At 34.1% G+C, this 72,089-nt stretch overlaps 1 long non-coding RNA gene across 2 annotated transcripts; it reads left to right on the top strand.

Annotated features, from left to right (window-relative positions):
- The first annotated feature begins 17,671 nt into the window (after positions 1-17,671).
- On the top strand, positions 17,672-41,725 carry LOC144323444 (uncharacterized). 2 transcript variants are annotated; one of them, XR_013388900.1, is made up of 4 exons: positions 17,672-18,239; positions 28,773-29,003; positions 33,397-33,679; positions 41,480-41,725. It is a non-coding gene; the product is annotated as an uncharacterized LOC144323444 (long non-coding RNA). The 2 variants fall into 2 exon arrangements; XR_013388896.1 differs by lacking the exon at positions 41,480-41,725 and having other exon boundaries at positions 17,676-18,239; positions 33,397-34,077.
- Positions 41,726-72,089: the final 30,364 nt, after the last annotated feature.

Below are 72,089 nucleotides of genomic sequence, written 5' to 3' on the forward strand. Positions count from 1 at the left end.
TTCTTTCTCTCTTTTGTTCAGCTTTAGTATCTTCCATTATTTCATCTTGTATATCACTTATTCATGCTTCTGTTTATTCCATCCTTGTGGTTATTATATCTAATCTGCTTTGAATCTTAGTTATTGCATTTTTCATTTCTGACTTTTTAAACTTTTTTATTATCTTTTTGTAAGGACCTCTTTGAAGTCTTCCATTCTTTTCTTAAGGCCCTTATGATCATTGCTTTATATTCTCAAAGCCAGCAAGTATCCTTATGATTGCTGCTTTAAATTCTCCATCAGGCATATTACTGTTTCAATTAGACCACTGACTGTGAACTTGTTCTTTCCTTTGGGATGAATTTCTACCTCTTGGCATTTTATCTAAGTCTCTGTCTTCCTCTGAGTTTCAGAAAAGCCTGTTGTATTTCCTGCTCCTGAGATTAATGGCTTTATGAAGAACTCAGATAGTGTCCAGGGCCTGGCACTTCAGGGAGTGCCTTTAGTATGTGCTGCACACATTTTGCTGCTGTGACTCGGCTGTTCTATCCTTCGGGCTAGTTATCTGCAGAGGCTCTCCTTGTCTAAAGTGGGAAGTGTTTGGACCTTGGCAAAAGTATGTTCAGTTTCAACTAGGCTTGCTCTGGTCTGCATGTTAAATGAACTGGAACCGAAGCCTTGCAGAACTCTCAAATTTGGAGATGTGGTGTATGTGGGGGTGTCTGATGGTCTTTTGGGGAAGGGGCCTGCCACACTGGTACGGTAGAGTGCGTGTGTGTGGGGGGCTTGGTGTAAGCATACTAGACAGCCAGTGTCAGCACCATGTTGTTTATTGAAACTGGTTTATGCTGAGGGGCAGGAGAGGGAATTGGCTCCAGCCATCTCCTTTGTCCTAAAGAGGAATCTCCCTGCCCGCTGCTCTCCCGAAAGCACGAAAAATTTCCCCTCATGCATCAGAAGCATTTTTTAAATCACAAATTTTCAAACTGTCTCAAGGCTGTCTGCCTGCCAGGAGCAGCACAGTGCACTTTGGGCTCTATCCCAGCCAAGCCTGCTGACTTTGAAAACTCCCAAATTTAGGGATATGCTGTGTTGGGGAGCTACTCTAGTCTTCTGGGGGAGGGTCTTGCCAGGCTCAGACAGTTGCAGTTTTGAATGAGGAGGGCATCACACCAGAATGCCAGGGTGTGAGATTTGGCACAAGCAGGCTAGGCAGCCAGTATTTGGGCTAGCTGTCCTCAGCAGGTATTTCTGCATCTATGCTGAGAGTGGGAGAGGGAAATAGTGCCTCCCTACTCTTCTGTCCCCAGAGATGCATCTCTGTGATGCCACCTCTCACAGATGTGCTCCACAAAGAGTGAATGGTCTCTCACCATGTGCCTTAGGTGATCCTCAGATTGTGCTGTCTGCCCCAGGGTTGCTTGCCCGCCTTTTTTCCAGGAGTAGGACTGCACTCTTATGGCTTTATCCCAGCCATGCTCACAACCTTTAAAACTCCAGTCTTTGAACCTCACTAGTTGCAGAAACTCACAGAAGTCAACTCCTTTCATTAACCCAGTCAATGGCTTTGGGGAAGTGTTTTCCTTGTGTGATCCCTGTGTGTGTCCCACGTAAAAAAAATATATATGCAAAAGAGTAAGACATCTCAAAAAACATTCTGAGCTTTAGGGTTATACAAAAACAGATTGTGAGCAGAATTTGACCCAGTGGGCTATAATTAGCTGACCCCTGTTCCAGGGTGTACTCTCTCATATATTAGACATGGTTCTAGTATCGTGTCAGTTAGATCCACTGGATTCTCTTTCTTATGATCTTTCATTTTCCATATGGTTTATCTGGGCTTTAAGTAGATAGAACAGAAGTGTGCATACCCCTTGAGGTCTAGGTTTGGATGTGAATGATGAAAAATCAGCCACATTCTTTTGACCAAAGCAAATTATAAGAGCAGCCTACATTTGAGGACTAGGAAAATAAACTCCAACTCTTGAGGAGAAGAGCTGTAAAATCCATTGCAAAAGTTACATACAGTGAGAAATTTTATTTATTTATTTAGGATTTTTTTTTCTTCCTTTTTTTTCCCCAAATATTTTATTTATTTATTCATGAGAGACACAGAGAGAGAGAGAGAGAGAGAGAGAGGTAGAGACACAGGCAGAGGGAAAAGCAGGCCCCATGCAGGGAGCCCGACGTGGGACTTGATCCGGGGTCTCCAGGATCATGCCTTGGGCCAAAGGCAGCACTAAACAACTGGGCCAGTGGGGCTGCCTGAGAAATTATTTTTAAATGACTATTTTTACAACTTCTTTACTTTCATAGTTTTCCCATTCCCTTTCTTCTTCTCTACATTGCTTAACGTATCTTTTAGCTACATGCAATAAATACATTTATCAAGATATAAAGAAGGAAGACTTGCATATAAAGAGTTCCTGAAATTAGAAAAAAAAAAAAAAGGAATTCCTAAAATTGGAGCTAAATGCAGTAGTAGGATGACAGTTTTCTCACATTGCAGAAGAGTAAATGGCCTTTTCAAAAAGCAGAAACTGTATTAGAAAGAATAATATGAGTGGATATTTAGCATCCTCTGCCCTGGAATGCCTAGGTGGCTCAATGGTTGAGCATCTGCCTTTCACTCAGGGCATGATCCCGGGGTCTGGGATCAAGTCCCATTGAGACTCCCTGCAGGGAACCTGCTTCTCCCTCTGTGTATGTCTCTGCCTCTCTCTCTCTCTCTCTCTCTCTCTCTCTGTGTGTGTGTCTCTCATGAATAAATAAAATCTTTTTTTTCCTTAAGAAAAAATCCTCTGGCCTAGATATTACTAGTCTATTCTATTTATGTTTGAAACCCAAGTTCAAACCCCACTTCAAGCCCCATTCTCCTTCATTCCTCTCCTTAATAGATCAGATATGTGTTCAGGTATTGACCTTTCTCTATGAAACCTTGTACTTGAGGGGTGCAGACTGGGCTCAATCCCCAGAGGTTAAATATTGGTTGGCCTAACTGGTGCTGGCACTACTCTAGATAGTAATTTGTTAAGGTCAAGGGCACCTGAGATAATTTATGGAAAGTGAGAAAAGTGTGCTGATGTTTATGGGAATTTAATTGGGTTTACAATTATTGAGATGAGAATGAGACATGGCTTATTTTCTTCTGGATTTCACTATGTCAGATATGGTGCCATGAGCCACTACAGCTATGTTTCTATCTTGTGGGAATTTAGGCTAAATACATTGCCAAAATAGAACAGCATAACTGATGGATTGAAAAATAGTGTGATTCCTAATGATATCACTGAGCTATGCAAATGATCAGGTAACTAATTCTGTTCTCCTGCAGGTGTATAGTAATATATTATCCAATTAGTTAAGAAATTATTTTTTTCATACTTGAATTCAAAAGCAGTCCAACTAAAATCACCTTACTCAAAGCAAAAAAAAAAAAAAAAAAAAGAAAGAAAATAATAGTAACAACAACAAAAACGTTGTAAAGAAAGTCTGGTCTATAAATACAAAGTACTCAAGAGGAAAACGTGTTTAAAAGGGAGGGCACCTGGCTGGCTCAATCAGTAGAATATATGACTCTTGATGTCAGGGTCCTGCATGTGGAAGCAAAAGAAAAGCAAAAGGAAAGAAAAGAGAAAAAAAGAAAAAAAAAGAAAAGAAAGAAAAGAAAAGAAAAGAAAAGAAAAGAAAGAAGAAAAGAAAAGAAAGAAAAGAAAAGAAAAGAAAAGAAGAAAAGAAAAGAAAAGAAAAGAAAAGAAAAAAGAAAAGAAAAGAAAAGAAAAGAAAGAAAAGAGGAGAGGAGAGGAGAAGAGAGGAGAGAGAGGGAATGGAAGGGAAGAGAGAAGAAGAGAGAGAGAGAAGAGAAGAGTAGAGGAGAGGAGAGGAGAAGAGAAAAGTGAGGAAGTGTGGGAGGAAGGAAGGAAGGAAGGAAGGAAGGAAGGAAGGAAGGAAGGAGAAGGAAAGAGAAAGAAATAAAAAAGAAAAGAAAGAAAGAAAAAGAAAAGAAAGAAGAAGAAAGAAAGAAAGAAAGAAAGAAAGAAAGAAAGAAAGAAAGAAAGAAAGAAAGAAAAAGAAAAAAAGAAAGAATAAGAAAGAAAGAAAGAAAGAAAGAAAGAAAGAAAGAAAGAAAGAAAGAAGAAAGAATTACAGTGGGGTGGAGTGAGTGAAGAAATATAAGCATGAAGCTAAAAGGAATTTTAATTTGCCATAACACCCACAGCAATCAAGACCAACATGTATTTCTGTTAGAGTTTTCATGGAAGTGAAGGGGCAATAGCAGAGACGGGTATCAAGTTGCATAGAAGGATGGAGGGATAGACCTTGCTATGAAAGTGCATGTCCCTAATCCTAAAAATACATAAAATGCACTCAGGATTTTGGGAGCAAGGCAGCTTTTTACAACAGAGATAAAATTTTGGTCAAAATCAGACTATCCAAAAATATAATAATGAATACACAATGAGGCCACATCTTCTTAAATCCTCATTATGCAAAGTCAAGCATGCCCAGCTCGTAAGACAGGAAAAATTCAGAGTAGTATGGGTGGCAAGAAGAACCTTAAAGGTGGTTCATATATAGAGCACTTACAGTAATGGATCTTAAGAGAATGCCTACCATATGTACAGGTGATACAGGTGATATTAACATTCGTTAATATCTCTCAGGATAAATAACCAAGCTTTTAAAGACTAACGAATGATGGAGGCATGCCACAAATATATTAGAAAATCATTCCAGTGTATTATCACTCTGAAATAATATAAAAAATATTTTAATATGGGATTGAAAGTCTTCCTTTAATTTAAATCCATTATATGTTATAGTTTCCGTATTTTTGGCAATCACCACAGCATGTATTTTTTGGGATATTTATATGTTGCTTAAGTTTCTACACCATTCTGTAACTTCCATGAGAGTAGAAAATCTATTTCCATGTAAGGAAGGAGAACTGTAAGGTCCCTAAAGAGTTCCTTAGGAATGTGCAAATTTTTCCCTTTCTTCCTAAGAAAGGGGAGGAACTAGAACTCAATTTTATATAAAACTTATATAAAAGTAAAATTGTGATAGGTAAATTAGGTCCATATTAACATTTTATCTGATTTTTGGTTTTATTTTGGAAGACTAAATGTTGCCTAAAAATACATTAATTAAAGTATCACCAAAACATTAAAGAAAAGGAAAAGCAAAAGAACATTACTTAATCTGAGATAACCGGTGACATCTAGCTGGTACAGCATCATATAAAAGTGAAAAATATAGAAAGCATGAAGCTCCAGGAAAAATAATAGCAATGTCTAAAATCAATAAGTACTTGCCACATTGTAACAAGGATATTTTATTGATTTTTCAATCTTCAGTCTGTGCTCATTTGGAAACTTGCTGTTTGGTATATATCTATAGACCTTTATTTAGAGGTAATATAATATTCAACTTTCCAGCTATCTAGCTAAATGATTTGAAACTGTAATGATCAGATATATGTCGACATTCCATATGTAACAATGGGTTTTTCTCATAATTGCTATGAAATCTTCATATTATGGTATACTTCATTGCCGATAAAATATACATAGAAACATACGCAGATTAAGACTGCATCTAGGGATTTTAAAATAAGGTCAAGTTTTATTTTCAAGGGAACTTTGACGTAAGCATAGATCTTCATACAATATTTCGTGTAAGGATTACTGAATATATTATATGCTATCCTGAAACTGACTACATTTTAATTGGGCATTTTGAGAATTGAGCATCTCTGTTTATGTGGCCATACAAAACTAGCAATTTCTTCAAAAGATTGAAATCATGATTGCAGAAAAAAAGTTATTAAGTTGATATGGACCACTGGGCCATGTCAAAAAATACTTCTTCTCATATAATTTGGTTTAGAAGTCCATTTTAGATAAAAACTGAGAGATTCAGTCACTATGATTCTACTATGGTACTGTGGATGCATATTATAGAACTATTCAAAGTAACTATGTAGAATTCAAGAGCTATCTCACATTCGGGAACATATATTTTACTTTTTAATTAGATAAGCCATACATTTGTATCATAACAATTTGAAAAACAAATTAGAATAATTCAATAAATAAGCATTTACTGAGATCTTACAACCTAGAAATAACACTATTAAGGCAATATGTTTATAGATGTTTTCCTAGATATATACACATGTACATAAATTCATGTAGTTCGATGATAAAAATATGATATAAAAGAGATCAATTTATCTCTTTTATCATGAGTACTAAAAGAACCTATTAGCTTCTACTGTATAAACTAAGAAAGGCAACACACTTTTCCCCCCCTATTTATTACATCAATGCTAAAAGAATAAGAATCACATCAATTAAGAGAACAGAATTATATAATAAAAGTATTTTACATCATTTTTAATTTACTTTTTCAAGAATATTTTAGCCTTGGCACTATGGTATATTTAAGCTAGCAGAACGATTTAAACTAATTTTAAGTACTACGAGCTCTTAATCCTTCCCCAGTTTTTACTTTTTTTTATTAAATCCTTTATTTTGACAAGTCTCTCAGAAGTCTAGAGTTACATATTGAAGTAATGTTTTCCTACCCCTGTTATCTGACTATGTCTGGACCCAGTGAGTAAGTCTAGAGCTATCAACCTGTGCATTGTTGGGGAGGGCCTTTTCATTCTTTTGAAAATAGTAAAGAAATATTTTTCCTTATTTTCATTCATAGGTAGCCCTTTTTTTGTTTTGTTTTTCAAATACATCCTTATACATTTGTTTCTTCTTTTTTATACTCGCACCATAATTTTTTCAAAAAGTCACGTGTGTGTTCTGTTTACTTGCCTGCTATGCTGGGATTCTCTTCTGTTCATACCAATGGGTGTTTTTCCCACATATTTTTGTCAACTGTGTTATTCTGTTTCATTTTTAGTAGTAGTTATTAGTGGAATGGATCTGGGATCATGCTCTGTACCACACATATTATTTTCAACTATATTAAGTAACACAAATTCATACTGATGCCATCGCATCTAATCTTATACTATGTGTTATTCTGTATTCCCTTTGGTTGTCTGTAACCTCTTTCAACTAAGAAACATTTGGATAATAAAGGAAATAACTTCCTATAGAAACCAAACTAAACCAAAAACATGAGACCACTGACTTTCATCTTCTGTCACTCATTTACTTTTCAATTCCAGTACACATGTGTATGGATTCAGAATTTATACTCCTGCAGGAAAAATCATGATCTATTTGAGTACTGTGCTAATGTACCATTCCTTTCACCTTTAATGTCACAAAATCCACTCATTTCTAAAGCTACTTAGGTCGACAACCTCCTCACCCCCTTCAGTGAGGTAATTTAATATATATGTAAACATTAAATTATTTTCTCATAGTCTGCATTCTGTGCTGCGATCCTCCAACCTCTTAAATGTTTTCATTTGCAGACTTTAAGATTCAATTTTTATGCTGTAAAATTTTATGAATTTTAAAAAATGTATAAAACTTATCTATTGGGAAATAATACAAGTGCATATGAAATCTTAGCTCTATTATCCAAATTATTGTTATATTAGGAAGATAAGATAAAATAAAATTGTTATTTGCCTCAAAGTAACTATAGACTGGGAGATTCTGTTATGAATTTCATGTACATGAGTATAATCAAATATAATTATAAAAATTAATTTTAAAAAAGTTGTCAAAATGAGATAAAATGTGTTCCTTGGGAAAAAAATACAAAAAGTCTTGGTTTATTGTCTTTGTGTTTTTTCTTGAGGCTGAAAAATAAATGTCTTCTTTTCATTGGATTAGAATACTAAAAAATAAATTGTCATATTCTATATAAGTGAAAAATCCATAGTTGAATTGATATCACTTTTATAGATACAACCTGGTAATTATTAATATCTCAAAAGAAGAAAATTGTAGTGGATTCAAGTTACTGTATTTTTTTCTAAAAAGTCACAGATAAAATAGTTAAATATTATATTCATTAAAATTAATCTAGTATATTTTTAAAAATGTGATTATTTCATATCACTTTATTTGTTTGAATAATTTTTCAGAAACAAAATTGATCTTGGCATTTACATTCAGAGTTATTGGCATTATGTCATAGAATAACACTATCTTAAAAGATGAATCACATACCGTATTTCTGCCAAGCTTATTGATCATCCTTCAGCATATAAAGAACTTGTAAGGTTAAAAAGCGTTTAAAGATTTATTACCAGTATTGATCTACTTTTTTTTTTTTGTGGTGTTGAAAGCAAATATAAATCCAGTTCCAGCAAAAGATACAGTAAACATTACTGTTTAAATACCAGAATTTAACAATTTAAGGCATGTCTTCACTCTGTAATAAAAGGTACTATTTGCTACTTGTTACCTATATGGATTCTTATTTCATTATCAAGATTTATCACTTGCTAAATCACTGCTCATTATTGATTTAGCAAAAACTAAACAAATCTCAACTCCACCCCATGGAATGCTTCCTTGATTATGGGTATGCTATTCTTAATTCAGCTCAACTAACTGAAAACATGATGTGGATGATCTTTTAGAATGTGAATAAGAATATTCTCTAGATCCATCTGAGTTTCAGCTATATCTATATCTAAATATTTTTATTTTCTCTATCAATACTTATTAAGTATTACTACTTAATAAAAATGCAGTATATCTGATATCATATTTTATCACATTTATCCCATGCACATTTATATATGTATACATATTATAAGTGTATATAACAATACATATATAATGTGTATTTATATGCACATTTTCTGCATAAAAATGCATGACTTCCTATGTGCTCTAGAGTGCTATAGATTTTTTAATGCAGGGTTTAAACATATCTTTTGTATTTTTAGCTTATATTTTTTATTGAGCTTTAAGTGATATTACTATCATGACTTGAAATAAGATGAGTTAGGAGAGCTTAAAGACTTTTGTTCCATTAACTTGGGACCTAAGACAAATGGAAAATTTATATAATCTATCACTTTAGCACATGTAGGGCATATGTACAAATGAAGCCTTTAGTTTATCTTCTGTTCTGAACATATAGTTCTTATGCTATATGTATTAAGTAGGTCAGGCATAGCATTTTGATCAGGAAACTAAAAAATTTTGTAAGATAACTGATACTTGTCATTGTATCATGTGCTGTAAGAAAAGTCATCTAAAGACAAAAGAACGTCCGTACAAACAGATCTGGAAGTTGTTTCACACATTTGTAATATCGAATCTATTGAGTGTTGATGGCCTTCTCTGAAAGAAGTCCATATTTCTCTTAAACGTGGTAATGTTACAATCATGGATAAATGGTGTTTACTATGCACTTTCATATAGCAAATGCTTGATAGGCATAAAGAGCAAAATGTTCAAAATTCTCTAACCTTGACAACAAAAAGAATAGAGAAAATGTTTCCAATTTATTTTATGCAAATGTATACCCAAAAGAAAAATTGGAATATTTCTGAAAAGCAGTCATAGCATATCTACTGAAAGAATTACAAATCAAACAGATACCCACCTAGTCAGAAATCAACATATGTAGGAATGAAAAAAATAGTATTTGATTATTTTTTTTAGATGCTGTAGCATTAAGATCACTATTTTTTTAACTCTGAAACTGGAACTTCCACCTCTGCCACTTTTCATACTCTTTGAAAGGTCAGATAAATGGCATTTCATACTATAGACTAAGTGCAGACTATTACTTGTATCAGAACTTCCCCCCTTATCCCTTTATCCAATGCTCACAGTCCTTCACTTTCACCAGACTGTGGTCTGTCAACTGCTCTTGTCTCTCCTGTCTATGGAGTCCACCTCCCTCCTCTACTCTGCTCAGACTGTTTCATGGTGCAGAATTTCATGTGCTTAAAAAACCCACCTCTTAGCATTCTGCTTTTCCGGTCTTTACAGTTCCTGACTGTGGGTAGACCACCACTTTTACTTCTTGTTTTCCTGCTTCCAAAATGTCAGAATTTGTGAAAACATGCTGCCCTCCCATGCACACTCTTTTCCTCTTTTCTTTATTTGCTTTTTTTTTTTTTTTTTTGTAGTAGTAGAAAATAATACAACCTAATAAGTTAGTCCACACTAGTGGACTAGTGGTGTTCTACAACTCTTCCATCTATTTCAAATTAACTCATTCTGATTTTTCAGTGAAATAAAATTATACATATATGTTTTATATATATAATAATACATATATATATACACATCACCCGTGTAACACACACACATGTCAGCATGCATGTATACAAATATACACGTAACTCCTGTTTTCCAGAGAGAATCTCTGCAATTGAGCATTTTAGGTTCTGCCTTTGCTCCAAAGCTGCACTTATTATTTCTTCTCGTATTTTCACTTCTTCCTCTTTTACTGGGTCCTACTTTAGCTAATATACTATCTTTCCTCCCAACATTACAACAATGAAAAAAATAACATCTCCCAAAACTAATTTTACCCTCTTTGTCATCACATATTAAAAGAATCATCCATATTGATTGCTTTTTTATTCTGTAAGTTCTAATAATTCTCTTCTGTTCATCATGTTGTACAAAATGATGTCATCATGGATCATCATTGCAAATCCATATATTTGCAAAACTTTCTTTGTAACTTCTTTAATATCAAAAAACCTTAACTAATCCTTCTATAACTCTTCTTCCTTAGTTTTTGTGACATTAAGATTCTCTAGTTTTCCATAACATATTTTAGAAGTTTATTGTGTTTTGCTTTGTTCTGTTTTTCCACCTCTATCTTCTACTTTTGCCCCCCCCCTCGACTTTATCTATCAATATAAATGCATTAGAAAGTTCCACCTGTCTTTATTTTTCATAACTTCCTGGCAATTTTCTCATTATCCATAATTATCTGCTTTAGAATAACCAAGGGGATTTTATGCACCTGTAGATTCTCCAGCTCTGATCCAGAACTACCAAATCAGAAAACCTGGAGCTTTAACAAAAAAAAAAAAAAATCTCATTTTCTAACAAGCACTCTTGTGTTTATTATGCACCCCACATATTGGGAATTATTGCTGTATATATTCATCCCTTTGGTAATCTTACTTAACTCTGCAATTTATCATATCACCTCTATAAGGATATCTCTAAAGTTTTATCCACATCCTGACCTTATTTTTAAATTGTTGCTCCATATTTCCAGTTGCCAGACAGGTATCATTATGGATAGTTTCTATTGAGCCCTGTATGTTATATATACTCAAATTCCCCCATTAGAGATTAGTGTAGAATTGATAAAAATTTATTGATGATCAATGTAGATATATTTTTAATGAATCTGGTTGTGACAATTTGATGACTAGACAAAGAAATAGCCTGGTTAATTTGCTGTAATCTTGTCCTTAACATGAAACAAGTTTCTTGTTTTTATGATTATAATCTCTTCCCATCTGCTTAGTAGAATTTACTTACTTCTAATCTTCAAAATATATGGATACTGTGCTCCTCCAGATTTATTGCACATTCCAAGAATTAATGAGAGCTCAGATAGTCCTTCAGAGTCTATGGTGTGTGTTTGTGTGTATATAAGGGTGCTTGAGATTTCCATTTGATTTATGAGACTGAATATTTTTTATTTAGACTCATAAAATAATGACTTTTAAAAAAACAGTGACTTATTCAATTAAGCCTTGATCACTTAAAGAAAAACAACATCTTTATATGTTGTTGCATTTTAAATTTCCTGAATATAATACTCAAGCAACACATACTGTATATTAAATAGCAACTTGCCTCAGGATGTGCAGTGTTAGATTCATATATTCCTACATATTTTTGCTACATTTGAATTGAGTTCAACATTCTTATAAATCTTCACCACATACAATGGCTTGATAGATTAGAGTTATTTAAAATTAGCATAACTGAGGGTGGATGTACTTTGAACATTGCTATCAAAATTTTATACACAGATGTCACATTTATCTGTCCATTGTTATAAAAAGATAAATTTAAATTTAAGGAATTTTTGCAACTAAAATTATGACCTAAAAAAGTGTATAATAAAAATCACCTTTAAACAATTTCATGATATATAAGACAAATTTTAATGTTCTATTAGAAGGTCATCAGATCACACAAGGTCTAATACATCTAAAACGCATTAGAATTCAAAGGACAGTATATACAATCTTCTCTTCCAGTACCATGCCCCAATTAAGAATACTTCAAAATTAATAAGGGAGAGATTTGCATCTTATGTCACTGCCCAAGTCATTCAGTAAGACAACTTATTAAGCATAGAAATTATGCCCTATTTCCACGCATAAATTGTGCACAAATAGTAACTCTATTATTTGTGCTTCAGTAAAGTTACATATAATAAAAATGTGATTGATATGACACCATACCCTGTATAGGAAAAGTTTTATTGAAAATTCTAGTCTCCCCAATTCACTTATGGCCATTCTGCAGTCCTTGTTTTCTATAGAACCTCTACTCCAATATGCAGAGCAAGTTCATAATACACATCAATTTTATTAAATTGTTGCTACATTCCACTGAAGAACAATATAACTATTATTACAAAATACCATGTTTTGTTGTCGTATTTGGTGCAATAACTTCATAAATATTCATGTATTATAATTAATTACTTCAATTTAAACTAAGACACCTCAGAGGTAATCCAATATATCTAAGCAGGATATGTTCACAACCTCTCTTCATTTCTGATATATATATATATAGAGAGAGAGAGAGAGAGAGAAAAATAAATCTTGCTCATGAGTTGCTGATAAAATTAGTACCTTAAGAGAAATGAGAAAAAAAATCTCTTCTTGGAATTCCTAGAAACAATGATAATAATAATAATTAATAATAATAATAATAATAAACCAAACTGCCATTTGAAACCAAATGCTGTTAAGAAATAGTTTCACAAAATTTCAAATAACTATCTTCTGATGGTACCTAATCTTACATATAATAAGAAAATTATTTCTTATGTACATGCATGGAAAAAAATAGAAATCTGCAGAACAAATTGTAGCAAGACTAGTAATTGACAAATGGATTGACTTCTCAACAGCAAACACTAAACATACCCTAGAAATACCTGTCTGTTCTACTTTTTCTCCTAAAAAGACGCCATGTGCACCAAGAGAGTCTGTGGCAGGCTAAATAATATCTTCTTTCAAAAGATGTCCATGTAATGGACAAAAAGAAGTTCAAAAGAGTTCCTGAAGTATGTTACCTGACCTGGAAAAGGGGACTTCCAGATGTGATTTTTAAGGATCTTGACTTTGGGGGATTATTCTGGATATCTGGGAGGCCTACTGTCATCACCAAGATGCCATAAGAGGGAAGCACCATGATTATGGAATCAGAGGTCACAGTCAGAGAGATTGGCATTTGAAGATGCTACACTGTTGGCTTAAAGACACAGCAAGGGGCCAAGAGCCAAGGAATGCATAAGGCTTCCAGAAGTTGGAGAGGGCAAGGAAATGTATTATCTCCTAGAGCATCCGGAAGAAATGTAGCCCTGCTGAAACTCTGATTTTAGCACAGAGATACCTTGTCAGAATTTTAACCTCCAGAGCTATACAAGAATAAATTCCTGCTGTTGTAAGCCACTAAATTTGTGGTACTCTGTTACAACCAGAGGAAATTAATACATTTTTTCTCTCAGTAGACCATCACTAGAAAAATAAAATTTGATGTAGAACAGACTAGCTCAACTCATTTATTAAGTTAATTCATTTCAAACATATGGTCACTGAAAACACACAATTTCTTGGATTTATTGTGGTGGTGGATGTTATTTGCCACAGCCTATAGCATCCTTAATATAGAAAGGTAGAGATAAATATCATTGCTAGTACTTTTCTGATTGGTTTAATTTTAATCTATTACTGATGTGTGATACAATGTACATGCATTCTAAGAAATCCTCCTCAGAAAAAGCACAGAGCAGAATTTTGTAGTCACATGATAAACTTGCCCTGCTCTCATAATCCACACTATTAAATATTACTTGACTTTTACTTTAAGTGAGTTATAGCTCTGTGTAGTAGCAAAGCATCTGATAAGCATGTAATCTTTGACCACTCACTTCCCTTCCCGGACATGTCCATTGCCTCACCTGCAACATTAGAAAACAGGCCAACTCCTATATGACTCTCCACACCTCAGATTTTTATGATATGAAAAAGAAAGTCTAATAGACCCAGAAAGAGCTACGGTGCTCTTATTTTTTCTCCCAGTATGGTGCAGTAGATTATATAAGTGAGGATGTGAAAGAGCTAGCCATTTACTTCCCAGTTCAGCACAATGGAATAGTAAGCTAAATTGCACACTATTTTGCATAAACATTACATCCTATCTTTCAATTGGTTTGTAATATAACCACTACTGGTGCTTTATTTGCATATTGCTTATATTATAGTACTTTTAGTGGTAGAAATTTGTTACAAATATTTCTGATCAGTCAAAAATCAAGTAAAACAAAATTTGGAGATTTAACCCTCTTACTCTGTCCCTCGCATCAATCAATATGTCCTCAAATTCCTTCTCTCCAGACCTATCCTGAGGATAACATAAATTATCAATCACATTAGTTAAATAATAGGCAATATATGTTTAGCTTTATAGTATATACATAGAAAAATATCTGGCACAGACAGAAAAAATATGATCAATTTTGTTATCAGTGGTACCAGTGATATGTTCCCAGTTTCTCAAGTCTTCCCCAAAGTGTATAATTAATCACTGCGAACTTCACTTCCCTCTCTCTCTCCCTGCCTCTGTCCTTTCTACCCTTTCTTCCTTCCTCCTTTCCTTCCTCTCCCCCCTTTTTTCTTTCTTTATAATTATTTTTTAAATATTTTACTTATTTATTCATGAGACACAGAGAGAGAGAGAGGCAGAGACATAGGCAGATGCTCAACCACTGAGCCACCCAGGTGCCCCTAATTTATATATATATATAGAATTAGAGGCTTTGACATCAGGCAAGTTGGGTTTTCTCTCTCTTATCTCTCGTTTCCCTCGTAACTCATTTTTTCACCCAACGCTCAATTGGTCACTCAATTGATAGGGAGACGTCTTCAGAGACAGGTATCTTTCTGACTTTCTCATTTGTTATGCTGTGAGCCTGAAATTAACTGCTGAACCATAGGCACATCATTTACTGGGCTTAGTCTTGTGGTAACTACTCACTCACAGGAAATGTAAACAATTAGAATAAGAAATTAGAGCAAAATGAGACATGGTAAATGGGGGGAATGCCAAATTGTTGTGAGAACAATTTTTGGGGAAATGAAGCTGAAGTTCACACATGAAGGATGAGAGGTAAGTAGGAGTTGGCCAATGTGATGGAGGAAAAGACAGCGACAGGAAGAAAGAAACTTCTTGGATGTGGAGCTCTACGTGCACAAGCACGAGGGACAGAAAACTGGGTCTGCCCAGGAGCTGGGTGTTACTCTCCTTCTCTGGAGTGTAGATCATACAGATCATGGGAGGAATTGGAGGTAGTAGATGGGAGAAATAGGAACAGAATAGTAGATAAGAATACCAAAAATGATGATCTATTATAACAATAAAATGTTTCTCTTTAGCTGAGATCCTCTACTTTCTCTCCACTTTGTGTTCTCATAATTTAGTCAATTTCTTCCACCATCAATGCTCACTCCTACCCAGAGAAACCAGTACTGTCATTCTACCAACCATCCCAGTGGCTATGCCTGAGGGGAAATGGAAACCAGAATCACTGGCAATTAGTACTAAACTTTTTTTAATCCCTAAAAACCTCAGGGAAGACAAAAAAAGAAAAGAAAGAAAGAAAGAAAGAAAGAAAGAAAGAAAGAAAGAAAGAAAGAAAGAAGGAAGGAAGGAAGGAAGGAAGGAAGGAAGGAAGGAAGGAAGGAGAAAGAAAGAAAGAAGAAAGAAAGAAAGAAAGAAAGAAAGAAAGAAAGAAAGAAAGAAAGAAAGAAACTTTATTTGGTGGTAATGAAAACATGTACTTATGTTTCAGAAGCAGAATCTTTCAAGCCAAATGAGTAAATAATAAGAAACAATGTTTTCTGTTTTGTGTAATTTTATCATTAGTTTAAAACTTGTTTGATGATATGTGGTATATATTTGGTATCCTTAATATCCATTTTAATAATTTTTATGAAAATACTATTGTGTTATAGCAGAAATGTTGAGTAATAAAGAAAAATAATACATGATCATGCCCCTCCCCCAAATTATTTCTCTTGCCCATTTGTTTTTCCCTTTGATTTTTAATTTTTTTAAAGATTCTATTTATTTATTCATGAAAGAAAGAGAGGCAGAGACATAGGCAGAAGGAGAATCCCTGTGGGACCCTGGGTTCATGCCCTGAACCGAAGGCAGACACTCAAATACTGAGCTACCCAAGCATCCCTTCCTTTGATTTTTTAAATTCAAAATTGACTTCTGCATTTGAACTGAAATGTTTTGACCTATGGAGTGTATTTGATTTTAAAAGTCACAGCCTATTATTTAAATTTCTATATTTTTAAGGATTGTGTACATATGTGTATATGTGTATTCTGATTTCTCTATAGAATATAAAAGTGTTAACATTTAGTATTTTCAGTATGGTCCATCTTCAATCAAGGAATTACTGTCAAGAACAAATAGGATTATAGAATTCAATTTCTAAAAACATGTATTCTGGAAGTGATTTATGTATGAATATTTATAAATTAGTGGCTTGGGAAGGTACTAAATTAAATGGCTTCATAAGACAATGACGTACTTTGAGAAAGAATTTTCCTTAGAAAAATGAACATGAGTCAGAAAGAAAAAATGGACATTTTTTTTCTGTATCCTTTATTACTAAGGCATACCTCTCACAAGTCTGTCACAAGAGAGATTAACATTCTGTTTTCTCTTACGTAGATATAAAAAATATAATATATAAGGAATGTAGAAAAATTCTTTATTATTACTTTTAATTTCACCACTCTTAGGTTTCCATGAAGCTTAGGATGAGAGAGTACAATTTTGTAAATTATGCATTTGATGACTTTTTTTATCCTTAAGAGAACAACTTTAAAATACTATTTATTGCTCATTAATAATATTCAGAAGTGAAGAGAAAATGTGCATATATTTTCCAAAAGGATTTTGCCCTTTTGTGATAAAGGTTCTAAAATTGAATATTTGTGCACTGAAATTCCACTGAACATCCTATGCTGCAGGAGGAAAGGACCCTGTATTCATTTTCACAATAAATCCCAGTTCTTCTTTATGTTATCATTTAATAATGTAGAGCATCATAGGGATCCCTGGGTGGCGCAGTGGCTTGGTGCCTGCCTTTGGCCCAGGGCAAGATCCTAGAGACCCGGGATCGAATCCCACGTCGGGCTCCCGGCATGGAGCCTGCTTCTCCCTCTGCTTGTGTCTCTGCCTCTATCATAGACTAAAAAATAATAATAATAAATACAGATTAAAAAATAATGTAGAGCATCATCGAACACATTTTCTCTTGAAAGTTTTGTTCTATTATACCAAAAAATTAATTTAGATGTGATATTTGCTGCCATCATGTTTACAATATATATTTGTAATGTATTTATGATTTACATGTAAATGTTGCATGTATGAACATAGATACTTGACTTTTGACTACACATAAATGACATGTGAGTGACTGCAGATGTTGTAGGGCCCCTCCTTGTCCCTTGGACCTAGCAGCGTGTCCCACAGACTTCTAGTTGCCATTCTTAGCATTTTTATGACCATCATGACCTGTATGCCACAGCGACTGTAGGTCTCAACACCAGAAAACTTAGCACATCTCAAGAGCTATCCTCCAACAGTAACTCCAGGAAGCTGGTGTGTAAATACCTCAGCCTTCTTGCCCCTTGAGTGAAATAGTTCAGAGACAATTGACTTAGACAAATCTCATTACCCGCCCCCCTCTATACCCCAACACCCTCGTTCCCAGTGTGCAATTCCAAGCATCCACAGTGGTACCTGGCTTCAAAAAACATCTGTTCTAGTTCCCCTGTTCTGCCAGCGTTCCCTATACCTCCCAGAAAAACCTCTTGGGGGCTCAATGTCAGTGGCTGGGGTTGCAAAATTAAGACCTCATGTGTATCTTTCTATCATACCTCATGAATAAGAGGTTTTCATAAACCTCCTCAGGATTTCTTCCTTAATGATGTCTTTCTCTTTTTCTCTCCTCCATCCCAATGAGTTTACATCTCCACAGGCCTGTGTGTATGAACACAGGCACTCCCACAGGTAATATCCATGATTTGTAACATATACAATATACTTTAGTTATAATACATGTAAGCATGTGTGTGTATATATCTGTATCTATTTAAATTGAAATAGCTGTAAATGACCTATGTTCATCATGACAAGTCATATACGTTTTTTACACTGTTTAACGTCATGTGAACCTAAGAAAAGGATTGTGACTTTCTGCTACTTGAATTTAATCTTTCTAAGGTATGCCCAGTTACTCACAAGGTTTTAGGAAATAAGTTGCAAAAACAAAAGCTTTACAGGTCACTTATTTTGAAGAATAAAAAAGCTGATACTCTGTGGAAACATTCATTGTTTATAAATGACTCCAGCATGGCATTGACACAAAAGAATGATATTTTTCAGACAGTGGGGTTGTTTTAATACAATTATATTTTCTGGAATTGCAATATTCTCTAGAGAAATTGAACATTTCTTTTTTGTTTGACAGATTAATATGGTATAAGAGACTATAACATTTTCTTAAAGTGTATGTTTAATTGTTAATATGTTAATTATTTTATAACAAATAATGAATTAATTCATACTTTTAAATAATTTCACCTTTATTTTCTCAACATTGGAACTTAAGGCTTCTTTATGTTTTATAAACTATACTTTACATTTCCTTATACTAAAATTAAATAGAAGAAAAAGCTTGCATTGAAAAAAGTTAATTGGTTATGACCAAACATTTGTTCACTCTTTCTCAGGAATATTCTGAGTTTATATAGATTTACAGAGGTATCATTTAAACTGTGACTTTATTTGCTGTCCCTTTAAATGTTGAAATGAATTCTCACATAAAACACAGATCTCTTGGCATATTAGCCAACCTACTGTCTCAGAACTTAATAATTTAAAAGTTTAGAAAACAGGGAAGACTATTGAGTACATATAACATTTTTCCAAACTGCAAAGAATTGTTGTATTTACATCAGTTTTCATATTTTATGACTCACCTACTTTTACAATGTGCATTTTTTAGAGCTGTTATAATTGACATTGTTGTATTCAGTACCTATGACAGAGTATTTTAAACTCTTGTTCAAAAACAAACAAAAATACTTTACCCCTAAAATGACACTGACTTGTGAAAAAAGGACTGTCTGCTGGACCTTCATCCTTTCCTTTAGTTCAGCAATTTCAAGTGGATTAAAACCTGCAAGAAATGCTTTCTTCATTTTCCAAACACAAAATCACTTAGAATATTTGGAATGAGCAGGATTGCCTTGGGGACCATATATCTCTGCCTACAGAATTACATTCTCCTACTTTGATATTATTTTACTTTATGCAAAATAATCTGTAAAATGTTAAGAATTCAATGGTTTGAAATGTTTCTTTGCCAGACTTTTAAGCTTTTGGAAGTCCTTATATAAGCAACTTCAAAATTTTGCAAGTTTCTTGAGTTTAAGGCACACTGGGAAGAGCATTTAATCTCTGACACACATACAAAAAAACAGGAAATGCACATTCAAAGGAAAGAATGAATCACTTTTTCTATATCTATAGGAAATAGGCTATTTTGTGGTTCCTGGAGATTTAAAATGAGTAGTGCCAATCTCAAAATATTTTAGCATATTATAACCATCACTGTCTTAGTAAAATTATTAGGAAATGGTCTAGGGCAATTTATGTTCATTCAGAGTCTTGGTGACGGTTGGAGAGCTTGGCAAAAGTATTCCCCAGCAAAAACTGAATAAAAATGTTATTTTTCCTATCCCTAGAATATATATGTTAATATATCGCTTTTCAGTCAATGGGAGGAAATTGCAAGGGATTACAAAATCAGGAGGAGTGAGAATTGTGGATATTTCAAATCTCATCTACTCTGCTCAGGGCCCTTTGGGCAGTGATCTTATTCTTCCACCAAAGGCCAGTTGGTGGTCCCTGTCTCTCCACAATAGCTCCCCTGGAAGTCCCTGTACTTCTTGCCCTTGCTCCTTCAGAGCAAGGTGTATTCAGGGCTTTCTTCTGTTACTCGTCCTTGAGTCCTTAGGTAACCCTTCAGTGTCCCTTATTCCTATCCAAACTCTTAAAATAATCCCTTTAAACACCCTCTTCAATTACTCCTTCAGGAAATTATTCATCCATTTCCTGCCAAGAACATCATAATACACATTATGTTTTCAGGTTCTATATATGGCACTGTGGAAAAGCACTGAAGCCTAGAAAAAAAGATTAAAACCTCTAGGCTAGGAATATTAAGTACTATTTCTTTAAAAAAAAACAAAAATATCATATAATAAAACTAAAAGTGACCAATAATGTTATCAAATACTCAAACTCAGAATGTTGCTTGACAACAAGATAATTTGGTCATTTAAGAACCATCCAATACTTTTGTGATGCGCTACATGCAAAAAAGTGGCGTGAAGAAGAAAAGGATATTTTCTACAAGAATACATTATTCATACATCTTGTAATATAACTCGAGATTTGGGAGTTGGGTATCTTGACCTTCAGCTACCTAACCAAAGGATTGTTATTTTCATTGCTTCTTTTAAGAAAAGTGTTATCACTATCTTTCCATTTGACATGAAAAGCTATCACTCTAGGTCAATGCCTATAACAGAAGATAATAAATTATGAATCTGAATTTTATTGCCAAGGCTAATAGTGATCATTGTTAAACTAAAAATTTTAAAAATGCATTTCACTTATCAGCACTCAAACTAGAGACAACAATCCCATCATGATCTGAAAACTGAAATGTGAGATTTAAGTTGAATACAAACTAATCAGTGAGTATTCTCTACAAAATACCTACTGAAAAATTAAATAATATATTATAGTTCCTCTCCATGGTATATATTTTAGAGGTTTTTTTTTTTTTTCCCAACAGAATGATAGGCACTAGTTAGAATTTCAACAGTATGAGAAATAAAACCAATTTTCAGGTACTGATTAAACACACATATATTGTTATTTAACTTTTCTAACTTAATTGAAATTGAGCAGATGATATATAATTTCATTAAAAACAAAGATTTATGAATTTCCTCCAAATTTATAGCTGAATAATTTAGCTAGAATTTTCAAATCAATCTCGTAGGGATCCTATTATAATTCTACTATTAGAGACTGAGACTATATAATTTAAAATTAATTTGGTTATCCTAATAAATTAATTGATTTGCTGAAACATATGATAAATTAAGTATATCTATTAATAAATCAAAAAATTTGGCATTGGGGGTGCTTGAGTGGCTCGTTGGTTAAGCATCCAACTCTTGATTTCAGTTCAGGTCATGATTTCAGTGTCATGAGATGAAGCCTGCATTGAGTTCCACTTTCACTGGGGAGTCTGCTTCTCTTTCTCTCTTTTTCCCTCTTCTTCTGCCCCTCCTCTACTTGTATTCTCTCATGCTCTCTCTCTAAAATAAATAAATAAATCTTGAAAAAAATGGCATTTTAAAGAGGTAGTTTAATTTGTGTGTTCCAGGTTACTTGACTAGAAAGGAATAAATGTCTACTGTGAGAATTCAAAGCCCAGGTTGGACAGGTGGCTGAGACTCACTATATCCATACAGCCATAACACATGCCATTTCTTTTAGAAACAAACTTCCATAGGTGTTTAAAGTTTAGATACACATTTTAGTAAATGTTCATAATAGTTTTTTTAATGTTATTTCATTTATACCAACTATTTTTTTCTAGAATCACTATAAAGAAAATTTTCACATAACACTGAATCAGAAATATCTGAGCCTGGGAAACTCAAACAATCATCTAGAGCTATCAATTTCAACCTATTTAATTATCTTAACATTTAATTTTTTGAAAAATGATAGAAGGCATTAAATAGTTTTATTAGAAACCTGAATTTTCATTTTAAATCATTGATATGCCCATATGACATGATTGCTAAATATAATAAATATTGGCATATATAAACGAAAATAATCCAACATTCTTATAACTTTATCTAGCTGGATCCTCCTTATACAACAGCAGTTTGATCACTGCCACCATCCATTATATGTTTACACACACACACCACACATACCATCCCATGGTATGGTCTGTTAACATACCATGTTTAATAATCAGACTTTTATGTTAATCCATCTTCTCTTTCAACTTCTACATACATTTAATATCCTCCCCCAAAATATATTATAAATTTGGTTAGCTAATTATGAAACATAAAGGATAACTTTTATTTGAAATGTATTTCTTGGGGTGTCTGGGTGGTTTACTTGGTTAAACATCTGCCTTTAGCTCAGGTGATAATCCCAGGGTCCTGGGATTGAGCAGCGCATTGGGCTCCCTGCTCAGCAGAGAGTTTCTTTCTCCCTCTTCCTCTGCCCTCCACCTACGCCCCAGCTCATGCTCTCTCTCAAAAAATAAAATCTTTTAAAAAAAGAAATGCATTTCTCAATGAGATAGATGAAGGGGTTTTGCCTCTTTTTTAAATTGCTCTAAGAATGAGATAGGTCTCAGCATCAATTCTCTCTAATTTCATATATTGTTCTGAAAGTTTAGAAAATTATTTATGTAAATAAGTGTCTTAGAATAGGAGTATCCATAGCAATATAACCTTATTTTTAAATTCTTCTTAGTTTATATATAAAACTGTTTAGTAATATCTGATTGCTGATGAATCATTTAGCTATTATTTCAATATTATTATTTTTTAATTTTTTTATTTGAGAGAGAGAGAGCATGAGCAGGGAGCAAAGCAGAGGGAGAAGGATAAGGAGACTCCCACTGAGCAAGGAGCCCATTGTGGGGCTTAATCCCAGGACCCTGGGATCATGATCTGAGCCAAAGGCAGATCTTTAACCAACTGAGCCACCCAGGCACCCCTATTGTTTCAATATTATTAAAAACAAAGATTTTAAAGCATTATATTTGCATAATATTTGTTACCTAGTCATTAGAGTACTTTTCTTCATATTCTAGGAAACATTCAATAGTTTTTACAAAGAATTATAAAATAATTATTAATTGTACATTTACTATTTTATTTAGAAACACTTATTTGCCCCAATATACCCAGAATCAGTGGAGACAATACAAGTATTGTTAATTTGCTGTTATTGATAAAATATTTGTATCTTTTCATGAGCTTTTAAAAAATATTTTATTTGTTTATTTGAGGGAGAGAGAGAGAGAGAGAGAGCACATGCACGAGGGTGAGGGACAGAGAGAGAGGAAGGAGGGAGAGGGAAAGAATCTCAATCAGACTCCAGGCTGAGCATGGAGCTCAGTGTGGGGCTTGATTTCACAACCACGAGATCACAATCTGAGTTAAAATCAACAGTTGGATGCTCAACCAACTGAGCCACCCAAGTGCCCCTTTTACAAGCTTTAAATACATTTTCTGTAAAACTTTAAGACTGGAGATTTTCCTCATTCAGTTTATGTATTAGTGCAGACTTTGAAAAGATTAGTTGGAAATACCAATCTCTTGTCCTCTGAGTCTCCAGAACTTTTTACACTCTCTGTCAATGCTCCATAATAAAAGTTGGGAGGCATGAGGAATATGCCCATCTAATTTAAAGTAGAAGGATGCTCATGAAAAGGAGAGTGGGAATGCAGAATGAGCATGATGCCTTTGGCAACAAGAGTATTTCCAGGCAGATCAGTTTTAAGAAATTGTGCTAAGGTAAAAAAAAAAAAAAAAAAGTTTGTCCAGTGATCCTTAAAGCAATACATGCCTCTGCACCCTTGGAGATTAGAACATTCTAAGCTTGCTCCTCCCCGGTCCCTGACCAACTGGACAAGCCATTCATCTTTGCCCATCCAAAACAGATGACCAAGTACACTGCCTGAATCTCTGCCCATTAGGAAAATTTCCCTTTACCTTTCTTTCAGGACCACCTCTGAATGAGACTTTACTCAGAAGCAATTTCTGGTGTTTACTAATATACTGAGACAACATCTCTGTGAACCATTACATTAGAACCACCATTGGATGGATAGGTGTGCCTGTCCATCATTAGATCAACACAAGGACTCCATTTATTACCTAATCCTTATTTGCCCCCACCATTTATCCCCTAATAGAAGGCTCATGAATACTTTGTTTCCACAGAGGTCAAGGTCAGCTCATGTCTTATATACTATAGCCCTCAAAATATGTGTGTGTTTTACTTTCCTCAGCATACTGTTATATGGTTAAAAGATCATAGAGCTCTATAGAGAAAGATGGAGTACTTACTTCCACATACACTTGCTGAGGTAATGTAAGATGCAACATAAATCCACTCACATCTCTCCGTCTTACTGCCTCCACTTATTATCAGGTTTTTCCCAATCCAATCTCAGCCCAGTAAATACCTCCATGCTTTAGCACTGCCTCTTCTCCATTCTGGCCCCTGTATCCCACTATGGTGTCCTTGACAAAATAGAAAATCTTCTAAAACTATGAATCATAAAATCCTTCATTGGTTTCCCATTATCCTGAAAAAATAATCAAGATTCCTAGCACTATGTCCTAAAACTTTCATAACTTACCTTTCCCATAGCCTTGGTTCTGACTTACCATTCATTCTCTACTCTCTATGCAGGTTCAATGTTTTCTGAGTCCTCAATCAAGGACTCATTATTAAGGCCTTAGATATTGACCCTTTTACCTGAACTTTTCCCTGTTTCTCCTTTTTCAGTAATTTACAGTCAGAAACCCTCTCCTCATCCACACAGCACACTATACGTTTTCTCTCTCATCCTATGCTATAATTTGTGAGAATGTAGAGATGTGTCAACCATATTAATATTTCCTCAGCAGCTTATAGCACAGAACTTAACCAGGAGTGTCCTATTATTTCATTTAGGAATTGAAATAGTGAATGCATTAATCAATATAATCATTTGTATTAATTGTATGGCAGAGGAATTTATCAGTTGTTTTTAGTTTTCACAACCAAGTACAATTTTTCTTCTCAAAATTGTCATTTCTGTCTTCTCAGCTGTCTAATAATATTTTGCAACAGGGAGGAAAACTACTCCAAATTAATCCCTTTAAGCATACCCTAAAATATTTAGAGCTCTAAGCCATTTTAGCCATGATAGCTCTAGCTTTCTAAGAATATAGCTTATGCTGCTACACTAAATATTTTATCCCTGGAAAAACATAAAATGGAAAGTACAAATGTCTGTTTCCCTTGACTATAAACAAAGATTTTCAGTAAACCTTTTGCCTTCTTTATTCAATATTTTTCTAGACATTTGTCAGAGTTCGATATTTTACAGCATCTTTGTACTTGAGAGAGTGAGTGATCTAACATTAAATCAATGATTTTTATGGCTGTAAATAAAAGAATGATTTAATGGATAAAATCCTCAATTATTTTTTTAATGTCTCCATCTTACTCCATAAAATATTACTACATGTTAAAATAATTAACATGATAAAATTGTAAAATGTTCATTGACTCTAATTTAGAATAATAGTGAAGATCTGATCCTAAACATTACATCTTAGGAGTAATTATTATTATTGTTTATTAGTAATTTCTTAATAGTAAATTGCTATGATTCACAGTAAAATGTATTCCCATTTATTATCTTCAAAGACTTAAATCCTACATGATGGGTAATTTTACTTATGTTTATTCTCATCAATTTGCAGAGTTAGCAGCTTAAAAGATGTAGGACATAAGTGAATGTGTTTCTATTATCTATTTAAATGTATGCACGTATGCCCAAATGTCAGCTAATCCTTAAATTCATAAATATCCACAAACCTCAAGTCATCTTTACCATCATGGTTTAGAGATATGAAGATTACAGAAATTCTATTTATTTTTCCTTACATTTGATTAGAGTAACAAACATGTTTGTGGATACTATTCTGGACTTTGGTTTCCAGAAAACATAAAAGTTGTATTAGTTGATAAGGACCTAGCTTTTACTATGAAAGGAATGAGTGGCCATTGGAATATTTTGAGCAGAAAAGTGACAAAACCTTACTTACATTCTGAATCTTGTAGAAGAAAGGCAAAGTCCACAGGATCTATTAAGGATCTATTGTAACGAATCAATTAAGACACATTAGTGGTGTGAACCACGGTGCCATAGTGGAAGTTTTGAGGAGTGATGACATTCTGAAAATAGTATGAAGGTAGATAGTCCAGGATTTGTTGCTGGTTCAATTGTGGGGTGGAAGAAAAGGAAGTGCGATAAAGATAATTCCAAAATATTCTCCTAGAACAAATGGAGGAACAAATGTGCTATAAATACAATGGGTAAGATAGATAGTGGGAAAAGAGTAGTAATTAATAAGGATCTTTGGGGATCCCTGGGTGGCTCAACAGTTTAGTGCCTGCCTTCAGCCCAGGGTATGACCCTGGAGTCCCAGGGTCGAGTCCCAGGGTCGAGTCCCAGGATCGAGTCCTGCATTGGGCTCCCTGGGTGGAGCCTGCTTCTTCCTCTGCCTGTGTCTCTGCCCCTCTCTCTCTCTCATGAATAAATAAGTAAAATCTTAAAAAAAATAAGGATCTTTTTTTCACTATGTGAAATTTAAAATATCTATACAACATCCAATTGCAGAGTCATGTAGATATATATTTATTGGGAAGTCAGAGCTGAGGATATAAATGTAAAGAACTATTACACATGGGGAAGGCTATGCCCTGTAAATTCATCCCCAAAGTGTCACTCAAAATTTATTTTTATTCATTAACCCTCATTTATTCATGCATCCATAGCTCCATTTAGGGATGAAAATGCCATTACCTTAACTCAGGCCTTGTAATTTCTGATTTTTTTTTTTAATTTCTGTTTTAAAATGACAGATTCTTTCCCATTCTTCATATTTTTGATCTTGGGGAATCCAACTTAACATCTAGCAATTGCCATTTTTTATCTTTTTTTTTATTTTTAAGATTTCATTGATCTATTCATGAGAGATACACAGAGAGAGGCAGAGACATAGGCAGAGGGAGAAGCAGGCTTCCTGTAGGGAGCTTAATGCGGGACTCAATCCCAGGACCCCGGGATCATGACCTGAACCAAAGGCAGATGCTCAATCACTGAACCACCCACCATATTTATCTTTCTAAAGTAGAAATTTAACTGTCCTATCTGGAGCCTTTAAAATCATTCATTAGTTTTCTATAGTACTTGATGGAACTTAGAAGTCTCTGGAAATTCAAAGTGCTTTTCAGCCTGAATATATATTAAAATAAAATGGTATTAACGTTATCACTACCCACGATTACAGTTCAATATATAGCAAGCCAATCTGATGGAGGATCTAGACCCCAGATGTATTTAAAGTTCCTGAGTGCTGCTGCTGACCAAAAGCCATAGTTGAGGTCCGCTGTCTGAGGCTTGCTTAAAAGGCTATTCATAGTTTGGTCCCCATGTTGTAGGGTTCACAAATCACTACTCAGTTCCTCAAATACTCTGTTCTTGACAAGCTCCCTCATTCTCTCTCTCTCTCTCTCTCTCCCTCTCCCTCACACACGCGCACACACACACACACACAACACACACTCACTTCCATCTTTCTAGAAAATCTCCTTCCCTGTTTTCACCAACCTAATTCTTTTCTACCAGGGCTCATCTATTCCTTTCCTCTCACCAGTCCTGCCTACTGCATTCCCTCTCACCCTTAAACCACTGCAGACCTGTTGTAGGCATTTCTCCTATCTGTAAGTTCTTTATGTCTGGTATTTAAACTACCTGGTTTGTAACTTAGCACACAAGCCATAGGAAACTAATACAATGCTCAAAACTTTATGAAATTGGCTAATTTTTTATCAATAAAATGAAGTTCTATACGATTTCTTATACATCATTTACATCATATAAATCATTTGCAGAACCAGGAATTACAAGCATACCTATAAGCTCAGTTTTCCAACATCTAATTAAGTTTGTTGCTCTTTTTTTTTTTTTTCAAAAAAATGCAGCATATTATTGCCATTAATGAACCTTATATAAAGTAGATGCCATGACCTATGTGTTACAGCTGGTCTTTATATAGATGAGGCTGACACAGAGTCATCATTGCTGTGTTGCTGCCTTTATCTTTGGTTTTCGAGTATGCCTGAAAATAAAAATCAAGCTTAGTTTTAACTTGTCTCCTCCCTTTGATCTTCTTTTTTTTTTTTTTTCCCTTTGATCTTCTGTTCAGAGCTTGCATGACTTTTCCTGACTCCTTCTGATAGTAATTTTTATCACATGACGGTCCTAACATGCATCATGTTAAAGCATGTGATTTCAAATAGGGACCCAAACTGCAAAACCAATAAAGATGAAATATAGGCAGTATTTTTAATGGACTGAGATTCAGAAATCCTTTGGGTGGAGGTAAAGGTGACTTAACAATAGTCTGGAAATGACCTATAAATCTATATGTATTCAATTGTATGAAATTCTGAAAAGTCATAATCTGTGACAGCTTAATTTCTATTTACTTTGCATTTTCCTAAAAAAAATGTTTCTTAAGACAAAATGTTATGGAAGAAATCAAACGAGTCTCAAAGGTGAGTCTCAAATCTATAGAAGGAAATGCCTATAAAATTTATTATATATCACTTTCCTGTGTCTTCTAATCTCTGCAGAGCCATTCCATCTGCTATGACGTGCACACAATTTCCATAGTACCAGAATGGCAATAAATACTGCTGGAAAATCTGTTTTCTCACCAACTCATTGAGACCCTTTCATGATTTATGTTCAACCTGGAGCCCACCAAGGAGTGACAACAATAAAAATCCAGCTCAGAGTAATGGAGTCACTAGGCCATGCTTTCCTTCACATCCTCTCGGAATGAAGAATATGAGACTTGCCAGGTAAAAATCTAGAACAGGATTTTTCTCCAAGTCTTTCTGCTGTATCCTCCAAATATATGCCATTACTGAGCTATTTAGAGGATAACTTTTTCCAGGAGATCCTTTTAGTTCATGGTCATTTCATGATTTGGTATGTAGCTTTTTTTTTTTTTTTATGGTAATGGCACAAACTGGTACTTTGCATCTTACTCTGTTCAGTACACATTTTAGAGCAATATTTCTGAGAGATCCCTAGTCCTTACATAGTCACAGATATCACATGAAACTATTTTATTTTATTGAAATGAGGATAAAACATATTGCTTTAAGTACTCTGAACAGATATGTGTTCCTTTTCATGTGCAAATTTCTAGTTAATTTGACTGTTTCTGAATTGTTTTCAATGAGCTATTTTTTCTTATTCCTTTTAACCGGGAGCTTATCCAGTCAACTTAATTGCTGTGGATTCTAACACTGTCACCTTCTCAAGGCCCTGCAATTAACACAAGGAATGTGTGAAATGCTCACACACACACACACACACACACTCACAAAGTAAAACCATCTCTTAAGCATATCAATGTTCTCATAATCTGCATTTTAAAATATCTTTGCACACATATCTAACCTTCAATAGCTAAGTATTTAACTAGTATAATTGGTTTTCATCACTAGATATGGGTAGTATTTACAACACAACATATATTGTATCTCACATTCGTTAAGGGAAAATTTTATAAATAAAACAGAATAGCACTTTAAGCACTAGAAAAAGAAGATTTAGAACACTTTCATTCTTTATCTCTTCAGTGGCATATAACACTTTATTGTTTTCAAATAGCCCTTGATACATTTCTCTATACTTTTTAAACAGCTATATGGAGGGGATGTTAGTGTGTTATCTCTGCTAGCTATTAACAGGAGAGAGGTGTGTAGGGCAAAACCTCTTTGCCCTATGAGCATATAATATATAAATTAACTAAAATGTAGGGGAAAATTGCAAAACAAAATATTAGCCATATTTTTGGATACAAAGAAAATGTGGTAAATTATGTTTAAAAAGTGGATGGTAAAAAAAAAATAAAATAAAAATAAAAAGTGGATGGTAACCCAATCAGTACTCAGGTGAAATGTTATGGTTTCCAATATTTAATTTAGAAAAAATAAATGGATAGTAAAATAAGTAGATATTTTGATTAAATAAAAAATAAGATTTAATCCTATTTCTCAAATATGAGAGCATAAGCATAAAATGGTTAAATGGTGAAAGCTACACAAAATTCACTGATAGTCACCAATAAAAGGTGGTAAAGGTAAAGCTTCACTAATGTATTTTTAAGAAATTAGTACTTAACTGGTGTTGGATACTGCTAACACCACTTTTATGTATGGTTTTATATAATCCTCAAAATATCTCTTGAGGTAACTGCTATTATTACTTCCATTTTACAGAGGAGTACACTGAAGCAGAGAAGTTAAGTAACTTACTATAAGAATTACAATCCTGGGATCCCTGGGTGGCGCAGCGGTTTGGCGCCTGCCTTTGGCCCAGGGCGCGATCCTGGAGACCCAGGATCGAATCCCACATCGGGCTCCTGGTGCATGGAGCCTGCTTCTCCCTTTGCCTGTATCTCTGCCCCTTTCTCTCTCTCTCTCTCTCTCTGTGACTATCATAAATAAATAAAAATTAAAAAAAAAAAAGAATTACAATCCTACTCAAACCAATGAGAAAATATAAGGAAGGTTTCATTCTAGTAGATGAAACTATATTTTAAATCACTGAAAAAACATGATAGAATGTAGAAATGTATCCCATTATTATATGATGATTTTGTATAAGACGTTATATGGGATTAAATAATAATAGATAATTTTACATAAGATATTATATGGGATTAAATAATAGCTTATTAAATAATAATAGCTTAAATAGTACAGATAAAATTGGCTTCCCAGAGGAAAATAAAGTGAAATTCTAACTTCAGAGCATATATCAAAGTAAATTCAAGGTAGAATATGATAAAAGTAAAATACTTCCAAGTGTACAGAATGTTTATACAGCAAGAAAGAAAATTCGAAATTTACAGATTTGTGGATATAAGCAGTAAATATTTATTTCAGTTTTATGGAAGATACTATATTCAACCTCAAATGGCAAATTTATACCAGGTAAAAATGTAATGTATGAGCAAAGTTGTAGACAAATGGTTTACTATTTGTAATATATATATATATATATATATATATATATATATACACACACACATATATATATAATTACATATAAAAATATATAAAAAGGTGCAAAACTTTTATATCTATATGAAGTCTATATGTATATATAGACTTCAATAAGCTGATAAGAATAAGACAGAAATAAGGAAGAGAAGAGGCAACTGGGTGGCTCAGATTGTTGAGTATTTGACTCTTGGTTTTGGCTCAGGTTATGATTACAGTCATAAAATTGAGTCCTGCATTGAGCTCCCCAGTCAGAGGAGAGTCTGCTTGAGATTATCACCCTCTCCACCCTCCCCCCACTCTCTCGTGCACATGCATGCACGCTCTTTCCTAAATAAATAAATAAATAAATAAATAAATAAATCTCTAAAAAGAAAAAAAGAAGAAAGAGAAGGAAGAGAAATTTTTAATAAATTAAGAAAAACTAGAAGTAAAGGATAGTGTCAATCAGAAAACAGGTAAATCAGAGGGTTCATAAAACAAGGAAATAACCTGACTAGTAATCCATAACATACAGATTCAAGGAAAAGTGTAAGTGATCATTTCTACCCCTTGTATTTGGATAGTAGGATAGGAGGGGTGGAAATAGAAGAACCCAACAGGAGAAAAGAAAAACTGTCTTATAAACTGATGATAAAAGTATGAATAGCTGTCATGCTTGTAAAGTAATCAGGCATAGTTTTATCGAAGTGATAATTCATGTTAGATTTGCTTTATAAATCCCACTTTGGAAATATATTTCATAGAAAAAAATCACTTGTACATGACTACATACACCTGGTTATGATGGAAACATCTCAGTAAGGATGCCTGGATCCTGTTGTGGAACAGAGTATATCTGTTAAATGTCTAACATTTTTTGTCCAAAATGTCTATGTAATGGCACGTAAAGTAGCTGGAATAAAAAGTGCAGCTACCAGTAGAATTTAATGAAGTAAATGCAAACCATCTGTGAGAGTCTTAAAATCTTTTGGAAACCATTTTATTGAAAATAACAGATGGTCAACTATAAGGCAATATTGAATATTAAATAATTTTGAAAGAAAGAAGGTAACACTCAAAATTTTACTCTATAGAATTGTTTCAAGACTTCAGTAAGGGTATTTACTTCAATAAGAAATCAAAAGGCTCTTGGTCATTCCCTATAGAATAGCAAGAGCTATGTTTGATTCATGAGGCAAAACCTGGCATATGCCATCACACTATATTTTGGACTGTTTAATTTCATAATTGCTTCTTCATCACATTTATTTTATCTGTTGTATTGTCTAAATGATCCTTTAACAAGATTTCCAGATTGATAGCCTTAAATGTGCCCACATTAATTATCTGATGACCGGTTAGTAAGTGTCTTATTTAAAGCATTTTTATAAAAAATAGCAATATGGACACTTATTATGAGCTTGGAATTGTAAACACTTTACATATATAACATTTAATTCCCTTAGCAATCCTTTGAAATATATACTGTAGCATGGTTCCAGTTTTACAGAGGAGAGTAAAGCCACAGAGAACCTGGCCAGATCATTCAGCTACTAAATGTTACAGTGGTATTTGAATCTAGAAAATTGCTCTGATACCTACTTAACCTCTAAACCACATATTCATCTTCAGAAACCGAATTATACCTTGTTAAAATTCATTGCAATATATATTCCAATACATAATACTGCACATATCACTGAGGAATTTTAACAAATGTTTAAAGATATTGTTGAATAATCCAACATCTCAATGGTAGGGGCATTTTATGATTTAGGTGACTGCAGAAAGGATTTACAAAACTCATATGGATTCAAGTCCTTTTTCTGCAACATAGTACTTGTGAGATGTTAAGAAGGATGCAAAACTTTTCTAAGCCTTAGTTTTCTATCCAAAGGGAAATTGAGTAATATCCATACCATAGAATTCTTGTGAGGATTAAATGAATTAGTAGACAAGAAAACACCTTCTAAACAAACCTACCACATAATGATTTAAAGAAAAGCTGTGATTAATATAGAGCTCTTGTGCAACACACAAACATCTTAATGTTATTATGGTGTATTTGTCACATTTTAGGACAAATACTGATTATTATTAACTAATGTTCCTACTGATACTGATTATTATTAACTAATGTTCCTACTCTATCTTGGTTTCCTTGTTTTTACACAATGTCTATTTTCTGTTTTAGGATCCTGAACAAGACATCATGTTTTCATGTCTCTTGACTGTAACAGTTTCTCAAAATTCCCTTGTCCCTGAGGACCTTGACAATCTTGAGGAGTAGCAATCAGGCATTTTGCAGAATGCACCTCAATTAGAACTCATCTGGTTTGCCTCCTGATTATATTGGCATAATGGGGTTTGGAGAAGATAACAAGGAGGAAAGTACAAATCTCTGCATCATACTGAGGGAACATACAGGCAATCAACATGACCACCCTGTTGATGTTAAACTCTCTCATCTGACTGAGGTAGTATTGGTCATATTTCTTCACTATAAAATTACTCTATTTTTTCCTCCCTTCCTACACCATATTCCTTGGAAGGAGGTCACCAGGCACAGCCCACATTTAAGGAATTAGAGGTATTCCTCTACCTTCCTAACAAAGGAACATCTATACAAATTCTTTGGACTTCTTCATGGAATTCCTTGGACAACTGCATAGAAGATTTGCTCACTCTTTCTCATTTATTTATTTATTCAATCATCTACTTATATCAGTATGGACTCATGAATCTTTATTTCATACTTTGAGTTGTCATTCAATACTGCTTCCTCAGTTTTTCTAGCTTTCCCCATAGGAAGACCTTTCAGTTGGCTCTTGTATTTTTTCGGCATGCCCCCATCATTAATCAGCCTTAACTTTAAACAGACAATTTATCAACTTGCATTAAAGTTTTAAATGTAAGATTTCCATACATTTTACTAGTTTGGTTTACCTTTGCTTTTTTTAAGATTTTATTTATTTATTCATGAGAGGCAGAGACACAGGCAGAGGGAGAAGCAGGCTCCTTGCGAGGAGCCCAACGTGGGACTCGATCCCAGGACCTCAGGATCAGGACCTGAGCTGAAGGCAGATGCTCAACCACTGAGCCACCTAGGTGCCCCTGCTTTACTTTTATTATTCTTAAAGGAATTTAATATTGTGTGGTCTGGAGAAGGGTTGTTAAATTATGTGCCTTAGTATGTATGAATTAACTCTAACCAATACTTTGATTACAGGAACAAATAATTATTTAAATTCAATGTTGGTGAAAAACTTCTATGTAAAATATGTAAATTTTTATGTGAAAAACAACGAATAAAATACACCAATTCAAAAAACACAGTATAATAACTTAGAGATACTTAACTATAGTACATATAATATGTAATCCTGTAGCTTAAATTTTTCTGATAATCTAATATTATTGGCATTTAACATTTCTTTTTTTCTGATTTGTTAATTTGGTTGAAAGTAAAATGAAACATTCAGGGTGATTGAAAATAAGAAGAGGGGCATTTTAAGAAAATAAATGCATCTATACAAATGGAAAATTCCCAGATGTCTTAACTTTAAATCAATATTGATTTATTCCAAGCGAAAACTATGTCAATTTAACATGGACCTGTAAAATGATGAAATAATACAGATATATTTTAATGAGAAGGCAAAGAAGTCCTTTATAAGAGTGATTAAAGTGATTTTTACACTTCTAACCCTTTTTAGAATAAGATGCATTCCCCTCAAAAAAAGCTCATGCATAAATATCTTCTTATCCATGATATATAATATAATCTTGAAAACTCAAAGTAAACTGTAAATTACCAAATTAGGCAACTTCATTTTTTATTTTCTTTGTTATTACTATATTTTATTTTATATTTACAATTTTTGCATCTACCTATTTTATAACATTATTTAACATTCAAAATTTAATGACACAGAGATATCATGATCTAGCCACTACAGTGTAGCTATTAGCTTGTTGGGTAAATTCTATGGTTGATTCATTTTACTTTTGCAGCTAAAAAAGCTTCAAGCTGAGCAGAGAGGCATCTGATTGGGTCATCATCTCTGTTGGAAGCTTCTCTCTTGTGTTAGTCTTGACTTTTATGACCTCAAAACAAAGTGCTAATATTTTACAATTAATAATAACAAAAGGAGAGAAAAACTGAAAATGGAATATATGACCGAGCCATTCATTTTAAACCATGACTTCTTTAATTCATTCAAATCTTTAGAAATGATAGATTTGCTTAATGAACCACTGGCAATATGTAAAAGACAGGAAAATCTGAGCTTCTGCTATAGAATTATTGAGCATATATAGTAGCAGTAATATTTTAAAGCAAAAGGAAATTTCAGTGTTGAGGAGCCTTTAAATGTTAACAATGCCTTTTTGCTTCAGACTTTTATAGCAGAATATCAAAACTCTGCCTAACATAATTAAATTCATGTTTTTGAATCCATATTATTAAATATATTTTTTAAATTGCATAGCCTGAGAAACTGTATTTTAGATCTTTTATACTTATAAAAATAATCTCAATATATTCTACCCAATTAAGTGTGTGTATTTTGTGTAAGTTAGATATTGTCAAAATAAGCCAAAGATTTAATTTTATACTTAGTATTATATATTAAACATTCTTTCTAATCATCTATTGTGTAATTACACAGACATCTATCAATCAATATTTATGCCAATAGCCACATAAAATTCTTTACATATGACTTTGTAGCCACATAAAATTCTTTACATATAACTTTGTAATTCTTTACATATAACTTTCTTTGAGTAATTTTTAAGTATAGATTCCCAAAGTATAGATTCCCATAGAAAAAGAAGGCAGTTGTTAGTTAAAATATTGTGTATAGTTCTGATTTTCAAATATATTATCAAAATATACTAGAAAAGGTTCTTACCAATTTACATACTATCATCACGAGTAAGGAGAAAGTTCAGTTACACATTTTCACATTATTTACTATCTACTAATCTAACAGATAGGAATAGTACTTTACAAAATTAAAGATCATCTACTTTTGGCTATGATGTATTTGCTTGTGAAAGATTAATGTCCCTTTGGAAACAACTAAAAAGTAGAAAACAAAAGAAAAGTAGAAAAGTAGAAAAAAGTAGAAAACAAAGAAATTTTCTTATAAAAGAATCAAATAAAGAAATAAATAATCAAATGGGATACACTGAGCTATTTAGTTCACCAGGATTTTAGATATCTTAATCCTAGAACAATCATGAGAGAATGCAAAGTGGTAATGCTTTTCTGGCAGGAGGTAATATTCTCATTGAGAATCTCCACTGTTTTCTGGACAAAATAGTTGGCATTCATTCAAAAATAACAAAGCATGCCAATACAAGACCATATGAGGGGAAATTAAGGAAAGAAACCCTGATATTAGGAAATGACCCATGGGGTTCTACATAATTGGCTTTGTTATCTGGCAAACTTCTTAAAAAACAAGGCTCATCATCAATAAGAATGACAAGACTAGAGAAATAGAAGACAGGTGAAGAGAAAATAACCAAATTGCAGTGCTTAAGGGAAAATAAAAGATGATTTTTTTTTTTTTTAGGAAACATGAAATTTAAGAAGGAAAGGAGAAAAGTAATAGAAAATTACTAATATTTGAAGAAACAATGTCTGAGAATTTACAAAATTGATTAAGAGACATCAAATAACAAATGCAGAAATGCCCCAAATCCTAAGCTGTATAAATACAAAGAAAACTAAAATAAGGAGCATCACAGTATAACTGCTGGAAGTGAAAACACAAAAAGAAATTCTGAAAAGTACTCTCAGAATTTGCCATCAGCAACAAAGTCCTTAAAGGGAGCAAGTTATCACTGACAAGCTAACTAACAGGAATTTCTATGAGGTTTTGCTAAGAAGAAAAAGCATAAAAACCACCCCTTTTTTATAAAACAAACTATCACTGAAAGGTCCATACATATGATATGCATATTTGTCTATACAAGTTTACATAAACAGAGAAAAAATATGGAAAAATGCACCCTAGTGTATTAATATAGGAGATATGTGAGGATGGTTTTTCTGTACAGAATAGATGAAAAACAAGGAGAACAGAGCCAATAAAAAGGGAGAGGGGAATGTATTTGCAGAAAAAAAAGTGTACTTGTTAAATTTAGTATTTTATGTAAATATTTCTGGATGTAGGTATGAATACATTAAAAAGTAAAATAATCTCTACTAAATCTGGAATTTATCTACTTCAAGGATTTTGGTAGCATATTTTTTTCTAAAAGTGCCTAATATTGCCACAGATACTAGCTAAATAACAAATGCGCCCCCCTCCCCCCACATGGATTCAGGTAATGGACTGAAATCTTACATGTTGTAGCATTTATTTCTTGTCTTTATATGTAAGAAAATACCTAATTGGCCTTACAATGATCTGAAGTTTTTATTGCTAATATATTACCTAGAAAAATCTTTATATTTCTAGTTGTGAATTTCTAAAGTATTTGAGTTTTATCATATTTATTGTTTTATTATTGTAGTATTGGCTTTATTACAAAAATGGAACCATTGGTCACTCTCTCAGCACTTTATATGAGTTAAATGAATTTGCAAATTAAAGCAGTCTGACAATTTGAAATAATTTCTTCTTAAGATATTTAGCCTGGATACTTGTTTGATAAATTTCATGAGACATATATAAGTCTTTCTTACAGTTTATTTTTAATAAGTTTTATGGAGACCTGGTGGTGAATTACAGTAATATATATTTCCAAAGAAAAACATTCATAGTTGTCTAGATTTCTCAACTGAATGCTTATATTATTTAACTAAATATTTACTTCCTAGTTTTAATTTCCCATATACCTATCGCTCTTTTCCCATTATTATCTTTGTGATTTCAAAATAGTCAATTTTTCAATATTCTGACAAGCAGCTGACAAGTATATTCTCTATTTTGGAGGTGGATCACTTTATTACATCTATGAATTGTGCCCTAGGATAAGACATTTAAAGCCTTTTATTCTTGTAGTATGTCATCCTATTTCTCCTGTAGTTTCTATGATTTTTTGATTCATAGTTTTATTTTTTTTTACTTCATGAAATAAATGCTGGATCTTTGTTTTAGATTGCATGCTTATCAGTATAAAGTCGTTGGTTTCTCTGTTGTTTCGTGGTCATACAATGTCTTCTGCTTGTTGTTTGTCCATTTGCTTGACAAAAGTCTCCTAATCCTTGTACTTCCAAATTATTTATTAGCTTTTTTAAAGATCCATCATATTGGGAAGAACAAATGTTGGATTTTTCCTATCACGTAATCAACAACTTACTCTCATTGTGGGTTTTTTTTGGGCAAGGGTTGATTTTATCACATTTTCATAATTTGATTTGTCATCTTATTCCATGTTTCATCTATTAATTTCAATGCATAAATTCACTGTTTGCTCTTAGTGTTTGTTTTATTTACATTGTACTTAAATGATATGACAGATTCATACACAATATTTGCTTTTATATTTGTCAAATGTTGGTATTATTTGGTATACTTAAACTTCCATTACTTGAATTATGATCTTTGAATTGCATGCAAGACTAGTCATAACAGTATTCTTCATAGGAGGCATTCAACAAATGTGTGATGATGTGCTTTCTCCTTTACCTTAGTGGTACTTAGACATATGTAATAAATTGATCTAATAAATATGTCAGGGAACGTCACTAAAAAGAAATAGTAAGTTGCAATTTACAACTAAATAATATTTTAAAATTTAAGGGTAATAGATGAAAAGATAACGTAAAGGAGAGAAGAGTTTTATAAACAAAAATACGGATTTGAGTTTGTTCAGTCTGGGAGAAGGTAGGCCATTTAGACTCCTCTTATTGTCTTCCTAGTGTCGTCTAATTACTCTAATTGACTCAAAGTTATTAGTTTTCTCTTTTTGATTTGCTTAAGGCATGTTCTTTTTATTGCTGAATGAATTTTAATATAACTACTAAATACTAATGTTTCCTTCTCTACCTGATAGCATTCCCAAGTTAATTCAAAAATGACTACTGAGGTTTTATTGGATTTCTGCTAAATTATTTTCCTTTTCATAATTGCATTGTTTTGTCTGTCATATCCTGAATTTCTCCTGAGTATATAACTTCATATCTTTCTTTTACATTTTGATATTTTTTTTCATTTTAGGCAAATTGTTGATGGATATAGAGAGAAAATAAAGATAGGTCTTGGCTATAACCAAACAAGAATAAATATTAATATTTTTTTAAAAAAGAATAACTATCAATACAATGATTACATTTATGTTTATGTTTCTTCAAAAAGAATTAAATGAATTATTGATTAAAATCATATAATATGATTTAAAGACAATTCTATTTATTAAAGATGTCTACAGCCATACCACCCTGAATGCACCCGATCTCGTCTATTTATTAAAGATTTATTTAGTTTACTATAAGATTAAAATAAACATGTCGGCAAAGTTCAATGTTATATGCAACAATAAGCACTGTGAACATTATACCATTTTTTTTGAGTGTTACTTTTGCTATCGTTTTAAGTCATTTGTTTGGTTTTCCATTTGTACCTAGCTGCTAGCTCTTAATCCAGCACATGCCATAATGAATAGGAGGATTGATGAATCAGTAAATTATTCAATTAAAGTGTTGTTATACTGTTATTTAGAAAATCATATTTTATAACAAATTATGTTGAAAGTATAGTAAAAACTCTTTTTTGAATTATCTATTTGAGGAGACACAATACTCATACAAAAGAATAATCATTATAATACTATGGTTAAATGCCAGAAATCATACAACTCATAACTGCCATGATATATTAGAAAATTAGATCTTCACCGAGACTGCAGATGTCAAGGGCTCAGCTTTGGTGATAGGTATCTCATAGGTAAATGAGAAGGCTAATGAAGATGATTGACACCAACCAAGGCATGCATGGAATATTTTACAAGATAGTTTGGTACAATAATGAATGCACTAGTATTAATAGACAAGATTGTTGGAAATATAGAAGACAAATCAACATAGGTCCTACATATTGAGCTAAAACCGTTGAACTTTAATTTGTGGTTAATAACACAGCGATTTATATTATTGGATTGTGGGGGAATACATGATCTATGTTAGCCTTAGAAATTCAATTCTGTCAATATGGTGTAAGAGAATGTGTAAAGGGAACAAAGGCCAAGGAGACAAATTAGGAAGCTAATTCAATATCAAAACGTTACATAAACTCTACCAAGGAAGGAAATGTTTCATTGTGATGCTTATATCCCCGGAGTCAACAAAACTTCCTAGTGCTCAGTAAATATATGTTGAATGAATGTATATGTTAAAAAGAGATGAAACTTTATATTTTAGTTGTGTCACTATGTGACCCTTGCCAAGTTATAAATGTGTGTTTCGCATTATGGCCTATTCTCAAAATGGTCTTATGTAGGTAATAAAATGACATATAAATTTAATAATCCCTTTTATTGTTATTATAATTCCCACACAGGTAAAAAAATTGGCTTTCTAACACATTGACTTTGATGGTAGAATAGATCATCTCAGTTAAAATGTCCTGGAGGAGGTTAAATTGTGTAAGATTAATGTGTGAGAATAGATATGAGATGTTCCAGTGAGAATGGAGATGAAAATTTAGAAATCATTTTCATAAAGTCAAAAATAAAAAAATACGAAAGTGATTATTATTTTTATTTCTTAGAAGTATCAATTAGGCCCAAAAACAAAAGCAAAAGCAAAACTGAACAATTTCTTGTTCTTTTCAATTCTAAGACCTATTACCAGGTTTTGGTGGTAGTTCAGTTTTCCCAAGTTGATGTCCCAACTGAAAAAAACTAATTTTGCTAAATTAGTTCCCTAATAATGGTTTATTAGAAAATGGCTTCTGGAATATTTGATTAATGAATAGCATATTTTAATTATCCCTAACATGACTTAATTCACAGATGTACAAGATATTTGTAAACACAGAGGTTAGTGTTTTATATATATATGTATGTACACACACACATAGTTTTTTCTAAAGTACTGTTTACTATGTGCAATGAATATAAAGGAAAAGATAGAACTGTGATTTATTCCTCTTTTAATCTACCTTTTTATGCCCCAAGGGAGAAATTACTTTGATTCAAACTTTCTTCCTTCAGTAAGATAAGACTGGTAACAAGTGTATTGCCAATTAATTAACCCTTTTGGTTGAAGACTCAGGTATTATTACCTAATTGCTTTTGGTCGACTGACTTGTTTTTAGGTCATTGCACACTGAGGGTTAAGTCATCATCTGAAGCAGTTACCAGTGCATCTCAGCTCCCCACCCAGCCCTCTGAAAACCTTCTAGATTTGGCCATCACACAAGAGTGGCCTTCCTTTTGGTCTCTCACTACCAGAAGCCTTCAGAACAGAGACAAGAAGCTCCTTTTATTGGCCAATCTACATGGCAGAGCTGGGCATTTCTCAATACCGATAACATCATCAAATGTTACAGAATCACCTTAAAACAGTACACATTTTAAACAAAAATATATTTAGTATCTGAATATTGTCGTGGTTGGTGTTTCTTTGTAAAAGAAAGTAGGGGTCCCGTATCTGAAATGATCCAAAACACAAACCCACTATTGCTTTAGATTTCCTTTTTATCAGAGTCCAATCCAAATGTTAATGGAATAATAGTTTTTAAATATGGTTTGTATGATTAACATCAGTGTACAATTATTTTCCTTTAAAAAAGATATTTATTCCGCAGAAGTGAATTCAGTGTGTTCTTCATGTAATTTCATTCCTTGGCCATTGTGTGTTTGGCATTGTCCGTGCATCAGTGTGTCTCTGTATGTGTGCTACCTAAAGCAATTGCCTTAATTAAGATTGTGGTGACTTTGGGAGGGCAATTTAGAACTGTTCTAATATTATCATATGCAGCTGCCTAAAGAATTTGACCAACATGGGTTTTAGGCTTCTATCATATAGTTAAATATTTTATATGCCCCTTGTTGATGACACAAAGCGATATGAAGAACTTTCATTTGATCCTATGAATGATGAAGAGTTTCTGGTTTTCCTGAGAATTTAGATAAGATCTAAGAATATTTGCCAAGATGTGCCTTGTAAATAAATCAATTCTTTTTACAACACAAGCTCTTTAGACAGATGGTCATTTAGAATTCAGTGTTTCACTGGGAAAAAGAAAGAACAGAAGAGGAAAGGATAAAATAGCATGTTAGTACATATCTTATGCCACACTAAACTCATTGTAAAAACACAACTGGTCATAATATTCCAGTGGAATGGAGAAATACACACACTCTTTTGTATGCATAATTGAAAAATATGAATGAATTCACATTTAACATATGAAAATTAAAACTCATCCATGTAATCTTGCACAATAAGTTTAGTTATATTTATATTGTAATATTTTACCAGTAATAGAAAATGTTTCAAGGAGAGGCATATAGATAATCTGAGATATTCATTAAAATGAAGTAAATCAACATTCACAAATTATCCTGTTTAACATGAATTCTTAATTAAATTTTAGATCAGTGATCTTTGCATGTATTTATAAGTATGTATATATAGTCTCACCAAAAATATTCTATCACTGATTTTGAAATTCTCGAGAGGGAATAGTTTTTGTGACATTTAATTTTTTAAGAAACATTTTTGGAGCAGTTTGCAGTCCCCTGCAAAATTGAGAAAAAGACAGAGATTCCTTTTATATTCTCTGCTCCCACATATGCATGGCCCTCCTCCCCATTGTGAACATCCCCAACAAGCGTGGTACATTTGCTACAACTGATGAACCTACAATGACACATCATCATCACCCCAAATCCATAATTTACTTTAGGTTTCATTCTTCTGGTTAGATAACCATTGGGTTTGGACAAATGTATGATGCCATGCATCCTTCACTATAGCATCACTGGGGTTATTTTCACTGTTTTATTATTATCCTCTGTCCTCCACTAACCCCAGACTTTGAAAATCACTGATATTTTAACTGTCTCCATAGTTTTGGCTTATACAGAATAGTTGGAATCATATAGTACACAGCATTTTAGATCAACTTCATTCCTGAAGAATACGTATTTGAACTTCTTCCATGCCTTTTCATGGCTGGATTAGCTAATTTCTTTTTAATGCTAAGTAATAGTTCACTGTCTGGATGAACCATGGTTTATTTACCCTCTCACCTACTAAAAGACATCTTGGTTGCTCTCAAGATTTTGCAATTATAAATAAAGCTTCTGTGAACACCAGCATACAGGTGTTTGTGTGGACACAAGTTTTCAACTCTTTTGGGTAAACACTAAGGAGCGTGACTACTGGATCATATGGAAAGAATACATTTAGTTTTATACAAAACTGCAAATTGTCTTCCAAAGTGGCTGATTCTGCATTCTCACCAGCAGGGAATGAGAATTCTTTTGCTCTAGCACCTAACCAGCATTTGATGTTGTCAGTGTGCAGGATTTGGGGCACTAATAAGTAATGATGGCTCATTGCTATTTAAATGAAATTCAATTTTGATAATAAGTGATTTTTTGACTGCCTATTTTCTGAGCATTTTCATGTACACAAGTGTATTTAATTACTACAGATGTATATATATATATATATATTTTCCATAGATAAGGGTATCTGGGACAATAACAAATCCCGCATGGCCACATATCTAGTGAAAGAATGAGACTGTACTGGATTCTAGGACTAAATATCTCCTTTAAAACTCATTTTCTGGGTTGCCTGGGTGGCTCAGCGTTTGAGCATCTGCCTTTGGCTCAGGTCATGATCCCAGATTCTGGGATCGAGTCCCACATCGAGCTCCCTGCATGGAGCCTGCTTCTCCCTCTGCCTGTGTCTCTCCCTCTCTCTCTGTGTCTTTCATGAATAAATAAATAAAATCTTAAAAACATTAAAAAAATAAAACTCATTTTCTGTGTGACTCTTTTTTGCAATGTTATAAATAAAAGCAGTGTATTGTGCTGGAGAACCTAAAATATTCCAGTGAATTTACTCAATTACTTAAACACGTAACTTAACATAAATATAATTACACATGAAGGGTTTTGCAGTGTAAGTTCAACCACAACTTTCCTGAAATTGTAAAAGTGAACTATTAGTCCTCATCGCTCCAAACTTTATACTTCTGACACCTTCTGTCAAAAATATAAACTAATTATAGAATACAAGGTAGGGGATATTAAGATGAATAAGTCTTTATCTCTCTCCTTTCCCTTGATGTCTTCTTTCCTTCTCAGATTTCTTATTCATATCCATAGTCTCAACAGAACTTGACCAAAAGACGTTGTCTCCTGTTATTCTTACTGGTGTACATTTGCCAATACAGGAACTCACATGGGGTCTATTCCAGAAAAATTGGGAATTAAAATCCGCGTCAAAAACCATTAGATTTATGGAGCAAACTAGGGGATATTTAAGTTAGAAATGAGAAGAAGGGAGTCTGGGTGGCTCAGTCAGTTAAGCATCTGCCTTTGACTCAGGTCAAGATCCTAGGGTCCAGAGATCAAGCCCCACATTGGACTTCCCGCTCATCAGGGAGTCTGTGTCTCCTCCCAGTGCCCCGTTCCCACTTGTGCTCTCTCATTCTTTCTCTCAAATAAATAAAATCTTAAAAGAAAAAAAAAATGGAGGGGGGGAGTAACAATCTCTTTTTACTCTGAATATCTTCCTGTTAGCTCAATGGAGTTCAGTTTTCCAACTTATACAAAGAAAGGTGAGTTCAACTTTATTTCTATAAAACAGTGAATTTTTCTATTCACAGTGAATGTGAATCATAAAGGGAAAAAAAGTTTTGTTTCTATTTTTAAAATAGCATTGTTTAATTAAAGAGGCTCACATCTATTTTCCTATTTCCTCGGTACACATGGTTTCATTATTCACATGCTGCCTTCCTATTTTATAGAACTGCTGAATCAATGATGGGACTACAATCATATCACAGCTACAGATCAAGTGACAAAGTGTTTGCTAAAATATGCATCTTTTTAATTGTTAATGAGGAAGAAAAGTTTTGTTATTTTTGTTGAATCAATTTGATCAGGTCAATTCTTTTGTCAAGAACACATGCACACCTATACACACACAACTGCCATGAACCCAAAGGGAGAATTGTAACCTCAATTTTACTCCAAGGTCTTAAACTTGGGTTTTTGGTGGCACTTTAAATTTTATACCCCAAATCATGAGCTTTAATAAAACAATCAAGAGTCATGGATTTTGTCATTAGTGTTGTTACAATAAAGATTTTATCACATAATGTGTCTGACCTCTCAGACATCTGTGTCCTCCCCACTGCACGACATTAGCACTTCAGCCATGACAGCCAGTAGAGATGCTCAATGTCCCACTCAACTCCCTAAATGTAGTCCGCAAAGCGCTATTTTATCTGAAAATTAGACAACATGCTTTGCTATCAAGAAAATAGTCCATTCTATACATCTAAACATCCTGGTCATAGGATAAGGACAGAGTACAAGGGATGGTATTGGTTTTAAATTCTACCCTGAGACTTACTTGTCTGATGGGGGTGGTCAGAATGCATGCAATGAAGTTGCTGGCTGCTCACCTAGAAATGTGTCCAGTGCAAGAAGGGTCAAAGCATTTTATGAAATTTATGGAAATGAAAGTCACCACTGACTTGCATTTCTGGATTGCATATCTGATAGACTCAGAGAAGAAATTTATTCACCTAATTGTGCATGAAATACACATTTGTGACTACAGAGGCCATTTACTCTTGATCTTATTATTGTGTTCTGTGATTCCCAGTCTGCCTGCCTGCTTGTTATAAAATTTGAATGTCTTAATACACATAAAGTCTTTCATGCATCAAGATACTTTTTAGGTAGAACTATATGGAATAGTATCATTTTCTCCTTATTCACTGAACAAGCAGGGAGTAAAAGTTCTTTTTACAAAGTGTGGAAGGCAGATTAGCACCTGCCCCACCTGCCCTAGAGAGGTAAGTCCTGTTCTCAAGCAGCGGTGAGTACATTACATTGTACTAAGAAAGAGGAATTGCCCACGTGAGTACGAGCAAAGACTCTGAGATGAGAAGTGGAGTCTGAATTATCCAGGTGGGCCCAACTTAATCACATTTATAGAATCTGTCCCTGCTGAGGTCTGGTCAGAGGTAGGTCTTACTCTGAAAGAAGAGTCAGAGAAAGGCAGTGTTGCTGGCTTCCAAAGAAGTGAGTCATGACTCAAAGAGTATCTCAGGCCCCTGGAAGCTGGAAAAGGCAAGGAAACAGATTCTTTCCCAGCTGCTCCAGAAACCAGTCCTGTTGATACCGTGATTGTAAGACTGTGAACCCTGCTAGACTTCTGATCAATGGCAACGTCAGAATAAATTTGTGTTTTTTAGGCTACCAAATATCATAATTTACTATGGCAGCGACAGAAAATGAACACACACAGATTTTATTAACAAATGCAAAGAGAAACATGACTTATTAGGCTAGCAACAAGTAGGTAGGACTGAAATTCCCCTTTCTTTCCTGTGCCCAGATTTGCTCATGCTTGCGTTCCTGGGAATAACCCACCCCAAGAGAGCCTGGTCTTTCTGGTGTTTCCTAGCGTGTGCCCTCCAGCTCAACTAGGGCTTTCCCGAGAAACTAGGGTGCTCTGATTCAGCTTGCTCTGAGGGAGCCAAACAAATCTACAAACCACATTGACGAAAGCACAGATGGGATCAAGAGATACGTTTTTGTGTGTCTGTGTCAGGGAACCCTACTCTTCTTCTTTCCTCTATTTTTCCCATTTTCTCATCCTCTTATATTTTCTTTTCCTTTTTCTCCCTTCAGCTCACCTGGCTTATTCTTTGGCAGAATTGTACCGAGTCAGATCTATAAGAATCTCTGCTTCCAGCCTTCCCGCTGTCTTCACTAAAGCTGCGAGAGACAAGGACCTGTCCCAGGGAAGTCGTTGGGGGTTGCCATTCAGTCCTGGAAGCCGATCCTGCATCTGTAAGCCCCCCGACTGCTGTCTGCCTGCCCCTGTCAGCCTCCTCTCCATTTTCAACCAACCAACCTTTCTGGATCTTTGAAAACCAGGGATCTTTCTTTTCCTGGTCACGAAGCTGTTAGCACTTGGGTCTCTCCCTGCAGCTGCTGGCTGGAGTCTTCCTGGGACATCTGCTCCAGCAGTGGCTCAAGGGCAGTACTGCAAGCTCTTTTGATTGCTCATCTCCAGAAGCAATCTTAAAGAAATGCATCTGTGGATTCCCTCTGAGGATGAATTCCTTTGCTTGGGTTTTAATTCATTTCACTAGTTTGATGTTTCAGAGAGAATGAAATCCCCTTCTCCTGTAATTAAACCTGACATGAATTCTCAGCCTCCCACAACATATGTAGAGCACACAGGCTACAGAGTAAGAAAAATGGATGCTGAGAGCATTTCTAGCACATTGGTGTCACTGCTTAAAAAGATCATTTCTTATTTTTTATTTTTGTTTTTATTTATTTATTTTTTTAAAGATCGTTTCACTGAAGTCTCAGCCTGGGTGGTTTAACCACAGAAGGTAGGTCACGTTTTAAAATGGTCAAAGGGTGCAAACTTGTAGTTAGGGGATGGATACATTCTGGAGATCTCAGGCAAAGCACTGTGGTCAGACTTAACAATACTGTAGTGGATACTCCAAAGCTGCTGAGAAACTAATCTTGAATGTTCTCACCACAAAAAGTAAATGATAATTATGTGATGAGATGAAGGTGTTAGCTAATGCTATCCTGGTAATCGTGCCGCAACGTAGGAACGCATCAAATCAACACTGAACTCCTTCAACTTACACAATGTCAATTATATCTCAATAAAAAAATTAAAATTAAAACTCAAAGCTAACTGCAAAATGATGGAAAATTAACCCAGACTTGCTAGGGTTCATGATTCTCATCCCTAGAAGAACAGTAGGTAGAGTCAACACATTCATCTCACAACAACCGTATTCCATGTCTTTCCATGGTATGGGTTAGCCTCTCATCTGCCAAAAGACTACAGAAAATGCATTCCTTCTCCCAGGTTTTCAGACCCATTCCCTCCTTTTCTACTTCACATTATGCAGATGGACCTCATCTTGGTGACCAAGTCCTACTCTGCCAAGAACCTGTCCTTCCTTGTCCATTCTTGGTGTCAACACACAAGCAAACTGGGGACCTGCCTCAAAAGGAGGCCATGGTAGGTAGGGGGTGGGGGGCAATGTATGGGTGGGAAGTGGGGTAGGTCTGCAGGGGGCAAATCTTTACCTTTGCCCTCCTTCTCTTCTTTTTGGCTGAGCCTGAACTTGACATGATATAGGTCAACAGGCAAAAAGCAGGCCTCTTCATTTGATCCCTGTTTTCCGTGGCACAGAAGTCCTCTGTAGGGATGAAGACCCACAGGAAGGGTGAACCCTGTGGCTTCCACACGAGGTTGAACAAGGAGAGGCAGCTGTGGAAGGTGATGAGGTTGTGCTGAGACCAGGGGGACATCAGAGGACGTGAACAAGGTCCATTGTCCCAGAACTCTCACCAATTCAACTGCTCGCCCTGGATGAGGAGAACGTAACCACCTCAGGCAGAGGAAGGGCAATTCCAGAATGGCAATTTCATCTTCATCTTTTAAAGGAAAGAAGGTCATACTGTTTTTCTTGCAGTTGTCGTTTTTTGAATGATTTAACTCCAAAATGTTCATATGCCAGAGTGGCAAGTTTTGGGATGGCATGTTCTGAATTCCCTCAAATCATTTCCTTTCTCTGGCCTAGGGGAGCTTGGGAGGGGCCAGCAGAGACAACCAGCTGTAACCAGTCACTTCCTGCCCAGGGTGGCTTCATAGAGGTGGTTGCTGAGGCTGCCTGCAGGCCAACTCTGGAGCTACCCACTCAGCTTTCCTCACGACTGCTTTTAATTCCCTGATGCTCCCCAAGGTAAAGGACACAACCAGCCAACGCCCTTCACAGAACCAGCTGCCTTGTCAACCACACAGGGTCAGATGTGAGGGGGGCCTGAATAATGTTCTATGTGTAACTCTTGCTCCCTACTCCCTCATTTTATTTATTTTTTATTTTATTATTATTAATATTATTATTATTATTTAAAGATTTTATTTATTTACTCATGAGAAACACACACATAGAGAGAGAGAGAGAGGCAGAGACACAGGCAGAGGGAAAAGCAGGCTCCATGTAGGGAGCCTGACATGGGTCTCAATCCTGGAACTCCAGGATCACGTCCTGGGTCGAACGCTGGCACTAAACCGCTGAGCCACTCAGGAATTCTCTACCCCCTCATTTTAAAAATCACTACTACTACTATTATTATTATTATTATTATTATTATTATTATTATTATTTGCTGTTTCCATCCTTCTGCTGTTCAAATGTTCTGGTATAGCTACCTTCTAAAATCTGTCCACATTGTCAAAATACTCACTGAAACACCCACAACAAGGAAACCTCCCTGCCTTTTTTCCACCTCACAGGATATAGTCCTCCTAGTATTTTATTAGGGTGCCTCTAGGTTCTAGGGGGTCACTTTGCCTTTGTCTGGCCCCCTACTTCCCTTTACATGTGGCACCAGTGGGACTATTTCAGGTTGACTCAAGCAGGACCAGAACTTGACCATACAAGTTGGGCAGAGTTTGGGGCTTGGTTTCACCGTTTTTCTCATGACACTTCTGTGAAGCTGTTTCAGCGTCTACCCTTACCTGGAGCTCCTTAGAGCTCTCTCGCACTGCATGTCACATTTCTAAAGATTTTCTTTTCTTTTTTTTTTTTTTTGCTTTTGCTTTATTTATGAGCTGTCATAGCAATTGTGATAACAATTAGATACATGAGAATCATAAATTGTTACTCTTATGACTGTAGGTTAGCTAGGTCTTGAGACTCAAGTAATACATATATTTCTTCATAACATTTTCCATCCCAAAGAATTAAATTTGAAAAGATTGTAAAGAAATGAAAAGTGACATAGTTCAGTACAAAACAGTGGCTATGTATAAATTTCCATAAAGCAGAAAAATATTAAAACATCCAGCAGTCAAAAATATGATTACTCTCTTATGGTATGAGGGGTAGAAATTTGAAATGACACATGATCTTTGGTTATATTGCAACTTCTATTGACTTTGCTACTATATCATGAACTATAAATAAGATACTTAGGCCTTAAAAAAGAAAAACATAGATTATTACATATGGCATTATTAATTCTTTTTTTTTTTTTGAGTTTTCACTTATGTAAATTATATCATTTTCATTGATAGGAATTTACAGAGGACTTACCATGCATTTATCTAAATATTGCTTGAGTCAAATATACTCTGTTTAAAGTAATGTCTCAATAACTGGATATTTTTGAAATGTTTTTAATACTAGGAAAAGACAGTCACAAAAGCAAAAAATAATGGCTACTATCCTTGAGGTTATAGCATTCTCATAGGGTGTCCCAGGGCATCAAGCTCATTTATCAACTATGAGTTAAAGAAGACAGCTTCCACTTCAGCCAAACCATCTTTCTTTGGTGTCACTGGGGTGCTATTCATCAGAAAAGAACCTTTTGACAAAAAGTCTACAATCAACCTTGACCTAAGAGGTTTTTAGTAATGTAGGCATAGTAAAGAATATTTACAACTGCTTATAACTTTTTTTTATTGTTTTCTTTTACCTCATATGTCAAAAGTAAAATGAAATCATAATATGAAATACTTATAAAGCTATTAAAAAATAATAGGCTAATTCTGTATGCCTGGTATGGAAAGTAGACTATGTTATATTGCCGAATTTTTAAACACCAATTTGTGTAACAATATGTGTATTATGCCTCTATTTTTGTAAAAGGTATGTGTGTGTGTATATGTTATAGAAGGTCTGAAGAGATATGTGTCTATTAGTAGAGTTTACCTGTAGAGAGTTGATTTTATAATTTTATGTACTTTTCATTGTTCTAATTTTTTACAACAAATGTAGGCCTTTTGTAAAAAAATTAATACTGTAAGTAAAACATTACTTTTATTTCAAATGTAAGTTTACATAACAATAAATATTATTTTATTTATTAAATCTTACGTAAGGTGAGGAACCTATTTAGTATGTAAATTTCTCTACAAATACATCTATGGATCTTGTGTAGAATCCTTGGGAACATAGCAGTTTTTAGGGCAAGAACAGGTAAACACTCCAAGTGAGAATAATTCTCCCTGGGCGGGAAATATGCAATAGTGGAGATGGGAGACGATAATAGTCATGATATCAAGAGGAAATTTTAGTTAATTTGTCAGAATATACGGTAAAGGTATCACAGCATAGGCAGAAATAATGTACTATAAAATCATGCTAAAATGTTGAGAAATATTAAGTTGAGCACAGAGCTACCTCCCACATCATGCTGGTGGTCAAATTCTACTGCAAAGAGAAGACAAGGTTCAGAGCCAAGACTATTCATAAGCCACAAGCTCGCTTAGAACCAGTGGTAGAGAAGATAAATACATGTTGACTTAAATAGAATTTTACTGACAATGGCACTTTTGATGTTGAAAGGGCTGCAGAAAATGACCAAGGAAATGATCCTCTTTCATTTAAGATGATGCAGCAGGAAGTGGCACCTCTGAGAGACAGTGACCTCTAACCTGTTGTGACTCACGTTCTTATATGGTGACAAAAAAGCTTTTGCACACACAGTAAAGCATGTTTACTTCCTGCACTTTCGGTTGGATCAACACCTCTACCTGTAGATTTACTGCAGAGATAAATAACCTCCTGATTATAGTACAGAAGGTGATGACACGGAAGGAAAAGGGCGAAAAAATCATAAATCTTTACCACGATACTGATCAGAACTTATAACTGTTACAGTATGTATTCATATGCACTATAATAATAACAGAGTAATATGAGATACAAGACTAAAAGAAATTATTGTTGAAGTCTTCTTTGACATATATGTATATCCATACCTATATCTACCTATACATGTGTGGTCCATGAATGTGTGTGTGTGTGAAATCATATAATCACATGCAATCACTGTTCCTAACCAAGGGCAATCTTGTCCCTGTGAGGACATTTGGCGATACCTGGAAACACTTGGTTGACACAAGTAGCAGAAGAGTTAGTGGTAGCTAATGGGTGGAAGCCAGGAATACCAGTAAATAGTCTATGTTTTCTAGGACAATACCCACAACAACTACAAAATTATCCAGCCCCAAATGGTAGTAGTGCCAATATGAAGAAATTCTGACACACAGATGAGCAAAAAATAACTGTACATATGAATATGACAATAAGGACCATGATAGACATCTAATATCAATGAGCAATTCACTTAGCTTCTCCAACTGCATTTTTATTTATGTCATGGCTTACTGTGTCATACATGTATTTGTGTTCATTGCATATTTTTGAAATATAGGCTCTCTTAGATTCAATATCCTTTCTCTCGTTCTGTTTTGTCTAGTTGGGGATTCATCATTTTAAATTTTTAAATTATGTTAATAATAAAAAATGCTTTCTGGAAAACTGACCTTAATGAATCCTAGACTCTCTGATTATGGATCTAGAAAGGACCTTCTAAATTACTTTACCTAAATCTCACATTTTAGTGTGTGCCAGTCATTGTCCTGACAAAAAAACACAATCCTGCGTAGAGGCCCAGAAGATGTTAACAGGATATTCACAGACATATAGTCAGGGTTAGGGAAACCACAACGGGATGTGAAGGCACCCAGAGATTAACGGTGAGAAGCCATTCCATCATATATGGGACAGGGCCTGGAAGGAAATTGTTTTATAGGGGCCCTGTGATTTCTGGATTCAAAAAAGAGGTACCACCCTACCGGAGTTGTCATGGAGAGAGATAGCAACCGCCAAACACAAAACAAAACAAACTTCAAAGCAGATATGGGGTTGAGAAAGGGGACCCCTGTCTCCCGCTCTTTGATCACTTGTCAGCACTTCTCCTGGCATGAACCCAGTGGGAAACTACAGAAGGGTCAGGTAATGCAGTCATCAGGGTCAGACCTTTGTCAGAGGGCAACAGGAATAGATGGAAGAGTGTTAATTTGTTCGTGGTCAGAGACCCAGAAAGGGTATATCCTGCGCAAGAAGACAAATTTCACTAAGTTAGTCCTGTGACTAAGTGCAATTAAGATTGCTTTCCTGCAGAGGCACCTGGGTGGCTCGGTGGTTGAGTGTCTGCCTTGGGCTCAGGTCGTGATCCCGGGGTTCTGGGATCGAGGCTTACATCTCCCTCTGCCTACGTCTCTGCCTCTTTCTGTGTCTCTCATGAATAAATAAATAAATACTTTTTTAAAAAGATTGCTTCCCTGCAAACAATTAGAGATGTTAAAAGAATGTGAGCCCTGAGGGAATATAATACAAAGAAATCTTATCAGGCTTCATTACGCTGAATTAGAAATGTAGGCACAGTCAAAAAAGTCTGTTCTACAAATGTCTTTGTAATAGAGTACAGGTGGCTCAAACTGCTTCATAAGGTCCAGTTATGAGTCAGTTATTGGTTGCTTGGAATTAGCCATGGTGGGAATATTTGTACCATGGGAACTGATAAATGCTACAATTCAGGGCTTGATTTACTTTTTGACTTATTGTTTAGATTCAAAATGATGGAGAAAACGTCAGGAAGGCAGGATACACTTAAAAATCAGTAGTGTCTGTAGCTACTACATTGTGAATAGCACCACAAAGAAAAATGAGAGATTATTCTTCCAGCATTTAAAACTATTAGCCAATTCAGCCAAGAAGCAGTTCTTATTACTGATGAACAAGAGAAATCCAACAAATGGAGAGCTGAGGCTGAAGGCAGTTTCACTTTATGAGTAAAATTTGCATTCGGGGAAGGGAGAGTTTAATAGTTGATTCAATATCAGATTTAATAACAATACATTTATTGAAAAAATTTCATGAAGTAGGATGTGACTGGATTTATCAAATCATAGTTGAATTGCAAACCGAGCTTGGCTGCTGTACAGACTAGGACTTGGCCAAAATCAACAAAAGTATACTGAGAGACTCCATCAGAGCATTTGAAATTTATAATAAAATTACTTTATATTTGATTATTTATCTAAATTTGTACTATGCATCCTTTATATCAGTAACACTTGTAATAAACTTATATATGCACATTTTTTTGAGAGAAGGTAATTATTACCTATACCTACCTATAGATCATGATGCAATTTCTATAGATATATTTTCTACAAATGACAGCACATTCCATATTATATTTTGATTATTGCTTGTTTCTTTGTTTTCACTCACAGCATTAGAAGTTTAGTAATCGTTTTCCTTCCAACTATAGCTTCTCTGCCCATCACAGCACCTGGGCCTTGGTACATACTCAACATATATTTGTTAAATAAATGGCAGAAAACTTGGAACATATTTATAAGGCAGTTCATATGGAGAGAATTCTATGAACAGGTTTGCAAATGTCATTCACTGTGTTCAGAGGTGGAGGGGAGAAAATACAGTTTAACAAGCTATCGCTTTTTAAGATGTCATTATTTTTTTCTTTGCACATCACTTTGGCTTAGGAAACCATGCAGCCTGGCGTGGCCCATTTGTCCCATCCAACCTCAAATGATGCTTAGAAAGCACTGTGCCTGATTGGTACTCCTGCCCTAACAGTAATATTCCATTAGAGATTTATGAACAATAACGGAGGGGAAAAAAGTCCCATTTTTTTCTTATATCATGACTATTCCTGAATATCCTAAAACTGCCAACTCTCTTGTTTTATTTAAAGTACAAAAGGCAGGCAGGCACACAGGTAAAGGATGAACTGTGAATTTCCATGACAGAAAATACTCAAAAATTTCAGAAGCTGCAGGGATTAAAAGATGTGGATAAATATTTATAAATGTGAACTCAAAAAAAAAAAAAACTATAGTCAACAGAATTCTCAAGAAGGATTTTCTGCTCTTTGTGTAGTCAGACTGCTCCTTAAACTTTAGATCTAAGAGTGAAAATCACTTTCATTCCGGCAGACTTCCTAGTTTACCTGTACTTTCTGGAAATACACATTACAGTATAGCCACCTTGGATTTTCAGCAAGTTTTCTCCTTACTAATGATATACTTTCTTTCAATCCAAGTTCTAGTCTATTTCTATTTCCAGCCTCATATGATAAAGAAGCTCAAAGATTAAAAATATAAATTGGTTTTAAGCATTAATATCTGCATGTCTCTATTTTTTTATCTGCATGTCTCTAACAGAATTGATAGTATCATTAATGTTTCCTGGTTTAAAACACATCATCTGTATTCTAAATAACTTATGCAATTAGTTTCCATGCTATTTAGGCCTCATAAACAGCATCCAAAGTTATGGGTTTGTTTTAGACACCTCATAGATACACCCAGAAATACTGTTTTACCAGCTATCTGAACCTTAGCCTGGGTGAGTTGACACATAAAATTAACCATCACAATAGATAAGACTTGACACATTTTCCCAGTAGAATTTCAGATTTGCTTCTGACCACTGAGTGGTATGTGCCTCCTACTTTTCATCTGTTCTCATGTGGGGCATTATTTTGGTTACCGTATTCTGGTTTGATCACTGCATGTTGTTGGACGCATAGCAGACAAGGCTTTTCCTAAACTGTGTGTGGCAGAGAAAGAGAAAAATAGTGCCTCACCTATTATAAGCATACAAATTCAATTTTATTTTATTTTTTTAACTTTTAATTAATTTATTTATTCATGAGAGACACAGGAAGAGATAGAGACATAGGCAGAGGGAGAAGCAAGCTCCCTACCAGGAGCCTGATATGGGACTCAATCCCAGTACCCTGGGATCACATCCTAAGCCAAAGGCAGATGCCCAACTGCTGAGCCCAGGCATCCCACAAGTTCAATTTTATAAACTAAGTTAATTGTTGGAAAAGATGTATCCACATCAGTTTTCAGTGTATTTTCCAGTGCTTTAAGTGTTGTCCTTAGGAGCAGCTGTTGTTTTTAATATATAGTACTTTAGATATCCTAGGATTTTTTGTGGCATTCTCCACATGTTGCTTTTCTGCAAAATAAATTCCCCATGTCAGCTTGAAAACAAAAGTTGGTGTGCGTGCATGTGGTGTGTGTGTGTGTGTGTGTGTGTAGACCTAGAACCTAAAGACAGAATTCAGTATTGTTAATTTCTTACAAATCCTCTCTAATGGGCTGATGTAGGAAAATCCTTTTGTTCTTGCTCTATCCCCTTCATTTCAAGTCTAGATCATTCCTGTACTACGGGGTCGTTGGGTACATGTCTGTGGACATCACAGCCAACAATCCATGTTTGTTCCTTCCACTCACAGTTGCCACTTGGCCACCCTTTGGGTTTAGGGAGGGACACGCTGCTAGGACAGTAGGTTCTCAATAGTACAGACAAAGAAAGAGCTGTGTAAGCCCTTCCCTTATGGATATGTGCCCAAGGCCATCTGCATAGGGAATTCAAAGGTTCTAGCAACTGGAGAGTGTAATAGAAGGAAGGGCATAGTTTCTGATCTTGTTTTTAAGGGTGCAGGCAGAGGAAGGTCAGAATGTGTTTCTCAAAAGAGTAGGATCCAGTGCAGTGGCCCTTTTAAACAAACCTAAGGGAATCTCTGATAAGGAAAGTTGTCTTTTTCACTCCAGATTAAACAACAACAACAACAACAAAAGAAAAAGAAGCTGCACAGCATAACATAATTTGAATTAGAGGAACCTGGGATTTCAGCTTCATGCCAGTTTTGCATGAAATTCTTGGAGAGTCTTGGGGAAAGATTTCAGTTTACATTGTGTGCAGATGAAAGCAATATTTGTGACAAATAAGTAAGGCTGTAGCAAATTGGATTATCGCTGCCAATTATTTGTCCCTCCTTATAATAAAATTGTATAACATTCCTCCACTTGTCATGTGTCTTGTTTGATCATCATGTAGGAAAAGCACATTAGGCCGCCTCTCTGATTTGCGGATTGGCAATGTGATATTCTTTGGCCATATCCTAAATACAGGACAACTCTTTCAGTCAGCGCTTTACAAAAAGAAAACATTTGGAGCCAAGCTGCGCCAACCACAGCAGAGCCAAGCAGAGCTGCAGCTGACCTGCCGCCTCTGATAACATTAGCAAAAAATAAATATGTGTTTGAGAGCCATTTAGATAATACATTTGCCATTAGCCACTGCTATCTAATATACCAAATTACAAAAGAGGCAACAGTTAAGGAGTACAATGAAGTTAAGTGCAATGAAATTGAATTAAACATATTGGTATAAATTCATAATTTAAAAGAATTTCACTGAGATGGTCTAGAAACAGATATTACATCAGTAGCAATGATGACTTCAAGAGCTCACGTTTTTGCTTCTGACATCATCCTCCCTGTGTTAGGGAACTGAGTCTGAAGAAACAGTTGAATTCTAATCCACAGCCTGAAAATATCAAGTTGACCCTGAGACAAGGAGGTACAAAAATAAAGCATCTTTTAATGTGAAACACAGGAAAGTACCTTTCAATGGTTAACAGAGTCTGCCAACCTGAAGGGAGTGCCACCAGAGAAGTTGTAACAAGAATAAAAACTCTAGTGTAATAAAAGTATTGAATCAAGAAAAATCTATAAATTCATAATGATAATCAAATACGAAAAAAAAAACACTATAATATGTGAAGAAGATATTCAAACAACCTGCCATCTAAAGTAGGTAATTTGGAAGGAGTTTATACATTAGCGTCCTCTTTCCAGAAGGCAATGAGTTGGTGAGGATGTTGCTAAAAGAAAGCCTTTGTGCACTATTAATGGGAATGTAAATTGGTATAGCTGTTATGGAAAATGGAGGTTTAGAACAGTTTAGGGCTCCCCAGTTCTATTAAAAATAGAACTGCCAAATGACCCAGCAGTCTTACTTCAGCTTACAGATCTAAAAGAAACAAAGTCAAGATCTCCAAACTATATCTGCTCCTATGTTCATTGCAACATTATTCACAGTGGCCAAGATAAAGAAACAGCTTAAGTATCCATCGCCTAAGTGTCCATCAATAGATAAATGGATAAAGAAAACGTGGTGTATAGACCTATATACATTGGAATATTCTTCAGCTTCTAAAAAGGAGACATCTCGATTTTTGACATATGGATGACAGTGGAAGATATCCCACTAAGTGAAGCAAGCCAAGCACAGGAAGAAAAATACTTCATGAACTCAATTATATGTGGAATCTAAAACACAACACAACACAACAAACAAAAAGCCTTCAACTCATAAAAGCAGAGAGTAGAATATTGGCTACTAGAGGCTGGGGATCAGGGTTAATAGGGAGATGTTGATCCAAGGGTACCAATTTTCAGTTATTCAGTATAATTAAGTTCTGTAATTCTGACGTGTGGCGTGATGACTACAGTTCATAATACTGTGAAATGTGCTATAAAGTCTTGAGTGTTCTCACCACACACACAACAAAGTGGTAACTATGCGAGTTACTGCATATGTTAAATGACTTGATTGTGGTACTCATTTTACAATCCATGCAAGTGCCACATTGTTCAACTTAAGTAGATATAATTGTTGTCAGTTAAACCTCAATAAAACTGGAGAAAAACCAGAAATATTTGGAAGGAGTTATTTAACAACAACAACAAAAACCAAAGGACCAAAACATACATCTTTGATAAATTAAGAAACTTGAGAAAAAACAAAGAAAATATAAGTACAACCTGGATAAACTATCACTTAAAATATATTTAAAGCACCGTTGAATTACTCTGCTGTACATGTGTAACTAATGCAGTATTGTATATCAATTATTCCTTAATTTAGAAAGAATATATTTAAATTAATTAGGAAAATTTGAGAAAGTCTGGGTATCAGATAAAAATTTACTGTGGTGAAAGGTGGAGAATATTACTTCTAGCAGAAGAATACATAAATAAAAGAAGAGGAACAATAGCATCTCATTTGTTGTTGACACTAGCAAATGGTGGATAGAAGGGACAATAAATGACTCTGCTGTTTAAACTTCACCTGTTTGTTTTATTCTTATTTTCTGAAACAATCCAAAGTCATGGGAAAAAAATAAATAAATGAGTTGGTAAGCATAAAAGACTTTGTCCATGGAAGAGCTAAGGTTAGAACCTTAATTTCCACTGTGAGTTGCGTGTCCTTCCCTCTGTACCTCTCTCTATGTTAGCTCGTTTCTCATTTAAACTCCTCCAAAAATAATTATTAGAGTTTAAAAAGTCAAACAGCATGCATAGGGCATTTTAAGTTACAACATAAAGAGTGGAACAGTGACACTCTGTGTTAAAACAATCTGTTGTCATTGAAGTTGAGATATATCAATTAGGATTAACTAAAGTAACCTCTCCTAAGGTTGTAGTTTTCTGGAATGACTGCATTACACAATTACTCTGCTTTGTTTCCTCAGGAGGTCTGTATTTCACAGTAAAGCTTTCCTCTTCTAGAGCTGTAGTTTATTTTCCAAAGAGCCTCAGGAAAATTAAATATAGTATGCCTATAATGACCTTAAGGGTGGAATAAAAACACAATCAATGAAAACCAAATGAGATTTCTGTTTGCAAACAACTTTCCTCACAGACCAACTGTACCTTTGCTAATTGATTGGTGAAATCCTGCTTGGCTTTGAGTTTCTTTTGTTTGAGTGCCTCTGTGTAAGTTTTATATCTAATTAGCAGATCTTCTGATGACCTTCTTATGCTTAACAATAAGTTCTTGATTAAACATTTTATCATTAACTGTTTTTCACTTACTAATATAGTTTTTATTATGGACACTAGGAAAATCTTTAATCCATTCACACATATGTTATGATTTCTTCACTAGCGTGTCTCCAAGATGGGATCGCTAATTAGGATTTCTGAGTATTTCTGAGATTACTTGAAGGCCTATTTTCAAGTTTTTCCTTCATATTAGAATTTGCTAATATAGCTAAGCAACTAATTAAGCTCTACTACTTTTACTGGCCCATTGATTTGCTTCAGGTGCTACTCAATAACATTCATTAAAGAAGCAATTTGATTGTATCTTTCAATCTCTTTATCTCACTGTCACTGTGATCCCTCTTTTCTTCCCACACATGTACAATGTGTCTAATTTTGTCCCATAAAATCCATTAATTCTGATACAAAAGTAGGAATTCAGTTAACAATTCCATGCTGAGATATTGAGTAGTATGGAACAAAATGGAGACTTCTTATCATGGATAGCTACCATATGCAAAGATGCCAAATGCCTCTGGAGATAGCAAATTCTCGGCAATGCTAAATTGGGGAAGATGATTGCATTGCTATTCTCTTTCTGTTCATGTATTTTAATAAGCTTAAAACACAAATCATGGGAATCAATACATATCTGTAAAGGCTCTTAAGATTCTGGGAGCCATATTAGATGGCTTCTCAGTATGAAACCAGATCTGTAAATGGCCTTCAGTATTCAAACTGATGGTGATGTCATGGTAGTGGTGTCAGGGATGACAGTATGATGGTGGTGACGGAGGAGTAATGGCCAGAGTGGTGGTTTTGGTGGCTAGACCATGTTAAATATTGTCTAGATTTAAAAGATTCAGCTCAAATACATTATTATTGGAGCTCTTCATAATTTTTAATCAAATAATCATTTACTTTTGAAATTCATGTAATATGTGATCTGTGGCTTGATTATAAGACCATATACAATGCCATGCATTACTTTACAGACGAGTCAAAAATATTATGATATGTATAATGCATGAATGAAAACTTCTTAGGTAATACTCATAATTGAATTACTGAAAGGGGTTTCCATAACTCGTTCAAGTCTCCAGCAGAATGAGATATGGGAAATGGGGAAAAAATAAGAAAATGAGTGATATCCATCAATTATCACTGCAACTTTTATTTACTGAAGTTGTCATTATTCTAAAGGAAATTAGATCTTGGATACATGAGAAAATGTTCTAGTAGTAACCTTATGTAGACAGTGTCAGAAAACAGACTACAATTCTATTTAGAAGAGTATGTTTTTCAAGATTGGGCAGGAATTCTTGGATTCATCAGTTCAACACTACTATCATTAAAACCATTCTGATCATTAATCTGATTGAACTTCTCTCAAAGACCTCAACTCTACAGCTATAAAGAATTACAAAAGAAACTAGGAAAATTTATTTTTACACTTTTATCGACAAAGTATTTTTGAAATTTCATTTCTTTATAACTAAGTGGAACTTTAGCAGTTCATTTATTTTACTATTATTAAAGTGTATTATTACAAATAATGAAATAATTTAAAAAGCTATTATCTTTTAATTGTAGGTTCCATTGAATTTACCTTAATGAACTTGTTGGGTATGTATATAAAAGCATAATCATTTTAGAGTAATATTAACTAGTAGGTGAATGGATAGATAGACAGGTGGGCGCATAGAAAGATAGATATGCACATAAATTTTATAACTTTTGTAGTAAATAAAAATACCTAATGTAAGTTAACAATGTATTTCATTTATTCATTCATTCAATAAGCCATATTAGAGAAACATTTTTTTCTATACTACTATAATGGTAAATAAATGACACATTAAAAAATATTAAACCTAATGATTTTATAATATAGAAGCTCAAAGTCTATTATGAATAAACATTTAGAAATCATAAATGACTTAAATACACTGGATGTTCATCTTGTTTCACATAACAAATTAATTCAATTGTAGTGGATTTAGGGTACATTCACTAAAATTGAATTTTCTTTGTATTAAATGCGAAGTACTTTATCAATAAAATGCAATATGCAAGATTAAATGAACACAAATCTCCTTGAGGTGTGCGGAGTGCTGTTTGATGCTCATATACATAAAATAAACATATCACATTGAAAAAAGTGGTTAATAAACTATAACTTACATGTTTTGTATATGTATATATGTGTGTGGATATATATATATTCTTTCATATATATGTGCACACAGATAAATAAATATATATGAAAGATACATACAGATTTCTATTTGTGCACAGGATTGAAAACCCAGGTCCCTGCAATATCAATATAGTTTTGCCAGCAAAACAGTTAAACACAGATACAGCTTGTATCCACATATGCAATCCTTTGTAAGAAGGCATTTTGACAGGTACTGTTCTCAATATGAATTAAATAAATTTTAATAATTGAGATAATAAATATAATGATCAAACATTATAAAATATTTCAACTTCCTAGAAATCTAGGGACTCTGTCTAAGCCTGATTCTATTGTATGTATATAAACCATGAATGCAATTATCCAATGTGATGACTGTTACTAGGTGTATTCCATCGTCACAGATTTGAAAAATTCTTTTGATATTATGTAATTTTGTTAAAAAGAAACAACCATCTTGTTGAATCTTGCATTATTTCACTCTAAATAATTTCTTTTTTGTTTGTATTTAAAAACATTGACTTTCTATGTTAAGGAAGAAATAGACAATTGAAACACATATAAAGCTAAAAATGCTATCTAAAATTTGAATTAAAAAGAATGATCAAGGTTACCTGTCATAGGACATGTGATTTACTTTAGATTATTAGGGACACTGTTATCTTTCACACTCCTATTTTGCCACAGACATTAAAAATGTGTCTTTGCTAAGGATGGAAAAAGGAATATTTCAGGAATTTCCTTTTGGGAAGAGAAATGAGTTACTTCTCTCTTATTTTTGTACAAACACATAAGTTCTTTACGAATAGTTAAACCAGTCAGACATAAAAACTTTGTCCTGAAGTTAGAATAATAATGACTGCTAATTGTTATAGTTTTCTGTGATTTAGAGCATTGCTAACTTTACAGCGGCAACAATAAAGAGGCATAAAAGTATGATATATGTGTATTCCTATTGTTTTGTGGCCTCAAGGAGAACTCCTCAATTTTTAATGCTAGATATCCTAGATAAAATATAAATAAATAATTTGCTTACATTTATAACATAAAAAGTAAAGAGTAGTATGGAGAAGTTTGTTTGAGAGTGTAAAAAATTCTGTTTGGTGGTAAATAATAGTTGAAAGAATATGAAATTGATTTAAAAATAAAATGGGAGTAGAAAAATAACTTTTACTCATAACAAGATCTGAAAATAAGTCAGAACTGAAAAGTGAATGGTAAAAAGTATATATAATATGCAGCCTTTTTTATTCATATCATAAAAGAAAGGAATATTCTGTAGCATATTGTTTGCTATATAACTTCTTTGTAAGTCTGTACTACTTTAAAAAGGAAGAGTGATAAGTCTATGAGGTATAAGATTTCGTGAAGTTACAGTATGTGTTCAGAATAATTCAAATAGTGACTTAAGCAATCATATTCAAATACAAGAGCTTTGTTTTGTTATATCATTTTTGTTTTGTTATATCATTATTTTGGGAAGGTTGAAACTTGGGATGTATAATTATATTATTAAGTGCAGTTAAAAATGAATTAATGGGGGTGTCTGGGTGGCACAGTTGGTTAAGCATTTGCCTTGGGCTCAGGTCTTGGTCTCAGTGTCCTGGGATCAAGTCCCATATCAGGCTCCCTGTTCAGTGGGGAGTCTGCTTCTCCCTTTTCCTCTGACAGCCCCCTGCTTGTGCTCTCTCTATATATATCTTTATCTCATGAATAGATAAAATCTTTAAAAAAAAAAGAAAATGATCTGATGTTGTTCAAAAAAATAATTAACATGCAACATTAGAATTTGAAGGAAATGCTTTGCTACACATTTTAAAATTTAATCCTTCTTTATAATGTCAAAGCAAAATCAAAGCATTCACTTTAAAAAGGAGTCATGTCATCTATAGAAAGCAACTACTTTAGAGTCATCTAGAGTTAAGTCTAGTCCTTTAATATTTTGAATGTTAAGTGATCTAATACTTCCTAATACTTGAGAAAAAATACCAAAAATTTTTTGTTTAAGAAAACTTTTTTTTAAAACACTTGTTTTTGTTTACCGTCTTTTTTTTTTTAATTTTTTATTTATTTATGATAGGTACACAGCGAGAGAGAGAAAGGCAGAGACACAGGCAGAGGGAGAAGCAGGCTCCATGCACCGGGAGACCGACGTGGGACTCGACCCCGGGTCTCCAGGATCGCGCCCTGGGCCAAAGGCAGGCGCCAAACCGCTGCGCCACCCAGGGATCCCGTGTTTAAGAAAACTTTTTAGCAAAATTTGTGAAGCTACATATAGCAATTGAGTTCCAGAAAGAAAGGAAGGAGGAAGAAAGGGAGAAAAAAGCCAATTTGAGAGACAGCTCATTCATGGAAGATAATAAAAGTATTTTTGTTGTTACATTTTGCTTCTTATATTCAATTTTTGGAAAAAATAATTTTCTTCAACATTATCTGCCTGCACTTTAAAAATACTCTGCCTATTTGTATCTCTCAATAACCCTGTAAAGTAGGTAGGACATGAGAAATTGAATGACTAATGTCTATACAAATGCGTATAAGAGGTTCAGAGATAGACTAGTTCCTTTAATAGTAAATAATAGCAATATCAAAAGTCTGATGCGATTAAAAAATCATTTGCTTAAAGTGTAATTTTGCTAGTATTCGTCAAGTACCAAAGGATGTTTTGTTTGAAAAATGTAATGTGCTAACTCAAATGTAAAACTCACTCCAATATATATTTATGCAGATTATAAGATATTAATTTTGTATTAGAATAGCACATTAACAAAAGCAATTGTTAATTCTAATAAATAAAACAACTGAAAAAGTTAAAATTGCACTTATTTTTTGTTTGATTTTTCTGGTTTGGGGCCATTTACAGAAAGGTCTCCTTTTTGCATCATTGAGCATGTTCTGTTAAGGGAAATAAAGACAGGAGGCAGATTTTCACTCGCTCCCATCAAGTTCTAAGAAGAATGTACAGAGAGTGAATGTGAATGGAGGTATTAAGTAGTAAGTCATACTTAAATATCTCAGTTCAAATAGATGTTTTTGCATTACTATATAACAACAAGATTGTAAACCACAAATTATATTTATCATGATCATATGCTAATACTTTTAAAATTCAGTCCCCAAAAGAAGTATATGTTAGGCAATAAAACACTTCTACTCTCAATTGCGTTTTCATCTACTCTGCAAAAGTGATGCCTAACAATGCAAGAATAACCTATGGGGAGAGAAAATAAAGAAGGAAAGAGAGAAAGAGAAAGAGAACAGATGGACACATACTCAGTTCCCACCTGAATCTTCAGATATGACACCCTACTTCATAAGGGGAGGAGAGAGAATGTTAAAGAATATTTCCTGATAATGTGTTGGTTTATTACTTTATGGTCTAGGTTTGAAATTTGAAGGGAAAGAATGATACCTCCGCTGAAAATGATATAAAACTACACATTTTGGAAGGATCAGGGAAAAATCTTTAAATCTAATGGTTAGCAATGTTTCAATACAAATTTCATTACCAAGTTTCCTACTTTGTATATTTAGCAAATACTATGAAGAGAAGGTGGTAATATGTAAGTGAATATCAGAGGACATTCTCACAGAAACCACTGCTCTTTGGTAAAACTTTTCATATTTACAAATAAGTCCAGAGACATTTAACTCTAATTATGAAATACATATATATATTCATACTGCTGTATTCCTTTTTATTGAAATATAATTGACATATCACATTATATTAGTTTCAGGTGTGCAACATAAGGATTTGATATTTCTAGTACTGCAAAATGATCACCACAGTAAATCTAGTTAACATCCATTATTATTCATTATTATCCTTAGACCACTCCATTATGTTGCACTTTTTCCAACATCTCCCCAATTTTGAAAATTATTTTACATTTGTAATCTCTCCATTCTCTGTTGCACAGAGTATATTAAAAATAGGAGCAGATGATCTAAAAGCAATATCCAGACAGCATTTTTTCCAATGCATCCATCTTCAAATTTCAACAACTAATGCAATACATAAATCTTCCAGGAAAAAGAAGCAATATAAATTTAAAAATAAAAATAAAGTAGATATTACTCTTCCCTCCTCCAGATATTATCCCTGCTGACTATTTGAGTCAGCAGTGTTTAACTAGGGAAAGGTCTGTTCCGAAGGAAACTTTCGTCAACGTCTGCAGACTTTTGCGGTTATCACACCTGGTAGCAGCATTGCTACTGCCATTCAGTGCACAGAGGCCACACTTAGACACACATGGCAGCATTTGCAACAATGAATGGCGTGTCCCCAAATGTCAACAGACTCAAGATTGAGAAATCCAAGTGTAGATGAGGCAATGATGTAACAATAGAAGCTCCCCTGCTGTCACTCTATCTGAAATGCCAGCTTGATTGTTAACCAGGACCACCATGGACAATGCTAAATAGCTATTTAAAAATAGCTACATGCAGAAATTAGGCAGCAGTCAGATTTTCATGGTTGTTTGCACAATGCACACAGTGAGGATGTTTAATTCATCATTGGGGAACAAACTGAAATCTTTAAGATAAAACAATATCTGTGATTTGGTTCACTTATTTTTGCAAATAGAAAGCAATTTCAAATATAGGCAAATGCAAACCATATTTGTTTGTGTGGCTTTGAATACTTTTTCCTCAAAATATACTTTCAATATTGTGAAGGTCTATTTTGTAAACTAATTTGTAATTATTTCATATAAATTTTAAAAAATACATAGTTACAAAAACAATAAACAAAAACATCACTAGCTGAACATGGAAATGTGACTTTATGTTATGCTCCCTCTGTGTCCTATTTAACACAGTCAATCTTTTCATCAGCGTTACTAGTGTGTTTTTTTAAATACTCCTCTGCAAAGACATATTGAAAATCTAGTAATGACACTTCAAGACAGTAGGTCAGCATGGGAAAAAAGCTAACCCATGTGTAGATATAGGTGTACGTATTATTTCACAACCTAGAAGAATAAGTTCAAAATCTGAGTATATTTTAAATATCAATAATCTAGCTGCCTTGCATTGTGAGAAAGCATCGTTTTTAAAAGAGTTATAGTTTTCTGATACGCTGTTTGGAAGCCAGTTAAAATAAATCCATTGGTAATTTAAACCATTACAATTTTCAAATATCTATTAAATTAATAACTCATTGCTCAGAAAAAAAAATTGTAAGAATTGTCCAGTTCCCATTTTTGTTGGTGTTAGATATTCTCACAAACAAAATGCTATTTAACAAAAAGATATTTAAAACTACTCATTGCTATTTCCTGCGTAGTGTCAAATCCACATTTTTCTTAAAAATATTTTATTTATTTATATGATAGAGAGCAAGAGAGAGAGCACAAACAGAGGGAAGGGCAGAGGACGAAGGAGAAGCAGACTCCTCTCTGAGCAGGGAGCCTGACATGGGGCTCCATCCCAGGACCCTGGGATCATGACCTGAGCCAAAGGCACCCAACTGAGCCACCAGGCACCCCTCAAATGCACAATTTAAAATAATCTGTTTATCAGCTTTAAAAGCCATACATCACAGTATGTGTAGTGTCCTGAAACGTGCACCAACAGCTCAGTATTGGCCAGACTGAATTCTGAGGACACTTCATCAAATAATTTTACCTTTAGTAAGAGATGGTGGCTCTATAAGAACATAACCTGCTTTAAATTATGCCAGACAGGATTTTCTTTCTTTTTAAAGATTTACTTATTTGAGAGAGAGAGAGAGAGAGAGAGAGAGAGAGAGAGAGAGTCAGTACATGGGGAGAGGGAAGGAGCAGAGGGAGAGAGAAGTGCTAAACAGACTCTCCACCAAGTGCAGAGCCTGATGTGGGGCTCTATCTCAGAACCTAAGATCACGACCAAAGCCAATACTGAGAGTTAGATGCTTAACGAACTGTGCCACCCAGGTGCCCTCAGAAATGATTTTCAACTGATTTTCTGTTTAACAAATAATAAGAAAAAGTAATTATAGGGGATAGTTGAAATAATTAAGAAAAATTATAAGTATATACAATTCCCTCAAGATTCATGTAGATCTATTCTGATCCTTGTTCTAATAGCAGAATGCTTAAATTAGATGTTTCTAAGTTGGACTTAATTATACAAAGTTATATTTTTAGTATGATTTTAGTTGAATTTTAAATTAATTTTAGCATAATTTTATGATGCTTGGGAGTCTACTGGCAGCACCTGTTCCCGCTACATGCTGATATATAAATTTTTTACCATTTTGTACATCCACTGTTATTTAATAAAATTCTCATAGTAAAATTTAAAGTCTGACCCATTATTTATCCATCATTATGTTTGAATATTTTCTCTATTCATGGCTGGTAATGACATGAATCTCTGAGTTATGGGCTAATGGAATGAATGGAGTATTTGGCTTTCCTTCTTTACCCACCACCAAGATCGCACTCAAATATCATTGCTTAAGAACTCTTTTCCATTGCCCTCCAAAATTTTCCTGAATTCTCTATTTCTAAATGTAAGTACGAGATGAAAAACAACATTCATTTGAAGTATAAAAATGAGTGACTATGATGCTAGTGTTAAACATCAGATATTAGTCTATTACTTGTATTATTATCATATACAAGAGCAGCATATATGTTTTAAAATTGAAAAGATAAATATTATAAAATGGTAGACATTTTATACAAATGGTATGCATGCTCTTTAACAGCATTCTAAGTGCAGAGAAATCTCAACATTTTTGGTTTCCTAAGACCTGTTGACTAAAGAAAAAAAATGGCCCTTGAGAGCAATGTGAATTGACTAAAAGCAAGAAGTACAGATTGACTTATGGAGGGAACAAGATGAGCTAGATATTGATGTTTTCACCTAACATGGTAGCAGTGGGGTCAGAGAGCCACTTACGGCCAGTGAGCGAGAATCAGCAAGACCTCGAGTTCTTTGCCTGTCAAGGATGTTGCAGTGGGAAATGCCAAAATGTTTCCTGGATTCTGGTTATTACAACTGAAGAGATCATTTTTCCTTTAATTGCAAGTATCCATGAGAGTTAGGTTAAGCTTGGAGGAAATACCTGGATGTGCTACACTTAAGGTACTTATATCCAAGTAGAAATGAATTATTTGGGTCTGAAGTTGAACTGAAAGCTCTGAGCTTGGGATACACTTTAGACAGAATAACTGCCCATTATGTGGAGAGAATGGGTGAAATATGTGGCCTGTAGGACACTAACTGCACTTCCATAAGTATTTTAACTTTAATTATATGGTGTTTAATTTTTGTGTGTGTGTTGCTTTGTGGGTTTTTTGTTTGTTTGTTTGTTTTGGGCTGGTTGGCTGGCTCTGGGTTCAGATTCTATGCCCCATATGAGAACATGCAGTTGCCCATCTTGGTTTTATGCATCATTGGAACTTCGGACATTGCCTGCTGCAGACACACAACTATCTTTTTAATAAACGAATGAGAAGAAAAATAATTGTGCACCAATAACTACTAACATTGTAAACTTTGGCAAAGAAACATTTATTTATCCTCCTGCTTCTTAGCAGAAAGTCTAGATTCCTTTCCTGAAGTGCTTTTCTCCCTGAACTATCTAAAGATTTAGGGTATTATTAAATCCAAAGGACTTAAGACACCATCTGACAAGATACTAGTATGAACTGGCATCCAGGCAGCCCCTTGTTGATATTTTTCCTGCTCAGAGATTTGCTGTTATGGATTAGTCCTGAGCAATAACACGGATTCTTGTTCACATTTTGGTGGTGCACGTTTCTCAACCCACTGCTGTCTACTGTGGTTTTTCAAGAAAGATGACATCACTGCTTAAGCCTTTTTTCAGAGTGTATTCAAGGATGTGTGACCCCAGGTTTATAGGAGAAAAACAGAAATGCACACACCCAGCCACAGAACTGGTGGGATCCTAGGGTCTAGATTAAAGAAGGCATCAAGGTCTGCTGTCAAGTCAAAGCCTCAGAGCCAAGTTTCCTTTGTTCCATGTCAATTTTTTACAATGTATTAGTTTAAAAAAAAGAGAGAATACAAAATAGACAGAATATTCTCTATCATTACCATCAGGGGTATTCCTATGAATCTATCCTATTAACAATCTACTTCTAAGGATGGCAACGTGCTCTCTTTCATCCTAAGAGAGTTTCTCTTGTTTTCTAAATCACTTTATCTTCTAAGGGAATAAAACCTCAGATAGGTCATTTACTTACATAAGATTTGAATAAAAAGAATATGAAGCATAGAATAAGAAGAAAACCTGAGTATATGATTGGGGAAAAATGTTTATGGAGAATTTCATATTTGAATGTCTTTGGATAGATTAGTTCAATTTTTATAGTTAGATATTAAAGAGATTTTTTTCCAAGTACAGTGGATATCACAGTAAAGATAATTCACAAGACATATTTGGAGAATAGATAAAATCATTATATTTTAGTTAGTACAAGTTAAGCAAAAGCCTATACTTTAAAACTGGGCTGGAAAAAATAGATCAAAAGTAGATTGTAGATGGCTTAAATTCAATGCTGAAAGGTTTGTGTAGGCATTGACAAGTCTTTGGACATTTTGAGTTAGGAAATTTCATAAACGGTGTATTTAGACAGGAAGAAAAGCAAATTTGAAAGTGTGTTAGATATAGTAAGAATTTTCCAGTATCCCAGAAGGTAGTTAACCCTGTGCTAAAACAATGCAAGTGAAGAAATTCAAGGTAAGTATTGAGAAGTTCGGGTCAGCAGACTTGGAAAAAACATCTATGTAGACAGGGTGTGAGGATAATGTTTTTATTGGAGTAAATGTGGCTTTGAAAATGAAGAATGCTATTTAAAAATGACAGAAAATGTATAATGTGGGAGAAAAAGACTGAAGAGCAAAACAACAAACAAACATACAAACAAAAAGATTCTAGTGTTGATCATTGGTTATTCTCAAAGTATACCCTCATTACAAATTTCAGAAAGTTTACTTTTGAAATCCGAATGAAAATATTATAAAAAAAAAGACTATAGAGCTCACTGTATGTATTGCTGGATAAGTCTAAACCAGAATTTGGGCCATTAACAGCTTGATACTATAGAAATACCATAGGTAAATATTTCCACTGGCAACGTGAATTGAACCCTCACAGAAATCCAACACTTTGCAAAGTGTTTATTCAAAGCTATACTTACTGACAAAAACTTAAAAATGTTACTGAAAGATCCATCGGGTTTGTGTGGCATCAACTTCCAGAACAAATCACAAGTTTACAATACCGTCATCCTTAACAAGTCTTTAAGATTGTGGTTTTATAAACTGTGTAACTAAAACTTGTAAAGTTTTTAAACTTCCTTTTGTAAACATGAGACATAAATAATAAAATAGATTATATATAAATCCCTTTGTAGACTTAGTTAAGGTATAAGTAGTCAGACAGAATAAAATGTTCTTAACAGTTCTCCTCATCACAAAAATATTTGACCTCTAACTGTCAAGGTTTAATACAAATGTCAGAACATTAATAATACTTAAAGTAATAAAACAGCAAAATCACACAATATCTGCAGTGATTCCAAAATATTTTTATTTATTTTTATTTTTTATTTATTTATGATAGTCACACAGAGAGCGAGAGAGAGAGAGGCAGAGCCAAAATATTTTTGATGATAAAATTCTAGTTTCTCTGATAACCAGTTCACTTTTGGTCACATTTAAAAATCTGATTATTTTAATATGGAAGATAACAGTATGTTTTGGGAAAGGCATTGAATTTAAAGCTTAAAACTGTATTATAATTTAGAACAGCACATGTATATATTAAAGAAAAACCCAAGATTTCTCAATTTAGTCATACTCTTTTCTATACAAATACAATGCAGGCTGATCTTAGCTGCCAAATTTACCGATGATTGATGTCTGAGGGACACAGAGCATTTGTGAAACCTGTCTTGCTTATGCAGGGCAACAGAGTAAAAATATTTGTCAGTATCTAGTTCAAAAG

This window comes from Canis aureus, chromosome 1, assembly GCF_053574225.1.
Source record: "Canis aureus isolate CA01 chromosome 1, VMU_Caureus_v.1.0, whole genome shotgun sequence".
Lineage (NCBI taxonomy): Eukaryota > Metazoa > Chordata > Mammalia > Carnivora > Canidae > Canis > Canis aureus.